Source organism: Photinus pyralis, unplaced genomic scaffold (assembly GCF_008802855.1).
Source record: "Photinus pyralis isolate 1611_PpyrPB1 unplaced genomic scaffold, Ppyr1.3 Ppyr1.4_LG2, whole genome shotgun sequence".
Classification (NCBI taxonomy): Eukaryota; Metazoa; Arthropoda; class Insecta; order Coleoptera; family Lampyridae; genus Photinus; species Photinus pyralis.
The window spans coordinates 3,320,936-3,393,024 of NW_022170403.1; the positions used below are offsets into that span (position 1 = coordinate 3,320,936).

The 72,089-nt window shown below is 34.5% G+C and overlaps 2 protein-coding genes across 11 annotated transcripts; one reads left to right on the forward strand and one right to left on the reverse strand.

The window, feature by feature from the left end:
• The first annotated feature begins 24,229 nt into the window (after positions 1–24,229).
• On the forward strand, positions 24,230–25,230 carry LOC116162955 (mediator of RNA polymerase II transcription subunit 22). The gene is made up of 3 exons (XM_031476749.1): positions 24,230–24,429; positions 24,477–24,690; positions 24,741–25,230. Exons 1-3 carry the CDS (start codon positions 24,327–24,329, stop codon positions 24,844–24,846), a joined length of 423 nt encoding a protein of 140 aa, XP_031332609.1. The 5' UTR covers positions 24,230–24,326; the 3' UTR covers positions 24,847–25,230.
• Positions 24,692–49,442, reverse strand: LOC116162954 (protein tramtrack, beta isoform-like). Of its 10 annotated transcripts, none has more exons than XM_031476740.1 (6): positions 49,278–49,442; positions 48,824–49,201; positions 48,345–48,771; positions 34,738–34,840; positions 34,467–34,685; positions 34,287–34,420 (listed from the first exon to the last, which is right to left on the reverse strand). In XM_031476740.1, exons 2-6 carry the CDS (start codon positions 49,184–49,186, stop codon positions 34,327–34,329), a joined length of 1,206 nt encoding a protein of 401 aa, XP_031332600.1. In that variant the 5' UTR covers positions 49,187–49,201; positions 49,278–49,442; the 3' UTR covers positions 34,287–34,326. The 10 variants fall into 10 exon arrangements, with proteins under 10 accessions (XP_031332607.1, XP_031332604.1, XP_031332608.1 ...); XM_031476739.1 differs by lacking the exons at positions 34,287–34,420; positions 34,467–34,685; positions 34,738–34,840 and adding exons at positions 36,639–36,814; positions 36,867–37,085; positions 37,137–37,251 and having other exon boundaries at positions 49,278–49,441; XM_031476741.1 differs by lacking the exons at positions 34,287–34,420; positions 34,467–34,685; positions 34,738–34,840 and adding exons at positions 37,340–37,460; positions 37,505–37,720; positions 37,772–37,889.
• Between the last annotated feature and the right edge of the window lie 22,647 nt (positions 49,443–72,089).

Sequence of the window (72,089 nt, forward strand, 5' to 3'; positions counted from 1 at the left end):
CAAAAAATGTAGCTCGTGTTTGAATCTTTATTGAAAGACGTGTACAAGTTGCCAATTTTGCATCGAACTAAGAGGAAGTTGCGATGGCGACGCTTCGGCGTCGCCACTTAATCGTAACAAGCTAACGCCATTTACACTTTTGAAAATACGAAATAGAAGCGCGTTTTCCTTAATCAAAGTGTGGTGGAAACCACACGCACACACGAGATTTATTGGACATAAAAGGCAGAGGCAGCTGTTACAAAACTTCTTCTAGTACCTTAATTGCCCATTACCAATACCCCAGCTTCAGTTTCAACAGAATTATGGGAGTAGTAGTACACTTTAAATGTTTGTCGTAATTAGGTTCAAAACACGTTCTCCGTAAAGGTATTATAAGTTAGTCTGCAGTTTATAACTAAACTAAAATAAAGTTAGACACATTGTTAATTATTTTCAAAGCCGCATTGCACTGAATATTTGATAGTAATATGACACCCTTATTTTGGATCTAATTTAATTAATGTTACGTTGCTTTTTTCTACAACTATTCAACATGAGCTAATGAGCATTTGGTTGCGTTGCGCTCCGTTTCAAGTGCACTTCAAAATAATTACACCGATGGGTTTCGCTTCATCGCGAAGTAGATATTGATGAAAATAAAATAAGGTTCCGCATTAAAATGTGCATAGCCGGGTAACTCCCAATTTTCTTCGACTCGGCCATTATACACTTTTGATATCCGCATCGGTTGAATAGATTTTATTTTCAGAATGGATTTATGCATTTTTGTTGCGCAATTAAGGGTGGGTTTTGAAGCTGATATCGAAAACGTCGGCGGTGGTATTGTAATGTGAATTGAAGTGACTTTTCAAATAGGAAATGAATCGCAGAAGTTATCGCTACCAGTGTCGTAGAAAATGTTTTTTTATAAAAGGGTCTCGGAATTTTTAAAATTAGTATTGATATTTTGAATTTATTTCGTTGAATTTAGATGTTTTCTGTTTTTCAATTTGATATATATATTTGTAACCAGAGCGATTATTTTGCGTAAATTTTTTCATTGAAATATGCGGAAGGGAAAGTGTTCAAGTTTAAAGACGGTCAAGGTTTCTGTAATATTCCACTAAAAAAATATTCATTATGTCACATTACAGTTTTATTTGTAAATCTGGGTCACAGCTATCAATCACCTCTTTCTTTTAAATCACATTTGGCGCTGCCTTTACGGAAATTTGTTTCGTTTTACACGATAAGAAGAGGTAATATAATGTTTCATTTCTTACACTGCGAATTAAGCCACCCGCGGTAAAATTCTGTTGAGTCAGCTTCTTGTGTAGAACTATAGAGTCGGCAAACCAATGAAAATTAAGAAGTATCGCCGCCATTGCTTTCCAACATGAAATAGGTGTTCTAAGTCACCTTAGTATAGAGAGCTTTGCAGAAAATCCGAAGAGCTTTGCGTTGGTCAGTAATTAAATTTGGCGTTCGGAATAACCGTGCTTGAAAGACAAAGTTAATACCAAGAGACGTGTAGTGTCCATAATATCCAGTAGTTCTGAAAATTTCTCATTTTGCACCAGTGGAAAAGTTACGTGAAAAAGTTCCCATTTTGGAGTATAATAGAAAAAGTGCATGTTAATTTTCGCTACCCTTAGCGGAATTTGCGGGAAGTTATGGAACACATTTTGTATGCCATCTCTGTAAAAATTAACATGATACAAAATTACGTCAAAGAACATTTTCAAATTACCACCTAGAGGGTTCAAAGCTCGCACTCGTAATTCAGTTAGACAAATACACTATCTGTATTTATAAGCGAAGCGCTATTTCAGCAAATTCCACAAACATTTGGCATCGCTCTACGCAGTGCCACACATTAGAAAGAAAGATACCCCGTGAAATTGCGATAAAGTAAACTGTTAGCAAAGTCAGATAATATTTACGTTCACTTATGTGCCGCTAATGTTAAAATTAATACAGGTTTACAAAAACCACCCCTATGTGTTGAGTCAACCTCGTTGGCTGCAAGGACTCCAGGTTTCCACATAAAGAAAAGAAATTCGCGCAAAAAATGTTCGTTTTAAAATGGTACAAGTTTTGTAAATTGAAATCGACAGTTTTACGATCCATTAGAAAAGAACATTTTCGACATATTACTATTAACATTTAAACCCGAAACGAAAGATTAAAGTGGTTGAAAATTCTGGAAATTATAGCTGTATCCATTTGTACTATTATCTCAAAAAAAACATGAATTTTTGACCAGTCTTTTCAGATTTTAATTTTACGGAATCAAAATAGATTTCCATTTAAATTTCGGAATAAGGGTACAACATTCAGAGGCCATTTTACAATTTATTTTGTCGACGCAATACAAAAGTTCCGGTTAAAGTGTAAAATGGTAGCAATACTCATTCAAATGTCTATAGGTCAATGGCCATTCCTTATAGGTATTTAGACAGCACGTAGCGGTTTTAAGAGAAAACTTGAAATAAAATTTGGGGGTTTTATCTTAAATAGCCAGAAAATGGCAAGTAAGTAAAAAAATGCAAATTTGGTCATTTTCTTTCTGATTTAAAAAGGTATATGTTGACATTTAGCTGTTTTTGAAATATCAAGTCGTAGTTGCGCTGACAAAACAAATGATTTGACCGCTATTAATAATTAAGTTATTTATTCTGCTGTCAAAATTATTTTATTCCATTCTATCTATAAAATTGTTATACAGAAGAAGAAAAAGTAGAAACTAGAAACAGTTCGTTTAAGTTAGAAAAACTGGCAACATATATTTTTGAAATCCGAAAGATCTAATCAATTTTTGAAAAATATACAGGGTGTTTGCGATACTCCTTTGGTTTTTTACTTTACATTTTCTGGCGATTTATGATAAACCCCAAAACTTTTGTATTACGCACTGTCTAAATACACAGTGTCCATTTTTCGAGTGCCAATATGGGGATTATCTTAAGAGATAAAAATTTGGTTTAAATGAAGGCAAAGTTGCGAATTGTTGTGCTGAATAATAATCTGAAAAGAAATATCTTCAATAGTTTTGAAAAAATTGTAAAACACGAAAATTTCTTATTTTCCTTTTTAATTTTTTCATGGTAAACTAATCGAACTAGGCATTTCTAATTAACACATTATTCAGACACTTTTTAATGGAGATTTTGAATATGCATTCCGTTTTTAGTAACTTTTAATATGACGGAGAAATGTGGCAACTTTAGTTATGGGCGTAGTTTTGGATTTTGACATTTTGAAATTATTATTATATTATCTTTTTTTCTCTTTAAAACGATATATCTCACACGGTGGTTCAGTATCACATTTTTCCGAAAAATACAATTTTCATTTTCTGCGAAGAGTGCTTTGCAAAAACAAAACGTTCTTTTGTTGTCTTTTGTTGTCGAGCTATAAAATTGAACTCGAAAATTTTTTCATGCTTTGAAACGTATTCAAATATCTTCCTAAAATTAATACCTCAAAATTCTGAAGGAAAATGGTACAGAAATCATCATTCAATATCTAATTAGTTAAAATCTTTCAAATTAAAACCGCGAATTAAATCACATTATAGGTACCTAAGTTAAAAAAACATCACCGTAACCAAAGATAATACTTATCTTTGCCGTAACCCGCCAACATCTCCCAACGTGATTAAATTGCAGCATCCGTGAAAGGAACAAGAAAAAACGCCTTATCCTAGATACAAACCATGCGAGACATTAGCTAAGATAAGAACCCATTTTACTTTATCCGAGATAGAAACCACACAAGACTAAAATGGGTTATTACCCATTTTACTTTATCCAATACAAGAACCACTCAAGATTACGTCGCCCACATGAACTAGACAGTGATCGGGGCCTGTGAGGTCAAAATCCAAGATAAATAAGTTAAATCGCTTGCCAAAATTAACTAATGATTGAAATTAATGTCTAATTTCAAAGAAGTAATTAAATTAGTTCAATTAAATTCGCGAAACATCGAATTAATCAACCAATCAGAGTGCGAAACCGCAAACTCAATCAGTCAATTACAGCGCGAAATTTATGAATCGTCCAAATTCCACGAATAAGTGCCAGTAAATGCATTAAACTGTGTGTAAGAACGCAGTTGCTTAAAATATAAAGCATAAAATCTACAATAAAATAGAAAGCATAACAGCTAGGTATAGGGAATGTAATAATTCATCGATGTAGCAATTTTTTTTAAACATCCTATAGAAGGGCGATCAAAATTTAAATCATTCTCATGTAGCATCAAGTCAGTATTGTTGATTTTGGAAGACTTTTTGAAATGCAAGTCAACGGAGTCATAGGTACAGGGTCCTAAACAAAAATAGCCATACGTAAAAAATTTTGAAAATTTCTGAATAACTTCAAAACCTTTGATGCTGGGTATAGAGAAATGTGATATCAAATCAGAATCAAAATGCAATAAAAAACAGGGTGTCTATTTAAAATAAGAAAGTTGCTATCCACATCCGGTAAAATCGGAAGTAAAACGTTCATGATAGCATTTTCTTTCGATAGATCATGAAAAACTATGTCTGAATACTTTTAAGTAATAACGATTTGCGGGAAACACCCTATATACAGGCTGATTCAAATTCGAGGACCATCATCTCTGAAACTATAAGAGATAGGTCGGTAGTTTAGATTCGGCAAAGTTGCGTATTTTGATGCTTAACAAAATGCGGTTTTGAAACTGACAAAATTCTGACTACTTTCGGAAAAAGAAGATATTTTAACCATATTTAAAAAGTTGTGATATTTACATTTTTCAAATCAGAAAAAAATGCTTTATCAAATGACACAAAAAGTAAAAATGACTTCCATAAGAAAAAGACAAAGTTGATGATGGTTAACCGGAGACGAAACGTCAAACTTAAAATTTAAAACTAGCACCTTGTAGAGGGAAAAACATGGCCATAAAAATGTCTCCTTTATTTTGAAATATCTTTTTACATAACTTCAGTAAAAAATAAAAACGATCTTTTCTGGATATCCCCGAAAGTAGTGGGATTTTTTTCCGATTTAAAGCCGCATTTTGTTTAATACGCAACTTTGCCAAATTTAAACTACCTACCTATCTCTTACAGTTCGCGAGATCTCCATCAGGTAGCCCTCGAATTTGAATCAGCCTGTATATGTACTAAGAAAACCTTTCACGTTGGTAACCGATTGTAATGCTTTTAAATTAAGCTAGAACCGAAATGCCAAAAACATGCTACACATTCATGCACTTACTAGATATTATATGATAACCGAGTCAAATACCTACTAACAAGGATATAGCGCCCTTTCAAAGTCGAGATTTGGAATTGCGAGAAATAATAACAGTTTTGGAAAATTATGAATCGAGAAATACATTTTTATTAATCGATGGCATTTATTGTTTATATGTATTTATTTATTTATTGTCCCTCTTGTTCTAGGCCCTCAACAGGCTTACGCCCAATTACAGAGTGACCCGCTTTTAGAGGTGCCCTTGTTTGAAAATGAGGGTAAAAAATGCTTGTTATATATCGAAAGGCATGCGCGAAAATTCATGAGAATATGATCATTTGGGATACATTTTCAAACAAAATTATTAATTACTTCAAGAATATGAAAAGATTTGCTAGGAAGTGTCTCCAAAATTGATTAAAATGTTTGGAATACAATTACAAATTAAACACAAATGAAGGTTTTATGCGCAGCATTGATAAAGATAACAAACCATGGAACACCTTGCACACGACCACTTATAGGAACGTTAGAAAAGACATGATGGTCACCGATTTATATTTAGCGTAATGTACGGATTTTCGAAAATTTGTTTTCCTTGAACCGACAAAAATTAATACCAATGAGGTAGTAAAATGTTTGAGTAATCTCTTTCAATTTTTGGCTTTCCGACAAGAAACAAGACCAAGCGATATTACTTAGTAAAAAAATGGAAAAGGAATTTATTGGATCTTATTTGGTAAAATAATCGTAGTAGATTGTTATTAACTCAAAAATTAAAAACTATTCAAAGTAATTTAATTCGTCTTAATTTGTCAGTAGAAATATGCGTCATTTTTTAATTAGCATTTCAAAACTACACTGCAACATTCACAGATGGTGATGACGTGGCGCGTTATCTGTGTACATGTGGCAGGTAACAATACAATTTCCGATTTTATTTCAATAAAATATTCCGCTAATGATTAGAGCAACGCTATGCTTATGACCCGTATTTAGTTTTGAATCAATAATTAGGTACTTTTAAGGGATTTGTACAATTTTAAGTCACCCCATTTGTGACCCAAATCCAGTTTGCGAAACGTTGAACATGAGTAACATGCCACATTTTGGGCACTATTAACCAAAAACACCCATTTAAAAACTAGTCTACTTCAAAAAGAACATTTTTCTGAGTTTGGTTTACGCCTTAATTAAGAAAAGTCGAGAGAAAAGTAAAAACTCACCCTTGAGAAATTAATGGGAAGAAACCGTTTGAAGAAACGATGCACTTTCACTGCATTGCCGGCGAATTTTCGCGCATGACTGCCGTAAATGCAAATTTTGAGGGACGTGGGTATCACGTGATCCAGAAAGTAAGTATATAATCGGATTTCGGTTAATTTCGCGCCGACGCCGACGCTCTTATCGCAAATCGCTATTGAAATGTGAAATTTATTTACAAATTTGGAAAATCAACGGTTGACGATTTGTTTTGAGTACAGTTAGCCCAAATGCGTATAAATACACACATTGAACCAACAAAAACAATTAATACCAATGAGATAGTAAAATGTGTGAGTAATTTTTTTCAATTTTTGGCGTGCCGACAAGAACGTTTCAATTAAACGAACAGGTCCAAGCGATATTAGCAAAAAAATGGAAATGGAATTTATTGGATCTTATTTGGTAAAATAATCGTAGTAGATTGTTATTAACTCAAAAATTAAAAAATGTTCAAAATAATTTAATTCGTCTTCATTTGACAGTAGAAATATGCGTCATTTTTGAAATAGCATTTTAAAACTGCGCTGCAACATTCACAGATGTTGATGACGTGGCGCGTTATCTGTGTACACCTGGCAGGTAACAATACAATTTCCCATTTTATTTCAATAAAATATTCCTCTAATGATTAGAACAATGCTATGCTTATGACACGTATTTAGTTTTGAATCAATAATTAGGTACTTTTAAGGGATTTGTAGGTACAATTTTAAGTCACCCCATTTGTGACCCAAATCCAGTTTACGAAACATTGAACATGAGTAACATGCCACATTTTGGGCATTATTAACCAAAAACACCCATTTAAAAACTAGTCTACTTCAAAAAGAACATTTTTCTGAGTTTGGTTTTTACGCCTTAATTAAGAAAAGTAAAAACTCACCCTTGAGAAATTAATGGGAAGAAACCGTTTGAAGAAACGATGCACTTTCACTGCATTGCCGGCGAATTTTCGCGCATGACTGCCGTAAATCCAAATTTTGAGGGACGTGGATATCACGTGATCCAGAAAGTAAGTATATAATCGGATTTCGGTTAATTTCGCGCCGACGCCGACGCTCTTATCGCTAATCGCTTTTGAAATGTGAAATTTATTCACAAATTTGGAAAAACAACGGTTGACGATTTGTTTTCAGTACATTTAGCCCAAATGCGTATAAATACACACTTTTAAATTTTTGAAAGCTAAAGTACGTGTTATACAGGGTGTTTTTTTGGGAGCTTTAGTTGAACGTTTCTGGGAAAGTAAAATAGGTGGGTTTTTGAAAATTTGTACTTAGGAGTTACTCTAAAGACCGAATCGATGTAAAATATTTTCAAAATGGCCACACTTCCGGAAACACCAAAAGTAGATAGTAACTTCGTTATATTAAATGGCAACCCCTACTTTTTATTGCATTTTTGGATTCTACGTAAAATTTCAGTTCTTTTGATACCCACATGTCCATATCTGCCATTTATGGTTTTTAAGTTATTTTGACTTTATGAAAAAAAATGGCGGATGCAGATGGTACCTTGATAATTGATTACTTGAAAACGGTTATAGTCATGGCAACCCATTTTTATCAGTGCATAGAGAATGAATAGGACTTTCTTTTAGTGTACTTAAAAAAAGTTAAGTTGCTTACAACCGCACCTATGGAGATCCAAATTTAAGAAACTTCAAAGTCCAAAAACTCAGTTTTTTTAAATGGAATGACCATGTTGTTACTATTGCATGAGATAGAGAATCGAAATTGGAATATTTTGATATTACATGTTCCTATAGCTATCTTTAACATTTTCGGATTTATTCCCATTTTTAATTAATAATAATAATAATAATAATAATTTTTATTTCATGTGCAGGCAGTACAAAAAGAGCTTACAATCGTCATATGGAAAATGAACACAACATATTTATATACATTTATAAAGATATAGCGGAATTTAGATACTCATCTACACTGTAAAACGCCCACTTTACTAAATACCGTTTGATTATTTTTCGAAACTGATGAGGTTTTAATGTTTTTATAGACTGAGGTAAGTGATTATAACATTTTAAAGCTACGACGTTAGTACTATTTTGCGATTTGGTCAATCTACAGAAAGGTATTCTGTACGATAGCTTGTCCCTAGTGTTATGGTCGTGAACATCACTTTTTAATATATTATTTATTGAATTGGACCTTATAAAACAAACACATTCTAGAATGTACAAACAAGGCAAAGTAAGTACCCCTAACTTAGAAAAAATATGACGACATTCGTCGCGGTACCCAATATTAGCAACAACTCGAATAGCTCGCCGCTGCAACTTGAAAGCATGTTTAGATTGGGAACAATTACCCCACGCCAGTATTCCATAAGCTAGAACGCTTTGACATAACGCATGGTATGCATTTAAGATGACTTTTTGAGATACATTATTTACCAACCTACGCAACACAAAGAGATTTTTGTTAAGTTTCGTAGCAACGTTGCTAATGTGGACGTTAAAAGATAGTTTACTGTCCAAGTGCACGCCTAGAAATTTAATAGATTTTTGGCTTACATTGCTTTCAAAGTTCTTTATATTTAACATAAGGTTCTCTGTTTTACGTTTTAGTTACATTTAGCGATAGTTCGTTTTGACTGCACCACCCATTTAACAATTTTATGTTGGCCTCCGAAACACGTAACACATTATTTACATTAGCACCACCTGCTAACAGAGTAGCATCATCTGCATATAGGACACAGTCAGTATCTTTTAACAGAGAAATTGGCAAATCATTGATGTAAATAAGGAAAAGAAAAGGTCCCAAGACACTTCCTTGTGGTACTCCTCTAACTACCGGTAATTTTTTTGATATTACGTTTCTTATACGCACACATTGATATCTATTACTAAGATAGGACTCTATCAATGCAAAACTTGTTTTGTCAAAATTATACGCAGCAAGTTTGTTAATCAGGATAGTGTGTGAAACACAATCAAAGGCCCGTGACAAATCAATAAATGTAGCATTTAGATAGTCACCTCTTTCGAAACTATTTAGGGTTTTGTTAATTAGATACATTATAGCACTTGATGTACTTCTCCCTACTCTGAAACCAAACTGGTTGGAATACAGTAAGTTATTCAATTCAAAGTACCGAGCATTTCATTGAATTGATGCCATTTTTTTTCGCATTTTCATTTTAGTAGTTGGCCATGATTTTATAACAATCGAATTTTAAACAAATCAAGGAAAGGATACTTTAATATCATTGATTGTAGTCTAAATAAGTCATTTATTAAGGATATAGGACGGAAAATTTTTGAGAAATCTAAACAGAGTCATTCAACTGAATTTCTTAAACAACGTATAAGTCTGAAAATTCAGAGAGATAATGCGATATCTGTTCTAGCAACAATTCCCCACAAAAAAATGTTTCAACGAAGTTTTTTATATTTTACATTGAATTTATTTTGTTAATCTTGCATTTGCAATTCAATTCATTTTCTTAAATATTCTCTTGTAGAGCTTTGTATCACTTGTGCTTCAACGGTTTGTAGTGCATTTGGGGGTACAACATTTCCAAAATTCATACAATTTCGTTCCAGTGTTCGAATGAATGTACGGCAAGCACGTGCCGCGATTCTGTCCATTTCACCATAAATAACAATTAAATTCCAAAATAGGTGAAACCACTGCGAGTCATTTTTCGATTTTTGAAAAACTTATGTTAACCTATAACAGTAGGTGACGGATTAGTGTCACTAGAATTGTTTAAAATTCAATTGTTATAAAATCATGGCCGACTACTAAAAAGAAAATTCGAAAAAAATAGTGTCAATTCAATAAAATGGGAATAAGTCAGAAACTGTTAAAGATAGCTATAGGAACATGTATTGTCAAAATATGCCCATTTCGATTCTTTATCTCATGCAATATTAAGAAAATGGTGATTCCATTTAAAAAAACTGAGTTTTTAGTCTTTGAAGTTTCATAAATTTGGATCTCCATAGGGGCGGTCTTACGCAACTTAACTTTTTTTTAAGTACACTAAAAGAAAGCTGTATTCATTCTATATGCACTGATAAAAATAGGTTGCCATGACTACAACCGTTTTCAAGTAATCAATTATCAAGGTACCATCTGCATCCGCCATTTTTTTTCTTAAAGTCAAAATAACTTAAAAACCATAAATGGCAGATATCGACATATGGGTATCAAAAGAACTGAAATTTCACGTAGAATCCAAAAACCCAATAAAAAATTGGGGTTGCTATTTAAAATAACGAAGTTACTATCTACTTCCGGTGTTTCCGGAAGTGCGGCCATTTTGAAAATATTTTACATCGATTCGGCCTTCAGCGTAACTCCTAAGTACAAATTTTCAAAAACCTACCTATTTTACTTTCCCAGAAACGTTTAACTAAAGCTCTCAAAAAAAACCTGTATATACACTACAGTCCATTTTTAGTTTTTCTATCTCCTTTCTTATTTTTTAAGCCAACGCCAAATCACTTTGTTTGAAGATTTCCTGGTATGTCGGGGAACAATTAGTAGTCACTGGGGGCCAAATCACCTGTACGGAGGGTGGTCAATGATTTCCGAGATGATTTCCCACTCGAATTTGGCGCTGAGGGCCACGTGAGGGTGGGCATTGTCATAGCGCAAATGAACTCCCTTTGTCAGCCGGCTCTTACTTTTGTTCTGTATAGCCCGGCGTAGCATTGTTAGTGGCTAACAGTACCTTGTCGATTGTTGTAGCTCTCTTCAGATATTGGATCAGCAGAACGCATTTCCTGTCCCAGAATACCTAGGCCATCACATTCTCCGCTGACGGGGTTTTGGTTGTTCCTTCTGACGTGAAGTAGTGAACCAAAACTTCTTCTCCCGTTACAAATGAATCTAAAAATTCCTCACCCTCTTCGGCGCAAAAACTGGCGAGCTCTGTTCCTACTCGAAAACTGAAAGAAAGTATTGTCCCCTAGCAATTGTTATTTAAATATGTTCGTATAGTGGTCCTCTAACTTATACCACTTTCAAATTCGTTTGTGCCCCCTCAGCATCCAAGCAAAATGCAAAAATCACCTTTATGAAAATAAGTGACGATGATGTTTCCACTGGAAAACTGAAACAAAGTATTGTCCCCTAGCAATTAATTGTGCAAAGGACAGTACTCACCGTTTTGATAGAACAGGTAGGTATAGTTCATCATTTTGAATGGGGGGATTATGATGCAGGAACAAGCAATAACAGTGCAAATTGCAGACCGCAATGGAATTATATTGTAGAATAATTACTATAAACCTATAGATACTACCTAGCTATTGATTACATGCGGCGAAATTGGATTGCTTTGTACAAATTAAACTACAGACATCTTTCTTTCTGTGTGTCCCACGTGTTAGAACGTATAAAAGAACTTTCACTTCCTACATTGTCTCAGGGCTGAGTCGGAATTTACGCAGGGTTGCCCGTTTACCCTGCATATTTTAATTCGTTCCTTTATGGTTCAATTTTCTCCCAATCTTTATCGCCGTGTACTCTGCATTCTCTGTACGAAAATCTATAGTCGCAAGGTTGTAGCCTTAGTGCTCTTTAAAAGTTTTCTAAAAGGGTCGATTTTTCTCAGTGTTAAGGTTCTTTGGGAGCGAGTGAATTTACCGGACCGAATTAAACGGCACCATTTTTTTGATAGATTGCTCCAGTGACGAATTTTTTGGAGAGAAAATTTTCCGTGGGCCAATTTTCCAAGTGTTGTTAATACATAAATGAAGCTTTTGGTTGGAGCGAAGATTCTGGGGATGTTTTTTGGGCGCGTACACCTTAAATACGACTCAAAATCTCAGAGTGCAACTCTACAATTTCTTTAAAATTCGACAAGGGCGGAAGATCTATCAGTAAGATAAGATTTCTGATTAATTTTGCCCTGCAACACCCAATATATCTATGGCCATCAACATCTGACCATCAGAAACGGAGAGAGAGCCATCAATTCCAAGATCAGGTAAGGCTAAAGACATTACCCTCCCTTAAAAGTAGGTATATATAAAGTATATATAATTATAAGATCACATTTTATATATAACGCAAAATATTATAAACATATAAAATAGTTTTGCCGAGAAATTTTGGTGTAGTCGATTTTTGGTAAAACAAAGGAAGGTTATGCACTGCCTTTTTTGAGCCCCGAAAAAAAAATTGGCTCAGATCGACCGGGAAAAAAAAATTTCTTATAGAATGTGCCCTGTAGAATCCATAATTTCAAACAGTTCGAAGATTGGGCTACTAGTTCAAAAGTTACAGCCCTTTGAATTTTTTTTCGAAATTGGTTTCTAGTCTATAACCTTTGATTGAGAAGTCTGATCGAAAAAGTACGAATTGATTTGGATTCTACGCACCCAAATTAATAAGAAAAAGTGTTTTCCCGAGAAATTTTGGGGTAGTCGATTTTTGGTAAAAAAGGAAGGTTATACACTGCCTTTTTTTGAGCCCCGAAAAAAAAATTGTCTCAGATCGTATCATGAAACATTATGTCATTGCTAGAATGCTTTATCGCAAGACGATTCTGTTCATTTTTTGGTGCTTTGGCGCGTTCTGACGCATTCAACGTGAGATTACAGCTAAAGTATTGGAGATACAAAAAAATGTAAATACTCTTTTTTATAGGGAATTTAGTAAACTATATTTTTCATGTAAACTATTTCTTCGTATCAGTAATAGTTGCCGAGACATGGGCAAAAAACTGGAAAAGTGTACCGTTTTTCCAAGATGGCGTCTCGAGCGCAGCAGATTTTGACAGGGACTTTTAGTATGTTCAATAGAAAGTCCCAATAAATGTGTATACCAAAATTCAGATCTTTACCGATTAATGTTTTTATTTGTCCAAAATTGCGCTAATTTGACTGGACTACATCAGAATTCGAAGATCAGGTAAGGCTAAAGTCATACCCTCCCTTAAAAATATATATAAAGTATATATAATTATAAGATCACAACATTTTATATATAACGCAAAATATTATAAACATATAAAATAGAGCAATAACTACTTGGATATAAAATTAATAATTTTAAAGACAATATAAAAACTATAACAATAGTTGTATCACTCCCTTATGCAGGGTGTTCATCAGGATCGGATTTATGGCTCAGTGGTAAGAGCATTGGGTTATAAATCCGAAGGTCGGGTGTTCGAACCTGGGTTGAGGTGAATTTTTCATCTGTGGCGGAGATGGAAATTACCTTAGACCAGTTCCGAGCATTCTACCGGCTACTCCGAATTAGGTTTTCCTGCAGTTTTCCTAATTCGTAAGGTAAATACAGGAGTAGTATAGACCAATTTAAGACCTTCTGCAGAGGCACCTCTAAATAGCATTATGCGGGTCACTCTGTAATTGGGCGCATGCCTGTTGAGGGCCCAAAACAAGAGAGGGATAATAAAATAAAAAATAAAAAAATAAAAAATAAAATTTCATTATGTCCACTATTAATTGCTATCTCGAGAACTATAAGAGCTACGAGGTCGGTTAAATTAGCAAACAATCTCCATTTTACAGGACTATTTTAATGAGTACCTACGAAAAAAAATTTCCAACCAGTGGTTCACAAACTGCGCATACCAACTTTGTTAGTTTAAATGGAACTGTATATTTTTTTATTTCCTTATTCAATGGAGATTTTTTCTGAGATTGATAAAATTTTATATGAGAAAAATGCATTGTTACATTTATATCTGGCTAAAATAAGTGTGCCATGGACGATACAAATGAATGTGAAAAACAATTACATTGAAACAAAAAAACAACAAATACATAAATTTACAAACATGCACTGCTCAAATGGTTCTTCATTTTCGTTAATACATAACTGTATTCTTCAAATAAATTACTTCTTACTGATCTTAACATCCGGCCATCAATATTATTTAAAACATTTTCTATGCTCTTTCGTAGATCCTGTAAATCTGGATACATTATTGTAAACTTTCCCCTTTAAATAGCCCATAAAAAATCTAATGGATTTAATCCGGCGAACTGGGGACCATCAAATACCCTTAGTACTAATCCACTGATACGGGAACATATCCTTTGAATATTGCGATACTCTTTGCGCATTGTGGGCAGGTGCACCGTCTTGTTCTAAATATTACCAGTGAGAGTAGGTACCTTCACACATATTCAAAATAGAACACCAAACATTAACACTAGATTTACTTTGAAATACACTACACTAGTTCTCGGTAGCAGCAGTTGAATTTGCTTCAAAAAAGGTCAAAATTCTATTTCAATATCATTGTTTATTGTTGTTCTTGCAATTGTTGTTTGCAATAACTGCATTTGTATTAACACGTAATCTGGCTTCTAATCTTTGAAAATATCTATGTGATAATAGTTCTCTTTCAGGATATTTCTGATATATCGGACATTCTCACCGCGGCAAAGGTATTTTTTCTTGCTTCGTACCTACATATCAACTTTTTCACTATGAGTGAAATTGTCGAGGAAATTGTGTGTTTTTTCTATTGTATTCACACAACAATAATAATAATTTAATAATAGCAACTGATAGTTGTAAGCAACATAAATAGTGCTATTGTTTCGGTCACGGCACTCTAAAATCGGAACCCATATTTAACTTGTTTCGTCCGCGGCACACTTATTTTAGCTATAATTAATCTCAACATGCATGTTTCCCATAAACGTCAATACAAATATTATATCACCGAATTCAGAATACAATTCTCTATTAAATAAGGAAATAAAAAATATAGTTCCATAACAAAGTTGGTATCCGCAGTTTGTGAACCACTGATTGAAAAAATTTGTCGTGCTCATTGAAATAGTCATACCAAATAGAAATTGTTATGTTTGCTCGAGATAGCAATAGTCGACAAAATAAAATGAACACCCTGTATAGTTTATGATACTATAATAATACATAACTTTTCGGCTACTGGTAAATATCCTCGTAAATATCATTCTTGTGACCAAAAAGTCTAAGTCCACACATTTTAAAAGACGATATTGTCATAAGTACGGAAAAATTTGATTTCATATTTTTACGGTGCTATAACTTACCTCGAAATTTTGTAGTTCGGTAACGTGGTATAGTATAAGTAGTATTTGGCCTTAATCCTAATAAATATACATCTGATCTGGTTGAGATTTTCTGAATAAGATACAAAGGCTTACGAAGCTTATACGAAAATGTATACAAGATCATGCAAAATATATAGTTCATTCTTTGAGCAACGTTGAAGATATTGTACTGGTTTAAGTATGGCATAATATGTTACCTACTGGAAGAGACCATTTGCTGTAAAACGTATACACACATATTTAATTTTTTGAATTTTATGTTGAGCGTGTTAAAGATGTACTTATACATATATACTGTTCTAGAGTACTCTATATGCGGATTCCCAAAAGTTTGTATTAGTTTGAGCTTAATTGTTATAAAATCACTTACATTAAAAGACAAATATAATTGCATAGAAATGGTAACTAGAGTACATCGCGGTAGAGCTCGGGTAAAAATTGAAAATAAAATTGAACCTAGCATATTACCTTGAGGTACGCCCTTTTTATTGTTAAAGGTTTAGATACTGTGCTACCTATTTGCACTCCTTGATATCTGTAGCTTTTTAATCCTTTTAAGGTCGACTTAGTTGTTTAACTGCTCCTACTTCAATCGTAAATTCTATAGCACTTGCAATTAACTTGTCCAAATAGGAATGTATTACGAAGGATTATAACCAATTGAATTTTTCTACGTTCGTTATTAGATATTACACCTACATCAAAGAATACTTTTATTAGTTACTCTTTGCCCACATCCTAATGGTACAAATTCCATGTTACCTGGAATTTCTTGATAAGGATTGATCTTGTACCATGGTTTAAAACAATGCGCGAGGCGGACACTATTTTTTCTATACTTTAAATAAGTTTGATCGATGGATTTCAAAAATGTATAACGAGTTTTTAAGAGCTAGAGCCGTTTTACACAAATATTCGGGGCTTTATTAGGCCACCAAAAAGTTAGGTTTTATCAAAAATTCGTTTTCTCTTATTTGGGCCTAGTGAACAGGGTTAAAAGACACGGTACTTTAACTTAACTAAAAATTGGTTCATCAGTAATCTTCTCGATCGCCACTCCCATTTAAATATGCACTTTAAAGTATAACAATTGTTTTCTTTTATACCTACACATTGCACAGTACATATCACATCGTCTGGGAATGGTACACCCGTACCCTTTTACGTTTTATTGGTTTTATTTTACCTATGATTGTTAGACCAAATAAAATTCATTGCTCGCAAAAAAATCTGGCATCATCATTTTTGTGTGAAAACTACTTGCTGATTGAGTATATAGCACTCAAAAGAGGAATGGTCTAGCAGTGGCAATTATCCAAAAGCATAGGATTATTTACTGAAGGTTGAAAGGAAATTTCTACAGAAGTTGGATATTCTTTGGCTAAAACCACCTTATGGTGGTGATTCATTTGGGGGACCAGTAAAACATTTTACTTTTTGTTGGGGAGAAATAAAATGAGCAGTTCTTGATAGGGATACGATAGATTTTCGCTAGGTCCACAAATTGTCCAAGTTATCTAAATTACATTGAAAATGTGCAAAATGGATAAAAATAAACCAGGGAGATAATTTTCAAGTAACTTAGCCTAAATGTAAAGTAATTTGCATTAGCTTAATTTAAATTTCACTGCACTAAGATAGAAATAATTGCCACACTAAACGATATTTAACTCAATTTAAAGTTTCCCTAGGGTTAATACGTCAAAGTAGCTTTATCCATAATTTGATAGGTATTAGAGAAATAGTCTAAGTTAGGAACTACCTATTTTCTAAAATTAGATCTATAATTAATATATGCAAATTGAAAAATTACTCACCATTATTTCATATTTTAAATAAATTCCAATCGAAGAATAGGTAAACTAATCGAAAATGTCCAATGAGTTCGCAACCGTTCATGTCATTTCTTTATTAAAACACAGCGACACAGTAAGCATATTAAAAAATAAAAAATAATGACGTAAAAAAATTATCTAGTCGGTCAAGTACGAAACCACAACGGGGTTTTCAGCTAGAAACGGGCACACCTCCCTAGAAACGAGCATGTTGCGATTCGCAAACAACCCCTGAGCGTGACGCTAGTTTTAATATCGGCTATCCACATTGTAAATTTATCGAAAACATGGCTGTTTTATGTAATACGCACGCATCGTCCGTTTCAAAAAGTCTAAATCCCCTCAAAATCGAGCAGCGACACGTCTAGTTTCTCAAGTCTTAAGATGAAAACTACACTTACTCAACGGCACCCCATTTCGTATATTGATCTCTTTCCCACTATTTCACCTGTACACACAGAGCGAGCCAGGCAGCCAGCCAGCGTGCAAGCCTCGCAAACTTGGAGCTGCTTTAGGGAAATACCAGAGTTTTCGCGTTTGCGGAAACGTCAGCGATGAATCCCATCCAACCCCCTACCATGTATAACCCATTATAACCAAACCGGCGCGAACTTTTTCAGCAATGAAGCATTTATTGCGTCACCGTCATGAAAATTTAATTAAACCACGTACGAAAATATGTGTAGATATAAACGATAAGGGTAAAAAACGCACACGCTGATGTTAGGTGAGCCAAAAACGAAATGCCCTCTTTCGTAGTGTAATTTCTGTACGTTAATAAGTTACCCCAAGTGGCTATATTTTTCAAACGTGCTCTTGCAGAAAAATCAATTTTCCTAGGACGACGTATCTGAAACGCCGACTACTAGATGTAGCTACGGGAAATTCTGTACGAGGGGTGAAACAGATCGCCCTTTTTCAGGCCTATATATTTGACAGAGTTCTAATATGAAATAAAAATTTGGTTTTCACAAAGCCGGATTATAGGCACTGATAGAAAACTAGTTCCCCGATGACTAGAAGCGAAAAACATGCGACATCTACCCTTGTGCTGTACTTAATAATGGAGTTTTCAAGTAGATTCGAATGTGTACACAAAATGAAATTGATTTAGAAGAAGATATTCAACTACAAATCTGGTTCTTTTGATGAAACGCTTTCTTTTCATTTTGTAACATTGGAAAAATTATGTTGTTCTATTTAAGCAACATGGACAGGAATAGTCACAGATGGATTAAATGGTCCATTCTGTTTTCCGCGAATTTTAAATAGGGACATTTATTTACCCTTCCTGCAAGACAAATTAAACAAATTATTGGAAAATGTAGCTTGAAATGTGGTTTGTGCATAACTGATATGCTCACCCCCATTTTCCTGTACCAGTGCGTACCTAATTTAGATTTAACGTGTCGTAATGGATGGACTGGTGGAGCAGGTCCAATATCTCAACGGTCCTCGGATTGTAATCCACTGGATTTCTTTCTGGACCGGTGCTTCCAGTCGAGGTTTTCAGATGCTGGAACAACGAAGCCTTCCAAACGATCAGAAACACTCCCGGAAGTTTCGAGCGCGTATATGGAAGTCTATTCGCAGGGGGAAAGCATTTCCAGAAATTTATATGACAAATTAAAGTAGTTTCTGTAATAATAATAATAAAGATCTTTATTCTTGGAACTGTGCATCACAGCCATTGAAATGTCATACAAAGAGACTGTAAACTATTATTTTTTTTAACAATTTTTACATTTTTCATACCGCCATTATTCCATGTAATTTAATTTTTTAACAGATTATTAAATGATAGCCCCAAAAAATGTCGACAATGGCAAATGCATGTAACTATTTCACGGAAAATATCGAGAAGGTAAATAAACATTACTGTAACGTCAATTTAATTACGTCATTTATTTACGATTAATTAACAATAAATTTACGACATTACACATTAAAATGGATTGGTTTTTAAAGGGTACATAATTACAATTTATCACTCACAAGAATGCATCGGTGATGGGACTGACAGAAACGTAACTCGACCGGTTTATATAGCAAACGACAGTTGTTCTAGAACGCTTCGGAATGTTTTAGAAGAAACATTCATTTTTCCCGGAAGGATTGCATAATGCAGCTCGTCACTGAACACTGAACACACTGTCGATAAACATTTGAACAGCAGATACCTACTATAGGCACATCTATAGATACTATACAGTGATATTTATTAAGAAGTAGACAAAGGGATTTACGTGTGTTTGTCCCTCTGTCTACTTTTAATAGTATATTATATACCGATAGACTAAAGTGTGTGTTTTATAACTCCCGAGGGTGCAGATTGTTGCTCGAAACGTAGTTTTAGTCTAAAGTGACACTTTTTATCCCGGAAACAGAAAACCGCGACGACGAGGGAAAAGTGTCAGATCATACTGAAATGTCAAACACAATTTAATGATTAATGCGGTTAGCTTTTCATGTACATTTTGGATATTGCACCATATTTTACCTATACTTGTTAAGTATACCGTTTCCATTTATCTTTTAGAATTTTTTGGAAGCTGTACTTCATCATAGCTTGTTCTGCAAAGTTTTAAACGATCTCGAAACAATCGAAATCTTTAAATAAAACGGATATTCATTAATATACGGTCCCAAGTTGACATGACAAGGTATATTGATCCTACAATCAAACAATTTTTAGCCCCAATATGGCGGATTATGATAAGTTGTGCCACTGTCCCAATTACAGTCACTGTAGACTGGACTCAAGCGTTTCGCCATACGCAAAACGGGGAAATTATAATTAGAGGTAAAATGAAGAGTGATAACCCCGAGAATTATTAACCCCTGACCATTCCCAGCCCCGATACCTACACAAAATTCAGTTTCTGGCTTTTTGCCGAGTTCGGAATATTTTTTTTCATGCATATATCTATATAGCGTGCTTCGTTGCATCCATTTTGCATCCACATTTAATCTGCTCTGTGCACACCTCTTGTGATGAGGGCTTTCGGTTCATTTCACGACCCAATCATCCAATGGCGATCTATGAAGCGCTATGATTAGAAAATTCATACTTATTTAGGTATACTTACTGGGGATAGGATCACATCACATTTTTGACAAGCATTTCCACTCCGCCATGCACACTGTAGGACCTACCAAAAGACCAAGCAATTCTCCACCAAACCATTTGAAAACCATCACAATTTATCCGCTTACACAAATAAAGTGAACCGTGAAACTGCTAGCAACACTTATTTATCACTGTATATTGATACCCGAGACATCAAGTACAGTAACCGCCTTCGGGAATGCTCTAAACTAGAGTCTAGAACACCCGTGATCTTTCTAGAAGCTTTAAATTGGGTTTAATGGAAGTTCCAAGATTATAGATTCCAAAGTGGTTATTACTTATTAGTGAAGTTCGCGCTCGTATAACATATATTTACATGTTATAAATTTGTGTACAAGACTGTAATAAATGTATTAATAATTAATTATGAATAAATAAATCATTAAATTTACGAACTACCTTTGCGATAGTCCAGAAAAAACGATTAATTAGAACTCGACCGCCATAGATTTTGGTTTAATGTGACTTATTAAGAAGTAGACATAGAGATTTACGTATATTGTTTTTCCCTTTGTCTATTTTTAAATTACAAAATCTCTTCTGAAGGGCGCCTAATTTTATGCATCCGAAATACCTTTTTAAAACAAATAAATATCTGACTGTCATTCAATTCATTACATATCAGGGCGTCTTAGATACTTTTTTGCGCGATCGGTCATTTCTGACTATTTACCATGGGTGTTTCCATGACAGTACGTAGAATTTACCAGTTACTATGATTACGACGACGCCAAAATTACTTACCGATCTAAAAACAGAACAGCAAAAATACTTACCGACGCCTTTTTAAAAATCAACAGTCTTACATTACATTTAATCTTTAATTATTGTTAGGTACATTAAACGTACAATTTGTGCTGTTGTTTCCTATAGCAAGACGCTCATAAAGTCATAAAGGAAGTGCAAAGCTAGTAAACTACATCAGACACATGCACATTTTTATGAAATTATTAATTTCAATTTTGACATTTAAACTGGTTGCCTAGTGATGTACACCATACCACTTCGATCATTTCGATTTATTCTGCTCGTTAATTTCTTAGTGCATATTTATATTGGTTGCATAATTTTAATTTCGATCGCGCAAAAAATGTTATAAGCACGTCGAACGTTAAGGGTTACCGTTCTCAGACAATAATTGGAGTCGTCGCTTCGCTCCTCCTCCAAACAATTGTCTTCGAACGGTAAAAATCCCTTACCGTTCTCCATACTTAATATACTATTTGCTGTTGTTTTTGTACGTATTGTTTTAATGAAAATAAATTAGTACGATAAAACAACCACAAAAATATCCTGCTGCATCTGAGCTTTAGTGGTATTTGGTAACAGAGCTGGGCAGAATAGTTTCAAAAAGTAATTGAATTAAATACTTTACACAAATCAAAGGTATTTGAATACTAAATACTTTTACGTCCAGCACATGCGAATACTAGATACAGATACATTGAAAAGTATTCAAATACTTAAAAAAATAAGTATTCAAATACTTTAGAATGTATTCGAATACTTTCAAAAGTATTCGAATACTTTGAAAAGTATTTCATTATCTTACTCTGAAAAGTATTCGAATACAGTAAAAAGTATTCAAATACTTGTCACTCAAATACATTAAAAATTTAAAATAGTATACTAGATAAAAGGCTTAATACTACTTAAAAAATCAAGTTATACTTTGTATGGGGTTAGCTTTTTTTATATTTCTATTGTTATATACAAATTTAAGGGGAGTAAAAGCGTATTATTATTATATAGGAGGTACCTACCAGGACCTTTCTTATACCAGTTATATCCTTAAGAATACGTGTACCAGTTTTCAAAGCGATCGTACGCCTTTCTGAAATTAATCCTAGCGATTTTGGAACAGATCCATTTTTGACCATCCGTTTGTCCGTGTGCATGATAACTTGTTTAGAAACGTGCGATCGCTTTGAAAATTGGTACACATGGTCTTAAGGATATAAGAAAGGTCCCTATTGTTTTTAAGTTACGTAGACTATCGAGTTCGGTATTCAGATGTACCTATCGGATGTTTATATTTGATTTTGTGACAATGGAAACTTTCCCTAAACATTTCTAAATTGTTCCCAAATATTTGAATAACTTAAAAGTACTGCCTTTTTTTGAGGCCGGAAAAAAAAATGTCTGAGATCGACCGGGAAAAACATTTTCTTATAGAATTTGACCCGTAGAATCCATAATTTCAAACAGTTTGAAGATTGCGCTACTAGATCAAAAGTTACAGCCCTTTGAATTTTTTTTCGAAATTTGTTTTTTGTCCATAACTTTTTATTGAGAGGTCTAATCGAAAAAGTACGAATTGTTTTGGATTCTACGCACCAAAATTAATAAGATAAAGTGTTTTCCCGAGAAATTTTGGTGTAGTCGATTTTTGGTAAAAAAGGAAGGTTATACTCTGCCTTTTTTTGAGGCCCGAAAAAAAATTGTCTCAGATCGACCCGGAAACAAATTTTCTTATAGAATGTGGCCTGTAGAATCCATAATTTCAAACAGTTCCAAGATTGGGCTACTAGTTCAAAAGTTACAGCCCTTTGAATTTTTCTTCGAAATTGGTTTCTAGTCTATAACTTTTGATTGAGAAGTCTGATCGAAAAAGTACGAATTGTTTTGGATTCTACGCACCAAAATTAATAAGAAAAAGTGTTTTCCCGAGAAATGTTGGTGTAGTCGATTTTTGGTAAAAAAGGAAGGTTATACACTGCCTTTTTTTGAGCCACGAAAAAAAAATTGTCTCAGATCGACCCGGAAAGAAAATTTTCTTATAGAATGTGGCCTGTAGAATCCATAATTTCAAACAGTTCCAAGATTGGGCTACTAGTTCAAAAGTTACAGCCCTTTGAATTTTCTTTCGAAATTGGTTTCTAGTCTATAACTTTTGAATGAGAAGTCTGATCGAAAAAGTACGAATTGTTTTGGATTCTACGCACCAAAATTAATAAGAAAAAGTGTTTTCCCGAGAAATTTTGGAGTAGTCGATTTTTGGTAAAAAAGGAAGGTTAAGTATTCAAATACTATGCGAAGTATTCGAATACTTTACGACGTATCCAAATACTTTGCGAAGTATTCGAATACTAAGTATTTGCGAAAGTATTTGAGTTACAAAAACAAATACTGCTTCCATAAAAGTATTTAATTACAAAGTATTTGAATACTTTAAAGGATTTGAATACTAAAAAGTATTTACAAAATCGAATACTGCCTAGCCAGCTCTGTTTGGTAATATAATTCTCCACTTGCATTTCTCTTCCTTCCTATTTATCCGATGGCAAACTACGATTCTCACATTAGGTACACTACTCACAAATGGGATTTGTTATACATGAGTTGAATTCTCGTGATTAAACACACTCACACACAACACATGCAAGAATAAGAAAGATAAAAACAGAAGCGTAAATTTCATAAATTTTTAGTGAGAAACGGAGAAACTGTGATTCGGGTCTCAGTGAAATAAGTGAACGAACTGAAGATGTTATCTAGATACCAAACATGAGTAGGTATCTGTGTCCTGTATCTAGATGCACTGAAACAAATGTATCTAGATATAATTTTTCAAATGCATCATACTCAAATAAAAGTATCGGTCCCAACATTGGAATTTGAGTAAACTACATCCCCTTCAAATAATTAACCAGCACCACAAAAATTTTACCATCCCGTATAATGCAGGACGTGACAACGTTGCAATTTATTTCATATTTTGGACCATAAATATGACATAACCTAAATCTTTCCTACACATACAAGATACAAAAATAAACTTTTACCTGATTAATTAGTGCACACTACAATAAATAATAATGACCACTCCTAGAGGATTACCACAAAGTAAAGAAGCTTTACTGAAATCCTATAGAACAAGGTTAAAAGACGATGTAAAAAGCATGCTAGAAAACTTTGAAGGTAAGCATTAAGCGGCTCCTCTCAGGCATGTAATACATTAGTTTTAGAGATTGTTAAATTGGCAAAAGGAGAGCATGATACACAACTATCACGAATGACCCAATGTGAACAGGATACTTACGAGATGCATGTACGAGCGGCCAACATTGTAAGGGCAGGTGAATCGTTAATGAAGCTGGTTTCAGACATAAAACAGTATTTAATATTAAACGACTTTCCATCCGTCAACGAAGCAATTACACAAAACTCAAAACTATTCAGGTAACACATATTTCATCATTTATTTGTATAAATGAATTATAACATTTTAGAACAAAACAAGCGGAATGCGACCAAAAATTAATGTCGCTGCGTGATGACATGGCTGCCGATTTATACGATCTAGAAGAAGAATATTATAATAGTATTTATAAATAAACTAAGTAACAGTAAAGTTTAAAAGACGATCGGTGTGAGGTGGATGATTGTGCTCCTGAGATAGCCGTTTCACCTGATCATTATCGTCCGTAATAACCCGAGATCTGCACTTAACCTTGTGATAGTCGGAGCACACCCAGAACACATGGCGACCATTCGATTGATTTATGTAATAAATGTTATTATTGTACACCAAACACTTTCTGCCCCGCTTTGTAATGGAATACAGGCATGTATCTGAAATGAAAATTTATGTAAACATACAAGATTACAATTCCGAGACTTACCTACTTCACTCTAGTGTAATAATCATTTCAATTGTTAAAACTGAAATTGTGCGATAATTGTTTTTTAATGTAAATAAAATTGCTCTAAGTAAAAGTAGTTACATTGTCTATTACAGTGATTTGCAATGAACACCGCAGAGTAGATGATGTAAAATCAGAGCCAAGGATTATATCTCTTTCTACATATAACGCTTTCCTGTTTTCGGAATTTTTGAAAAATATTTAAAAAAGTACAGGGTCTCCAAATTGAACACCCTTTATTTTAAGAGATTGGTTATTTTGTGATATTTAAGGCAGATAGTAATCTTTGTATTTCTTTATAATGTAGGTATTTGCAATTGTGTTTTGTATGTTTCAATTTTTGATTTTGAAGTCGACTTGATTTAACCTCAATGCAGATTCATGTATTTGATACCGTTAATCTTTTGTTTGACATCGCGTTCATTTTTGGTGTAATGTTTGCAGAACAGATGGATTTTATTGCACCAAAGATAAGTCACATCCTGTGTTTCACCCTTTTATCAGAATCTTGGTACCTGCTTACCTTACCCATTGTTCTGAAAATTTGTTTTTAACCTATATGTCACCTCTCCAAGCCTACATACACCATATTTTGTTAATATTGTTGTTACAATTTTATGTTATAAATTCATATTACAAATAATTAATTCTGCTTCACAATTTAATATTAATTTATTATTAACTGAAATATTCAACGTATCGTAGGAATTTTTTATGTGACCCATACTACTCCAATTTCTCTATTGACTAGAACAAGTTTTTCTGATGTAGGTATTGGTGCTTGTCAAATAAACAATAGAAAACCACATTAATTAAACCAAAATAACTTTAATAATAATTAATCACATTAATGAGATATTGTTGTAGATAAATATTCAACCTTTGCAGTTTTCTTTCTTATCTTCTCAGTGTTAGGTGGATGATTGTGTTGTTTCGGTTTTTTCATAATAACTCCGTTCGCGACAACTAATCGACATTTGCAGTTGTGCCTCTTATACTCCATGCATTTCCAAAACACTGTATTTTCGTGTCGTCGATTTATATGAAAAATATTTTCCTGATACGCTAGTACGGTTTGCCGTCTTTCATTCATCATATAAATTAAAGCGGCTGAAACAAAAGTACAGTTATAATACAACTGCAGCCTAGCGCAAGATTTGGGTGTTTCCCTGCATAAAAGATGTCGATTTCGTTATTTTAAAAATATATTTTAACAATTTACAAATATCGTTGGCAGTTATAATTGGAAGGATGATGGTGAGTGCCGGATGACGAATGAAGCTCCCCTGATTTAAGAATACAGCGTGCTTTACATTTAAAATTTGATTCCTCCGTGCACCTCCAAAATGACTTCTCGCCGAGACGCCTGTCGGTACGATAACAAAATTGTTGATACACTAACACAGGGTAACCTCTTCTACTGGTGGTAAAAAATAATTCTGCAATAAAAACCATTTATTACCATCCTGAGACAATTAACGTTTCATAATTAAGCACATGCATACATCAACTACTTTAAACACAATCCATCATGTCATTTCTAACACGGAATCTCTCACGTCCTATTACTCTACACAGTTTAATACTCTCCGCATCAGATGTATGTGTATGAAGCCCCTTTAGTATAATACTTTGATCCATTCCAATAATACATCTTGCCTTACACGCGCCGCTATCGTAAAACTGGCATTTCCAGTAGGTGGCCCTTTGTGCGCTTCTGTGTTTGAGATACTTGTAGTTTCTCACTACAAGATGCGGAAACTTCTTTGAGCCTTCAATATATGCAACAATTTCTACAAAGAAAAAATTTCACATCATTTGTGTTCGGGTAAAAATCATTTAAACATTTATTGTGTACAATATTTTACATAAGTTTCAGTGCTTTCACTTCTCCACAGATAACAGGGCTCTTGCAATTTGGTGAATGATTGTGCAGTGAACTATTGGTTCTAACATTGCAGCTAGTACTAATAACGCGCGCCCTACATTTTGTCCTAGGGTACGAGGCACACTTCCAAAACGTTTTATCAGCCATGTGCCTTTCGAAGACAAAGTTGTTTCCATACAACAATAGCTTTGGATGTTTTTGTCCTCGGGAGTGATATAAGAAACCTAAGCAACAAATGTTTGCATTAGTTTTAATTTTGAAAATGTTACATGGTAAAATATGACTGCCTTACTGACTTACTGTTACAAACACAGGGTGTAAGCGTTGGGAGGTGGCACTTCACATGGTATGGCTAGGCAATTTAATCCACGATTTCCGTTGAATTTTTAACTGTACGAATGCATATGGATACTATGACAAAAATTGAATGTATAAAGCAACGAATGAGATGAAATTGGTTTCCAATATGCAGGAGTAGGTACTGACACGTTATGAAAGTAACTAGAACAGTGTATGGAGGAATTAAGCAAGGAGTAAAGCAAATATCGGATAAGTCTACTCTTATGTAAGAGCAAAGTATATCCTGTGGTATATCATTGAGGCATGAACTAGTATTAAAGAATGAAGTATAAACAGAATTTTTGAATTTAAAGGGTATTATAGGTACCTACACAATTTTTTGACGTGCATAAGAAAACAAGTTAAAAAGTAATCGTAAACGATTTACATAAAGCGCATTTCCACCTGCATTCATTTCCTATTTGTAAGATGCAACTTTTTGTTAAAATTGTAAAGATAGCGTTGCACATGTGCAATCCATTTTTGACGTGCTACTTCAATTTCAGTTTATAAGAAGAGTTTCATTTCAATGCTTTTCTAAATAAGAAAGTTGGAACTGCGCATGCGCAAACCTAAATTTTGAAGCTAACGTTAGATTTTCCTTTGTTCCAAGTGGCTATGTATCGAATTTCATTTAAATCCCTCCATAAATAAGAAAGTTGGCACTGCGCATGCGCAAAACCAAATTTTGAAATTGGCGTTACATTTGCTTTTATTCCAAGTGGTTATTTATCAAATTTCATTAAAATCCCTCCATAAATAAGAAAGTTGGCATTGTGCATGCGCAAAACCAAATTTTGAAATTGGCGTTAAATTTGCTTTTATTCCAAGTGGCTATGTATCAAATTTCATTTAAATACTTTTATAATTAAAAAAGTTTGCAATTCGGTTTATAAATGGTCGAGATGCGAAAAGGGCACTGTGAATTTTGAATCGATTCGATTCAACTTTTGGAATTGCGTATTATATGGCTAAAGCTATGCCCATATTGAATTTCATGCAATTCAGTTCATAACTAACGGAGATGTAAAAGCGATCGGACATTTCTAAACAAAGTTATAGTTCACAAGGACAGATAGAGGGACAGACAGACAAAGGAACAGACGGACAGACCAACAGGCAGACGGCAGACAGCAATGCAAAATTATAAACGATCTCTAGGATCGTTAATGAACGGCAAGTGTAAAATTATGAAACATGTAAAAAACGGTTTTTTGTTTTTTTTACAATAACTTTTTTTGTAAGCGGTACAAGACTCGACACCATAACGAACCAAATAGCGAAAAAAGAACAATAGCTCTTAAGATAAAAAACTAGTAGCGTCTCAAAACGAGCCGATGGACGGACGGACAAAATGGCCACAATAGCGCATTTTTTTTTATTTTGAAATGCGCTAAAAACAAGTTGCACAGCAGACCATTTCTAACAATTTCGAAAAGTTCGATTTTGTGAAACATCCTGTTGAAACTTGATAACTTTTTTTACGTTATATTCGTAATAAAATGCTGCTCAATAATACTGTTTGTACTTTTTTACAGGCCATATAACAAAGAAAATTGATGATTTCTCCGAAACGAAACGATGAATTGAAGATTTCTCAACGCCCTCGCCTAAAGCTCAAAAAGTGCCAATGAGAAAGTGTTTTTTTAAATTAATTGTTCAAATAAGATCACAAAAAAATAAAAACCAATTCAATTGGCAAATTTCGGTTTTTTCTAGCATATCGGAACTTTTTTTATTTCCTTTACATGATAATAACTGTATAATTACGCAACTTTTCTCTAATTTGACCATCTCTGTCATTCCTATGGTTTCCAAGATCCCCACGATAGATTTGATAATCAATAACGTGACAGGCGACAATCGATATAGATTATTACGTAATCGTTTATCTAGCGCACAATGTTAGTCTAAATCAGAGAATCTTTCAGTAAGAAAGTCCATGGAATTCTCTTCATTTTTAATCTTTTCATATTTGTGTACCTTAGATGTTCAATTTTTTCAAAATATCCCGTAACATTTTAAAATCATACAATTTTGTTGAATTTTTAATTTTTTTAGTTTTTTTTTCCAACTTTCCTGAATTAATCAATTATACATTTTTAGATTTGTTTGAATTTTTGACTTTAATTTTGTCCGAATTTTCTAGACTTCCGAGTTTTCAATTTTTGAAATATTTCCTAATTTTTAGAACTTAATCCCGTTTTTATATTTTGTAATTTTTGGGACTCTGGCTTTTCTGATTTTCAATGTATGTTTATTTATTTTGAAATTAGTATGTGCGTCAGATTTTTATTTTTCTAAATCAAAATATTATAAACGTTCATTTTTCGTCTTCGAATTTTTGCAAGCGCTTCTTGAATTTCGTTGAAATTGTAAACTTCAACTTTTTCAAATATTTAATTTTATTTTTTAATTATAGGCATATGCATCAAACAGCACACTTTCCAGGCTTTCAACTCAGTTTTACAATTTTTATTATTATTATTTTTTAGAATCTAGAATTACTTATTATTTTATGAATTTTTTTAATTACCTAAATTCTCAAATTTGCGGATTTGTCTAATTCTTCGAATTTCGTTAATTTCTTGCTGAATTTTTTCTGATTGTTTTTAATTCTCCCAATTGATATATTTTTAGATTTTTTACCAACAATTTTTTCTACGAATTTGTTTTAATCATCTTCTAACCTTTCCTTGTATAAATTTTTTTAATTTTAATTTTCCCGAATGTTAAGTGCTGATTGTTAAATTTCCTAAAGGTATGTCTTATTGTCTCGAAATACACTGATCTTGTTTTTTTAAATTTTTTTCCAGTTGTCAGATATTTTTTGCAACTTTGTCTGCTTCTGCCAACCATTTAGCTTCTACTTACTCTTCTAACAATGTCGTTACTGCTTCTTCTCATGATCCTACATACCAATGTAAATTTTTTACCGACGTTTGATCGTCCGCCAACGCCCTTTGCCTCCAACGCGCCTTCTGACGGTGGGATACGTAGCAAAAAAAATTTTTTCTATTTCGGTGTCACAATGATGATTTTGTACAACTGTTTTCGGCCGAAAACAGTTGTACAAAGACAGTGATTATAGTCGTTTTTTTTGGTAACTCATTTCTTAAGTTGGCAGTTACTAGTTAGTACAAGTAGGTACTTCGTACTTCCATGTTTGAACTTCAAAATGTCAGTCTTACTACGCTGCCAACCTAAAACTTAACGGCATAAAAAGTGTTCCCAACCATGTTAGTTCTAATGTTCCCTATAGTTTCTCCGAAATAGAAAAAATAGTATGAAAAACGCGTGTTACAATGCTTTATTGTAATACTCCTATCTTGCGGACACTCGTGGCTACGCTTCGCGTTGCCACTCGTGCCACAAGATAGTCGTATTACAATAGGTCGCATTGTAACACTTGTCTTTCAATATACTATTTCTAGGTTTTTTTCTTGGTTTCTTTCAGCAGTGAACCTTTAAAAATGTTTGTGAGTCTGTTGAACGATTTTGAGAGGCCCAACGCTCCAAAATGCGAGCGGCTTCCAGGATAAGACCGTGCTAATGTTGAATGAAAAGTCAACGTTCCGCCCACGTTCGTAAGGGGCTTCAATTACCTTAAAGGCCCTTAAAAGTGCAATTAATTGGTTTGTAGACTTTAAAACTATTGATGAGAGCTGTCTAGAGCTTTTATGCTTCTTTAAAGGTCTTTAAAAGCATTTAAAAATCTTTAAGAGCCTAAAGTATCCAAGAATTACCAAAAATCTCAAATAGTCTCTTAGAAACATTTCGAATCCGTGGAACTCTTTGCTTTCTTTCAAGTGGGCCTTCCTGAAAGGCCTCGTAAAATTCCTTAAGGTTCGCAAAGAGTCTCCAAATAACCTCAAAAAGTCTCCAAGGATTCTAAACTTTTAGAATACACAAGAGAGCATCGGTGGGATTTTGGTAGCTTTTAAAAATCTAAACGGGTCTTTAAAAAATGTTTAAGCGACTTAAGTCCCTTCAGGTTTTGTAAAGGCCATTAAGAGATAAACCTTAAGACGCCTTTAAGAGTCTTTAGGAAAGCTGTCATGAACTTTTAAGGCATTTATAAATCATTAATTTGCAAGATTTGAGAGATTTTTCGTGCATTAAAAAAACTTTTAAAGATCGCGAACAGTACTAAAGAGCTTTCAAGAAATTTAAAAAATCCTCTAGAAGCTTTTGGAGTCCATACGATTTAAGAGTTTGAGCACAAGATCCTTTGTGTGTTATTAAACGTATTGAAAATTCTTCGAGAAGTCTCCAACAATTTCCAAGAGTCTTCCAGAAACCTCTAGAGACCTCGGACCTTTTGCTTTCTTTGAGGACTGAACCTTTAAAAATGGTTGAGTATCTGAGACTTTTGAGAAACACAACGTCCCAGTTTTATAGCCTTTCAAAAAGAGCAATTAATTGATTTGTCGACGCATGTCGCTCTTTGAAAGTACAAGATCTAACATAAGGCCAACCTTTGCTCATCTGTTCACCAAGTGAAATACAGCTTTTAGCAATCTTAATAATATGTAAACCAACACATTACAAATGGGTTGCCTAAAAAAATTAAGTCAAGTCTACCCTTAATTAAAATGAATGGAATTAATATTTCTGTCTGCTTCTATCACATGGAGAGAGCAGATGCGCACTCTCTGATATTCGATGCCTACACCGCGAGCAGCAGTTACGCTGCGTACTTTTTTTAACCCGAAACAACACACGTTGCTCGCGCGATACTGCAACAATTTACGGCCATATACTGGGTGTCAATGAATCTATTAGACAAGCCATATTTCTAGAGTATCAAAATGAGATTTGGTACACAGGTAAATGGTACGTGAAGGGGAGTTTTTGCATATTTTTCTCTTTCCGCTCACTTGGAAACGGAAATGGTCCAGTTTTGAATTTTTAAATGGAGCACACTGCATATTTTCACATTTTTTTTATTTCCGAGACACTTCTGAATCAGAATGTGACCTTTTCAAAAGTTTTTACGCCTACTTGATTTTTTTAGAGCTACTTTTAATATTGCATCTAGGTGGCCTTGATCGACCCAAACTAATCTAAGAACCTTTTACGATCCCAGAAAATTACAATAGCAAAGTTTTAGTGGCTAATATGAGAGACAGAAATAAACCAATTTTCATGTTTAACCATTTGCAAATGGCAACCCATTTTTGAGAAGCACTTTCAGAAAAAAGGATTTTTGGACGAATCTAACGATGTTAATTTAGACTCAGAAATCCAAAAATGTGTAATAATATACAGGGTGTTCCATTTAAAAACCTGGACCAATTCCGGTGAAACCGGAAGTGAGCGGAAAGAGAAAAATATGCGAAAACTCTCCTCTTCAGGTACCATTTACCTGCACCAAATCTCATTTTGATACACCTAATACTCTAAAATTATGGCTTGTCTAATAGATTCGTTCCATTTTCCGAAAATGAGCATTTTGTTTTTAAATTATTATTATCATATTATTTTATTATTGGATGCAAAATAAAAAATTACATAAGAAATGTTATAACTAATGTCTTTGTTTTATTTGAAGTGGTAAAAAATTAAAATAAAAAACACCGGGACAGCAAATCGCGTTACCTTTGAAAACTGATAGTTGAAAAAAGAAGACATTACAATTATTAAATGTATTATTTGTTATACAATAACAACTAATAATGCATTTAAATTAAATAAAAACACCTATTTATTTAAAATTGATTCATAGACAGAGATAATGGACTGTCCTAGGACATTTTAGAAACATGTCTATACTCCATAGTATGCTTCACATTTTGAAATAAAAATTTGTAAATCTTTTTAATTTTTGATTGTTATTTTTAAGTGGGCGGGGTTTCAGCCAAGGTGGGTCTACCGACCCAACCCACTATAGGTACATTTAGACATACGCATGCCCGAACCCGGATTCGAACCAAGGACCCTTAGTATCACAGTCGAAATTCCATGCCATTGCGCCACACAGGCCAGGGAAAAAAAATTCAAATCAACTGTAAACGTGTAATAGATTACTCAATTCAGGTGGTAAATCGGTAGAATCCGATCAGTATAATTTGCATTTATTTATTACGAAAGTATTATTATTTTTATTGCTATTCTTTAGCAGAAAGAGATATACAGAAGATAACATGAACGAATCTGCAAAGCTGGGAATAGAGGTAGTTTTGATGTACATCGAGATTTTTGGAATTTTATAGGAATGTGGAATTTACAAAATTAAAAAGGAGAAACCCAAGAACATGGCTAAGAAAAAAAAACAGCGGTAGAAAGCATGCCAATTTGAAACACAATTTTAAATTCGCTACTGCTTAAAGCACAACCACGTCTGCAGCTGTGACAAAAACAATCGACCAATGCAGGGAGCGAAGCGATAAGGGGAAAAGGATACAATATTTGGACATATGGGAGTGAGTGTGGCACCAGCTAATCCAAAATAAGTTCACATTTCAAGCGCTTGTAATTAAGTGAAATAAATCCATTTCGTACACAATCAAAATAAAAAAGAGCCAAACTTAAGCTACAAATCGCACAATACAAAATATTAAAAAACTTAATCTAAGCTTTTATGTATCAGTAATCCTCTCTTCTCCTTGGCCATGATAGTTTTTTTAGGCGGAAGGTGATTATGAGTACCTATCTTAGATAACAGCTTTCCAGAAGCAGTGTAACATTTAGCCGGACACTCACTACTATAACTACAAACCCAAAGCTTCTTCCCGTTCAAGAGTTTTTCGTAACGGTAAATATGTTGATGGAGAACTAAATCGTGGGTGCCAGTGTGTTGTATTGCAAATTTAAACAGTCCTGAGAACAAACCACGATTTCATTATTTTTGCCGCTGAATTAAACATTTATGTATACAGTTCGGGTAGAATAGAAAAACTAAACGATATTAATTTACATTTATTCTTTCAACTAATTTACAGGTTATTGTGCGCCGGGTAAACCGACGTTTCTTCGCCAACGGTTCATTTTGTGCCGTATCAAATTGAAGGGAATTTCCCGCGATGCATTCGGATACCTAAAAAACTTTTGACGAATTATTTTCACCAGAACCAGACACGTACGTTTCGCTTAGCGATTGATAAACGTCCTTAATCGAAAGCATGGGATTGCACATTAGTACTTCTTTCAGCTCACGTAGGAACACTATTTTTTCTTCCGCCGTATAATCGGGAGGATGATTGTGATTTTTTTTCACCTTAATATCCTGTATGTTACCGTCACACGGTATTATGGCTCGGGCGTGACAACCGAGGCGCTTATACTCTAAACAGCGCAAATACCTACATTCGGGATAATAAACTTAGGGTAAGTACTATAACAAAAGCTACTTACATCATTGGCGGTTTTCCTTTCATTATATTTACATGAAACACGAAACCATCCACTATATACCTCGGCATATCAGGTTTCCGTTTTACAGAAGATTTGCCATTATCTGTATTAGAAAAATTAGTGTTTGTATTTTGTTTCAAATGATTCTTATCTATATAAGTAATTAAAAGGGGTTAGTTATACATTTCACTTAATTATTAAACAACTGAACCATTTCTCTATCTTAATCGCGTGCGGGACGTTTCAAAATTTGATAAAAAGGGCCTAATGTGGAGCCAGAGTTCTAATTTTAAATTTTTTCAAAACCAATTTGTAAAGTCTATATTGAAACAATGTTTAAATGCAATTGGTTGTTACCATCCAAGGAGAAATGTACCAAATCCAACAAATGCTTCAGTGCTATCTATATTGCGATATACAGAGTGTCCATTTTGGCACTTCACCATGGTGGCGACCTTAAATTTGGAATTAGAAACCAATACAAGGGGGTATTGAAGGACCCAGCTTGATAACTTTTAAGAAACAACAAGTGATATGTAACTTTGATCACCTTTGGCCTCAAATCACGAACTTATAAATTAAGATGGGCTGCTGATCAAACAGTTGCATAGCGGTAGAAATGGCCCTAGCATGGGCGCGGCCATGATGTGCACTTTTTAGTTATTTTCTAGGGGAATTTTCCTAGTGCTCAAGTTTTGAGACTATTGTAGCCTTGGAAAATGACCTGTGTCACAGTAATTTATTTAAAAAACGTGAGGTTAATGCTTGTTTATTAGTTGATTTGAATTTCGCGCCAAGTGAGTGCACATCATGGCTGCCCCCATGTAGGTGTCATTTGTCAATTCACCATTAGCAGTCCATCTTAATTTATAAGTTCGTGCCTCAAATTCAATTAAGTTCTTACTTGGACCTATACAATATTAAGCTCACCCCTGGAGATATGGTCATAAAATTTGGGTCTGTGATGGTTTAATGAAAAGCTACTATACATTTCACATTTTTAATGGTACATCCTGTATATGTTCTCATTTTTTGGTTCTACAGATAATATTGATACACACGATACGTTGTTTTTGATCATTTATACAAGGCTGATCAAAGAATAATAAATAATTTAAATTTGAAAACTATATACAGAATGCTCCAAAATACCCAACCGAACCACTACGATCCCATTTGAAAAAAATAACGAAGAAACTGTAATGAACTGAGTAATAGGCAAAAAAACAAAATCCAAAATTTTGCCAATTCCTTTTGCAGTTCAAGATCCGTAAGAAAGTCCCTTCCCTTTAGAATCGAACTAAACCCTTTGCCTAGATTTTTGGGTATGCCCGTTATTTTTCCGAGATGAGTTACTGTGTAAAATAGATAGCGGTGTCCGACTGCTCTTTCAATTGTTAATGTATTTCATCGTCCAGAATAAAGAGATGGCAAAAGTAGGTTCAGTCTCACACTTCTGATAGTGGGGTCTTGAGTTCTCTTATGAAAATCATACTCGTGCGCGTTTATTTCAAAACGTCGGACTGAAATTGATGCTGTCAATACGGCTATCTTCAACCGTGGATGAATACCAACATGTAAACCTGCCGTCGCCATGGGCAAAAATACTCTTGCTCTAAAATTTGTGTTCTACACTTTTTTTGTATCAATTTCGGTTTGCCCTGCGTTTTGAAATAAATGCGCGCGAGTGTAATTTCCGTAAGAAAACTCCATAAGGCTTCCCATTGGCATCAACTCTAAACTGGATTCACTTTGTGCGTATACTAGAGATAACGAGTATTTATTATTTTACACGGTGGTTATATCGTATCACAGACTTTCGTGCGCCATCTTGAGGTAGGACTTACCCCCTTCTGTTAGAATTTGACCCGACACTTTTTAGAATTGCCACAACTACAAACTCTGCTAAATAAGACCGTTTTAATATATCTTTTTTTTTACAGAAAACGTACACCTAAAGTCACAATACTATTCAAAAACATTTTGAAGCCTTTAGGCTTGAGAAACTTCTTTTCGCCATCGCCGCATTGACGTTTTAATAGAATCGTAATTCACCTCCGAAATTAATCTGGGAAACCTACAACGTTATCCATGCATATAATGAGAAATTTAGAAATTGTTTTACAAACAGTGACAGAACGCCATCGTAAATAACTTTCAGGGGACTATTGGGAGTTCCTTGCGTGATATCCTTCAATTGTTTCAAGAAGTTGAATTTCTCTTCTGCCAAATCGTCGGGCGGATGATTGTGTCCTCGGGTCATGCGCATTTTTTCCGGCGTTCCGTGTAGCGGAAGTACGGCTCTGGCGTGACAACCTGCGCTTCCGTACTTAGCACATATCAGGTATCTGCAAATACACAAGGTTGAAGTGTTCACGATTCGATGGTTAGTAACATACCGTATGGCTGGGTTTTTACGAACTACACTAGTGTGGTAGACAAAACCATTAAATATAATGCGCGAACGATTCATCTTTTTCTTTTTTTTCTGCCCGGAACCTTCTCCTCTGTGATCTATTAAAATAATAAAAATGAACCCTCCTATTCTTACGTACGTTTAATTGTCATTAAACCTACACTTACATGCTACACAGAAACAATAGAATTTTAAACACATTTATTAAACGACCATAGTTCTACATTACAAAGTAAGATCCCGCCGCCATCTGTGGAGTGACGAGCAAATCGATTTAAACGGCAGCTCCTCTGCGCCTCTAGGATATCTAAAATAAGACACGTAGAGAAATGGGCGCACGAAATGACTTACAGAATCGCTATTGTCTCGTAGACTCTTCTCAGAGAGCCCGGCATAGTTCGCGCCGCCTGCTTTAGGTGCGTCACAAAACAATCCTTCTCCTCGACATTCTCGTTAGGCGGATGATTGTGCGGATGCGTAATACGAAGAAAGCTAGACGACATACCTACGGGCAAAATCGCTCGGGCACGACATCCTGACCTTTTGATCTCGGCGCATGCCAAGTACCTAAATCGAGGATCGAACACTAAAACACCAGGAACATTTAATCCTACTTACCGTATGCGATTACTCTTTCCCGCTATTAATTTACTGTGGTAGACAAATCCACCATGTATAAATCTCGTGCGTGTCCTCGATCTTGGTTTTTTTATAGTAGGATCGTCGATTAAACAATCTACCAAAGAATACTGAGCATGAATGTGAGATATATTACGAAATCCATACTATCATACTGCATGCATGCGTGGGCCTACCAAAATAGAAAAGCCTCGCGAGATGGCGCCCGTGAATGATCGATGGTTGCTTAATTTTTCAGACAGAACTACAGAAATTTTCTAATAGCTCGACTTTTTATAGTTTAAGCGATATGTAATTAAATATGTACAGGGTGGTTCACCATTGGGATCTGCGTAACGGTGAAAGACACAGTGTATGTTATAGGGGGGAAAAGTTGCCCATTTTTGTGACTAAAAAAAACGTATTTCAAACAACTGAGATATCACGGAAAAACTGAAAATGTTAAATTTCATTTTCCCTAGCTTACACGGTCGGAAATAGACAGTTCTCGTTAGCAACTTCTATGGGAACTTCCCTTAAGAGAATCTGAATCAAAATTTCTAGATGTAGAAACTACGGGCTGCTACTTGCATATTTCTTATAGACGCCATATTGGATTTTTACAGAATGAGATAGGGGACAAAAAAAGTTCATTTGAATTCATCGCCATCATAGCCATGTTGATTCAACAAGATCTAACGAATGTTTGATCATTACTTTTCCTTTTTTGTGATCCATCTCATTCCGTAAATATCCGATATGGCGTTCATAAGAAATAAGAAAGTACTGTAGTATCTAGTGTGTTATGGAAATTCTTAAAAACAGATTTCGATTCTCCAAAAAAAAAGTACCCCTAGAAGGAGCTAACGGGAACCTTCTATTTCCGTCCGCTTAAGTAGGGAAAATGAAAACTAAATTTGCAGAAATGGTATGTTTCATTCCAGTACTGAATCTCGCCCTTTGTACACATTTCTATGTAATTTAACCTAGGTACATATTAGACATTTATTATTATTATTATTATTATTGTGCCGGATTATTGGATTGTATAAGGAAATTGATAAATAAATGCAATAAAGCTATGTACCAATAAGGAGATATGTATTTCCTACAAGTAGGTATATTTCTATAAGGCAGAAAATTAGATATCTTACTTAACTAATTCACCTTAAGTTATCTATGTACAGGGTGTCCCATCTTCGACAATTTTTAGGATATCTCCATAATTGTTAGTAATATAGGCATTATGTGATCTTTTTGGGTCAAATTTAAAATGGTAAAATCAAAATTTGAAGATATTCGCTCGCTGAGGAGGTAGGAGGGAAAATAAAAAAGTGAATGAAATGAATGACCCTATATTGTCTTAGTTAAAAGATGTTTATTAAAAAAGTTACTTTATAATTGAATAATCTGCAGTTTTCAGAATGCATACAGTGTCAGGTAAAAAAGGTATTGATCTAACCTCATTCTTTTTAATTGAACACCCGTATATTTTATTCTAAAAGGATATTAAATTCTTTTTAAAACACATTAGAGATTTATTAAAAAAATGATACACACAAAAAATTCAAAAAGATTTTTGAATTTTTTTAAAAGAATATATTTTTTGAATCTCAATCAATATTTTTTTATTTTTTAGTGTTATATTTTTGAAAAAAATTATTTGGATTAAAATATATATATTTTTTTTTATTTTATTATCCCTCTCTTGTTTTGGGCCCTCAACAGGCATGCGCCCAATTACAGAGTGACCCGCATAATACTATTCAGAGGTGCCTCTGCAGAAGGTCTTAAGATGGTCTATACTACTCCTGTATTTACCTTACGAATTAGGAAAACTGCAGGAAAACCTAATTCGGAGTAGCCGGTAGAATGCTCGGAACTGGTCCATCTCCCCCACAGATGAAAAATTCAACTCAACTCAGGTTCGAACACCCGACCTCCGGATTTATAACCCAATGCTCTACCATTGAGCCATAAATCCGAATATATATACAGGGTGATCCATTTAAAAAAATTAGATTATGTCGAATCATTTTTTATCTGACCCCATATACTATGTTGCGTATATTACTTTTTAATATTTTTAACATAATTATGAGAATTTTACAACACTACGCACGCGTTTTATCTCTGTTAATTGCGCATTTCATCTGGAGAAGTGGGGACGTTTGGAGCTTTCCATTGTCACATGGCGATTTATTTGAAAATTCTAAAAGGAGTTTCTTTTATAGTGGAAGTGGTGTCTCCTTAAATAGAGAGAGAACGAGTAAACGGGGTCGCTGCTGGTTTCGCGACAGTAAAAGAGCGCGCACGTCTGTTTACACTAAATGATGGGTCGTCTGCCCTTTTGTTTCTTGAAGACGCAGTTAGTCATTTTTTATAATAATAATAAATGTGGGAGACAGACTTAATGCTTAATGTTTACAATATGCGGTACGTTTGTTTTTACTAAAAAGCAGCTTACGTTAAGATTTCAAAGAAATATCTCCATAAATAAGAAAGTTGACATTGCGCATGCGCATCATTTAATTTATGCTACATGTCTGTTTTTACTAGAAGCGTCTATGGATAAAATTTTAAAGGGATCTTGCAGTGTGCGCATGCGCGTATTTAATTTTTACTATGTGCGATGTGTTTTCGTTTGCTAATGACATTTGTTGTTTTAGATTTTTACTACACGTGATATGTTTTTCTTTACATGGTTAAGAATTCAATGAAATGTCTTCATAAATAAGGAAGTTGGTAACGCGCATGCGCACATATACGCGTACACTTTATTGGATATATCAGGATAAAAAAAATTATTATATTACATATCAAATTTAAGACAAAGATCTAAATTAAGGAAAATGATTGTGTTAATTAATTTAATAATTTCATTAGTTTGCGTTGAAAAAACGTTACTCTTTCGTTAGTCTCTCATTTTGAAAAAAAGAAATGTACATAATTAAAAATTATTTATTAGTTAACAATTTTGAGTTTTTCTCTTAAAAGTTTTTTATGCTGCTCCAAACAACAAAAAAGTACTCTTTAAGAGTATGTGAAGAAAACTACCGGTTGCTATTTAAAATAAGTTTGCCCCTTGTTGACCATGTAGAAGGACGCCACTGACCACAAATTTTAAGCACATTGGTAGCAAACTTTTTATAATGTTGGATACCAAGAAAACATTTAAAAAATGTTGTTTTGAATATATATTCAGTGTTCCTGACAAAATTTTCACCCTGTATATGTATATAATATGTTCATATGTAAGAAGAAATAAATATTTTAGCCAAGTCCCGTGGAGTACAAATAATCGGGGTTCTACTGTACTTTATTCTAGAGCGAATTTAAGTTTTCTTAGTAAGCGAGTGCAAATCGAACAGTGCAACTTGAGGAGTCTATCAATAGCCACGACTAAAACTAGTTTCATTTATTTACATCATTCCAAAGTAATTGTAATGGAGTCGATAGACAGGATTGGATCAGTTGGCCTCTCCCCATTGGATTGTTCAAGGAACGCTTTGTCTTAGGGAAACTATGTTCAGAAAAATCAAATTGGCGTGAATTTATAATATTAATACCATTTTGATTTTAAGGTCCGATAGCCTCTTTAAGAAAAATCACGTTAAGAGTTTTTCACTTATAGCATAACGTTTTATTTAAATAATAAACATTTGCGTTAACATTAATCTTTCAGTATTACCAATTTTTGAAAGAAAAGGAAGGATCAAACAAAAGTTAGAATGACACAGTGCCTTTACTACAAATTATTCTCCTTTACGCAAAAACAAAAACGGCTACATGTCAGGATTCTGCCGCCATCTATGCAAAGATGAGCTAACTGACCGGAATGGAGTTTCGACAGCTGCCTGAGGATACCTAAAATTGAAATCGAAGCGCGAACCCAAACAGAATTTGTAAACTTACAAATCCGCTACAGTCTCGTAAACATTCTTCAAAGTGGAGCTTTCCATTGATCTCACCGCGGCTTTCAACTGCTTATGAAAAGTGTATTTTTCCTCGGCTATGATATCGGGAGGATGATTGTGAAGTTGAGTTATTCTAATCTGATCGGAAGTTCCGTGTACCGGTAGGGTGGCTCTTCCGTGACAACCCGTCCTTTTATGTTCTACGCAACCCAAATATCTACAAACCAACTATTACCTCCACTTAACAATAATTATAAGCGATTTACCGTAAAGGAGGGTTGCCAGATACTAAATTGTTGTGATATACAAATCCATCAACGATGTAGCGCATTCTATCCCTAACCCGCGCGTAGCGTTTCATTGGACGTTTTCTAGCTGTTAAACATAATGACGCTATACAAAAAGTTACAAAAAAGGGGGAATTTTGAATTTTAAATCAATCACAAATCAAAGCCTGTCCCCTTTTTTTCCATTTGCATCATATGAACTGGTCCTGAAAGATAACGTTTTACTACCACGCTTCGCGTCTTCCCACAATCCACCGAATAAATATTGATCAACTTACCTTTAGATTAGTTAATATTTAATTTATATGGGCCGTTCAATTTTGCACTTTATCACTAGTCGACAAAGTTAAATATTAAAAGCAAAGCAGGTCACAATAATTCAACAAGAAAAACTAGTCCTATAATATTATGCTGCTCAAATGAGACAAAGTGGAGGCTATTGTACGAAAACGATTATTTTTTCTTTAATTTTGCATGTTTACTTATACAAAACATACACTTAATAGAACATGATAGATTTAACAAATGAGTATGTAAACATGAACATAAAACTAAGCGGCATTAAAATGGAACAAGTAAAAGAATATAAATATGTATCTTGGTGAAGCTCAAAAATGAACAAAGGAAAAATGAATGAAATGCTGAAAGTAGTATTTTCGTATCACCTTCCGGTTTTCACGGGGGTAAGTGTACATAAACATTTTACACTCAGACAAATTTAAAAAAATTGTTGAAAATTCAATCAGAAAAACAGAAAAAGTAATGCAATTAAAAAATTCGGAAAATTCGGATTAAAAAAATTAAAAAATTTGATATGAGATAAGCGCCCCCAGTATCCAAAATGAGATGATTTATTTTCCTGAAACTGTTGGTTGAAGCCCTAAAGAATTGGTGTTGGGGGGGCTTTCATTTTCTATGTTTTCTTATTTTCGTGAGTTTTAAGTTGCAATAGTTGTAATCTACCAGACTGTACAGGGTGGTCCAAATTGGGCACTTTCTTTTTATTTTAAGAGATAGGAAAAAATAGATCTAGGTGTGTGGAGCTCAATTTTAAAAGCACTGGCGCCAACAGAATTCAGCTGCCTCTAATCGTTTGGCCGCTAGAGGGCGTTTCTCGAATTTAGTCGATATCCTTAATGCCCGATAGCTTTCTTATTATTAAAGACAATTGATTTTGGCAAAATCTTTCTTAGAGCACTTTTTTATGTAGAATCCATTGTAATACAGTTTTTATACAGGGCGTGCGACTAATGAGGTCATTAATTGTTTCAGAATAGCAAATTTGTTACGAGAGAAACCGCGAGGCGAGCGGTTGAGGGGGCAACATCTCGACGAAAGACTGCCTAGGCGGCAATGGTGTGACACCGGTTGGCGAGGATAGTGGCGTAGCGGGTGTTATTATTTATATTTTGGGCGTACATTTCATTTCTGTAAACTCCTGACGGCGAATAAATCAATTTTCTATAACAAGATATTCAATTTTTGAAAAATATACCCGGTGTTCCATTTCAAATTTGCATGTTTTTACTAACTTTGCGATATTCATTTGTTTGTTAACATTTACTGGCGATTTATGATCAACTCCACACTTTATATTCAACATTTTTTTCTCTCTTATAATAAACGCGCTGTCTAAATATAAAGAATATATCTGTACACATACCAACAGAGAGCATCTTCTCACTGTCGATTCTAACACCCTAGTCAGTATTTGTGGAGTCAGGCTTAATTTTAGATAAAAAGAGTTAGTGTTGCTATCGAGGGGTAAACCGCAACCCAAATTTTGTACACTGATTTCCTATAAATATTAGATTTCCTCTGAGTTCCTTCGAGTTCTTCAGAGTTCATTTGATTTCTTCGGAGTTTCCCTGATTTCCTCCGAGTTCCTCCAACTTCCACGAAATACCTCTGATTTCCTTGGAGTTCCCTCGATTTTCTTTTGGAGTTCCTGTGAGTTCCTCTGATTTTTTAAAGTTTTTTAATTATTTCATTGTTATTCCGTTGATTTAACAATTTCCTGGTAAGTAAAACCCGAGGTAAACCATAAAAAAAATATAAAAGTGTCAAGTGTCAGTTAAAAAAGTAATCGTAAACGATTTACATAAAGCGCATTTCCACTTGCATTCATTTCCCATTTGTAAGATGCAACTTCTGTTAAAATCGTAAAATCCGGCCACAAATATGAAAGATAGCGTTGCACATGGGCAATCCATTGTTGACGTGCTACTTCAATTTCAGTTTATGAGAAGAATTTCATTTCAATGTTTTCTAAATAAGAAAGTTGGAACTGCGCATGCGCAAACCTAAATTTTAAAACTAAATGTTAGATTTTCCTTTGTTCCAAGCGCCTAAGTATCAAATTTCACTTAAATAGTTCCATAGATAAAAAAGTTGGCACTGCGCATGCGCAAAATAAAATTTTGAAACTGGCACTAGATTTTCCTTTATTCCAAGTGCCTATGTATCAAATTTCATTTAAATTCTTCCATAAATAAAAAAAGTTGGCACTGCGCATGCGCAAAACCAAATTTTGAAATAGGCGTTTGATTTTCCTTTATAGTGCCTATGTATCAAATTTCATTCAAATACTTTTATAAGTAAAAAAGTTTGCAATTCGGTTTATAAATGGTCGAGATGCGAAAAGGGCACTGTGAATTTTGAATCGATTCGATTCAACTTTTGGCATTGCGTATTATATGGCTAAATCTATGCCCATATTGAATTTCATGCAATTCAGTTCATAACTCACGGAGATGTAAAAGCGATCGAACATTTCTAAACAAAGTTATCGTTCACACGGACAGATAGATGGACAGACAGACAAAGGAACAGACGGAGAGACCAATCGGCAGGCGACAGATAGCAATGCAAAATTATAAACGATCTCTAGGATCGTTAATAAACGGCAAAAGTGTAAAATTATGGAACATGTAAAAAACGGTTTTTTGTTTTTTTTTACAATAACTTTTTTTGTAAGCGGTACAGAAAAAATTCCTTCCTTGGTACAAGACTCGACACCATAACGAACCAAATAGCGAAAAAAGTAGAACAATAGCTCCTAAGATAAAGAACTAGTAGCGTCGCAAAGTTAGCGGACGGACGGATAAAGACACGACCTTAGACGAAACACTATTTTATATTTTAATAGACCTATTTGCAATGAGAAAAACTCATTATTAAATGAGAAAAATACCATAAACAAATAAAAAAATTAGTTAAGACCAAATTAAATAATAAAATGCAGCACGAGTTCCTTTGATTTCTTTAGAGTTCCCTTGATTTCCTCGGAGTTCCTGTGATTTCCTTGGAATTCCTCCTGAATACACATGGAATTCCTTGGAATTCTTAGCTTTCCTAGGAGTTCCTCCGGAATTCCTATGATTTCCCATAGATTTCCTCAAACGTGTACACTGATTTCCCATCGCGGTTTACCCCTCGGTTGCTATAGTGTGATGATTATCTTATTGTAACCTAAATTTATTACGCGATTTATTTATATAAAATTACTTATTAACGTTCACAGGAACTAACAGTATTAATAATAAACTAAATTTAAAACGATCCTTAAATAGATTTCTAAAAATTCAATTTTTATCTTTTATAATACCAACTTGTGGTTATTTATCACTTGGACATCGATATTAAGACTGAGATTAAACATAAAAAACATAAAAACCTAGAAACCATAGCTTATTTCCTTTTTTTTTCAAGAACTCACACAAAAGTATGTCTTCGGCATCATCCGATTCTGATTCAGAACAAAAGTTGAATAATAACAATTGTTTTGCTCATGTATCAGACATTTTCAATGTGGCAGCTCTCTATTGATTACGTATGAGACGAGGCCCAAAAACAATTTCATACTTTTTTGGACTGAAAAATTGGCAAGCATTCTTTATGGCGCGCAAAGGGGTATTTTTTAGGGGATAAGACACACTGTTGAAGCTCATGGTGTAAACTTCTAATACATTTTTAAGATCTTTCTAGTCATAGTACATAGTCAATAATTTCTAATTTTTCAATTTTTTGTAAGACTCACATTTTCTTTGCTTGGGAAAGTAGGATTAGTGGTTTTTAGTGCGTTTGAGTACGTTATTTGTTATTTTATTAATATTTATTTATTTACAATTAATGGATTGTGTTGGTCGTGACATAATTATATATTGTTGTATTGTCGTCTATATTGTATAATTTTATTATTTTGATTGATTAATCGAGTAATCGAAAATAATAGAAGCACTCAGTTGCGCAACACGTTCATGTGACGATTCGTTTCGAACTGTAGCTGCGTTTGTTTCAGAGATACAGGGTGAAAACAAAAAGTTTGACTTTTTGGAATTTTATTTTACTATCCATGTCAGATAGAACAAGTCAACAGGTTTTCGCCCTAAGGAGAGTAGCTTTAGTGCATTTTCCATGCATGTATCAGTTCTTCCCAAAAGGCTATGGGTATGTTTTTCTTTACTAAAAGCATCTATGGTTTAAATTTCAAAAAAATCAAGTAATAAGAAAGTTGGCATTGCGCAATCTATGCATTTGCGCTTCTTTGCGATATGTTCGGTTTACTAGAAGCATCTATGGGTAAAATTTCAAAAAAATATCTTCATAAATAAGGAAGTTGCCCAGAAGGCGCATGCGCACATGAATGGTTAAGATTTTTCTTAGTTCAGGTGCCAAAGCTATAAGCTACCGAATTCAAAAACAACAAACTAAATATATTGAAAACTCTGGAGTAGTTAAGGCCTTGGACGGACCCTTTCTGATATTTGACCCAAAGTTGGTATTTTTAAATGCAACACCCTGTATATTTTATTCCAGTGTTTTTCAGGCTTTTTCTTGATTACATTGATGTAACACAAGCTACGTTTATTTTATATAATTACATATTATATCATATTTTTCAAAATTTTGAAATGACATGTTTCTACAATTGGCCATTTTTTTTTAATAAGTAAAACAAAATCTCCATGAATTAATGGCCTACTATTTAAAAATAGTAAAAAAATTAAGGTTTTTATTGATTTTCATGGCTAAAATTAAAACAAAGATTAGATGGTGATACATCAATGTAATAATGAAAAAAAAATGCAAAATGATTGACGTTAGGATATACAGGGCGTTGCATTGAAAATATACCAACTTTGAGTCAAATCTCAGAAACAGTGGTCCAAAAATTTTATTTGACTGTGTTATTGGATTCTACATAAAAATATCTAAAATGGGGATTTTTTACCTTTTTTCTATCTTACATAGGTCGTAAAATATGATAACATCTCAAAAGTCTAACGTTTCTATTTCACCCTGAATCTCAGAAACGAACATAGATACATTGAACCTGTTTGCGGTATCAAAAGTATCATAAAACAAGTGGCACAGGGTGCCGGAGAAAAACCAGGTATTTATTTTTTACAGCCCCCCTGCCGTATTTGTGAAAACTAGCTTTGATTTGAAGGAATTTTGCAAAAAATTGATATGGAAAGGCATACCCAAAAACCTAGCATTCAATTAGTAGTTCTATAATTTTTTTTACCGAGAAACAAATGAAAAATACATAAAATTGGAGCGCAATGTTTTTTTACATACTTACATGTTACACCTTCTATATTTCGCATACTTTCAGTGACAGAATAATGCAATCTTTAATATCAATTATAATACACAAAAAAATATTATTTATTTTGTACACTGCATAATAATAAAATATAATAAATAATTGCATGTTAACAAGATAATACTTACCTCCACAATAAACTTCACGCACAGAACTTGAAACAAACTTCAATATCACCCAGCAGGACGTACAAAGCAAGCTATCGTAGGTCTTTAAAAATGACAACTCACAATTTGCAATAGAAAAAATGAGAAAAGGCTTTGCAATGGATACGCACACAATATTCGTTTGACAATGACAAATAATAGCAGTCATAAAAGAAAGGGTTATAGGTAGTTACATGAGTCAAATTTATTATTCTGTTAACAAATTTATCATTTGACTTCTGTAACGACAGTTCCAAATGAAGGTTTAATCTTCCACAGGCCTCAGCTGTTACAATCACTCAGACATTAATTTAAGAACACCCTGTATTCGTTTGCTTACGGATTGCCAGACTTAATTCCGTATTACTGTCTGCCGTACCAAAAGATTGAAGCACATGTTTTATGGGCTGAAGGGCCTTTATTTGCTCATTTAAACTTTTCAATGGAACTTTTTGTACTGTAAGGCCTAGTTTTTGAGATATATCACTTAAAAGATGAATATGGCATTTACTAAACTCAATCAGTCTGAAGCGTTGAGGAACACTACTCTTACAAATGGAAAGTTACACCTTCATTTGTATCAATTTTGTTACGAGAAAAAAATCCACAAACCTTGATTGTCGCTTCCTCCCCCGATATCCGTCGATGTACTAGCCTTCGGTTCGTCTATGGTAGTATCCGCCATCGAAAAATCGTCTCCATCATCCCCGTTATCTTCGGCATTAGCGTAATCCGCATATTGGTCAATTTGACTATCGTTCATTGTCTCAGTATCAGATTGCTGTTCATTAGCGGCTTCGGTTGGTTCTGGTTTGAAATTCGAGACATCCTCCGTTACCTCGCTATTTGTGTTAACCGATGTCACTTCGAATTTGGAGGCAGAGGATATTACGGGTAGGGTCTTAACATGGCTCGATGCGATTGGGTTTAACTTAGGTTTCTTGGAGGCGGGGCCGGAGAATTTTTTCGGACGGCTTGTAGCTTTCTTAGTGTCGACTGCGGCAGTCTCCATTTCTTCACTTTCTGCGTTCGTTTGACCCTAAAACCGCAAATAAGTGAACTATTAGAAATTAATGAAAAAAAAAACTTGCCTCGTTATCACCAGTGAGTCCTTTAATTTGTAAAGCTTCGGCCGTCTTAATAAACAAGGACAGATTCTCTTGAGCAACTTGCACTTCGCCTTGATACATAAATTGCAATAAATCCATCAGTACGACGTAACTAACATCTTTCATGAACACAATGGGATGTTTACACGGGTTGCTTTGGAATAATTCACGAAAGTAAGGGCTACAAACGGAGAGAACCATCTTGTGTGCCTTCAAGTATCGGCCCTCGATGGCCAAGGTGACGTCAACCAAAACTTCATTTTCGAGCAAGGACTGCATTCCCATGCTCATATTGCGATGGAAATTATCCCAACACAGTGAAAACTGCTCTGAAGCCATTTTCATGGAAAAATTCCACAACTAAAGGAAAAATCCAATTTAGACAAATATGGCGGCGTAAACTGAAGATGTAAATGGCTCTAAGGACCCAACTTACCGTTTATCACAAAATCATTCAACGAAAATGATAAAGTTCTTGGACTATACAAAAATGGGCGCTAAAATGCTTTACATACAGCGTAAAATAACTAAAAGATTCTCGGAAAGAGAACTACGAATTCGAATGAGTAAACGAACTACAAGAATGGACGCTAGAAAACAGCAATGTTGCCAAATCCATACCGTGATTCATTCTTTAATCGTGATATACAGGGTCACGTAAAATAAATTAATTAATTGAGAATCATGCTCCTAGGCTATTTTCAGTCGTTTGGACGTTGAAATTTATACAGTGTGTTGTATTACGTATCTATTGTTGTTTGAATATGTGGCAAGGACTACGTTTGTATTATGAACAACAAATGAGTACTTAAAATTTTTCCGCCTGATTAAACGCAACACAGCGTACACTTTTTTTCATTTTTATAATTCTCATTACCGTAAGATAATATGCGGTATTAGAATAAATGTAATATTAAGTAAAAGAATATTTTGTCATGAGCTGTTCCGCAATAAACGAAAGTCTTTTTCCTGATATCAAATTCCCCTCGTATTCCCCTTCCGCGAGTCTCTCCTCATGGTTCCTTCAACTTCTGTTACGTTGTCCTCAAATCCTCAAAATGTTTTGAAATTCTTAACTTCGTATATTCTGTGGTAATATACCCCTACGGTTAATCAATACCTGTCACAAATGACAAGATCGCAGCATCTTCAATTTGTTATTCCTTATAGATTTTGCATAAAATATTAATATTTAAGCGTGGCGTACTTCAAGCTGTTGTTTATGTACTGTTAGTAAATGACGTTTGTTTGTTATTTACATTGTTTTATTACCTATTTATTTATGTATTCACGAGGTGGTTTATTGTCAGTGATGCTGCTCTGTATGATTCGATTTAATTATTAAGAAAGTAACTATAATACAGTTCGATTATTCTCTGCATCTGTTGCTCTCCCACCTCGTGCAGACCACAGCTCTTCCTCTTAGCATGTACCTACTTTTCGTGTTAATTATATGGTAGCCGAGGCTGGAGTAGATCCACGCCATTTTTATGGTTTTTCATGTACAAGCAATTTACCATTTTACCAGTAAATGTGTTTACTCTGTGCCTGTACTTAATTGACGATCGTGTAATTATGATGTCTGTTGTGCTTGTTGATTTACTGCATTTGACTCGATACCTAACTTTCATGTTAGGTACCTACGTTTTGAGATGTTTGATTTGTATATTTTGCTCTTTTGCATTTTGTTGTATTGTATTTCGTGTACCTATTTGTATGGGTTATGCCAGGTTTTTGCCCATAAAATGTTTTCCTGGTATAGTTAAAATATTTTATTTGTTCTTGTCTTTTATTACGCACAAAATTCTGCGTTTTCTTCAATTGTCTTCTCAGTCTCACGTCCATCGTACCCTCCATATCAATTCTTTCTGTTTAATGCATGTTTTTCTGACGAATGCATCCCGAAAAATTGAATGTTTGGACTGGCATTTTTGGTAACCATATCGTAGGCCCCTTCTTTTTACCTGGCAATTTAACAGGAGAAATGTACCTGGAGTTATTAGAAAATACGATTCATCCAGCATTAGTGAAGATACTAGACAATAACAACGAGTACTTTGAAAATCGTCTAGTATTTTAGCAGGATGGTGCGCCACCCCACTATATGCTACAAGGGTTTGGACCAAACGTTTTCATGAAAATAGATTGGAAGAAGAGGAGCTATTGAATTGCCTCCTCGTTTCCCCGGACTTAAGTCCGTTAGATTTTTTTTATGGGGCCATGGGGACAACTTGCGACAAAGAATAATTGATGAATGTCGTCAAATCACCCCAGAAGTTTTTCAAAATGTACTGGAGAGGTTTGAACAAAACCTGTATTATTATATGGAATTCGAAGGCCAACATTTTCAACATTTACTTTATTGATTTTAGTTTTAAGCACTTAAAATAAAATTGATTTAAAACTTATGGGTTATAATCCACATAAAAATACCTTCAAAATAAGGTATCACGCGACCCCACATTCGATTAAAAATTCTGGGGGGCTTGTCATGTTTTGAGGTCCCCAAAATAGGCTCTGTTTCGTTTTCAAATCGCCACCCTGTACATATAATAATGAAATCAAGATTTTAAACAAACGCATTTGCATAATAAAGATTCTTTTTTTTTAAACTCCATGCTTTAAGATAACCCTGCTTACAGTTATATTTGATTAGCTCCTCTCAGGCTTTACTTGCTTTTGGAATTGATATCCACTTTGGACAAAGTTTGCCCTCGGGAAATTTCACCCAACCAAAATCAGAAGGATCTGGAGCATGAATCAGAGGATTTCTAGCAGAAGCCCATATGCTCGCTTGATACACAGCCCTTTTGCAGTGTAGCAGTAGAGCATCTTGCGTGGGAGACATGGTCTCTAGGTTATGGTGGCCTTTCTAAGCTGGTTCAAACTATTTGTTTCCCCGCTTAAATGTTAACAAAAAAGTTTATAGTTCACTGAACAAGAGAGTTTACTTATAAATGGTTTAGTCAAAATCTCACACATTGCGGATATTAATGATTCTCCTCTTCTTTGCATTGCAAGGAATGTGGTCTTTTTTTGTTCTTCCTCTGATCGACGATGTGGAATCTGTTAGGATGGTAAATAAGTGCAGAGCGCGGCTAAGTTTTGACCCCAAAGCGTGGTAAATGTTTCCTATATTTAATTTTCTTCTGTTTTTCCCGTTCCATAATATACAGGGTGGTATTTTTAAGTGGACCATTAGCAGTATTTCAGAAACGGTTTGGAATTTCGAATCGGAACCCCATTACCTTTTTTGAATAATCGATCAAAAGGAATCATTTAAAAATATTTTCAAGATGGCCGCTTTTCCGGTTGTATCAGAACGGCACCGGAACTTTCTTATTTCAAATCTGATGGCATTTTCGAATTCCTCATAAGGAATCATCATTTTAGAGCCTGCACATCTACACTGTAGCAGAAAGCTTCTAGTGAAAACTTGAAGTCTGTAGCTATTGTAATTGCTGAGATCTCAGCCGCACAGCCAGCCAGCAATTACGAATATAATAACGTATTTTTTAAAAAAATTCGCTAAAAATGAACTACATTCCCTAAATTTAAATTGCAAGTGGCATACAATGTCGTAAAGGGTACTTCATGACTTTTGGACGCTTTAAACGTGAACATTTAATTTTCAAAATATCCACATTAAATGTAGGTACAATCGATAGCAAATTTAGCACCGAACTCCCTGCGAAAGATCGTGGATGCAATAGCAACGAAAACGATGAGTATGAAGGTATTTTTCTTCTTCTTATATACACATTCATTCACTTCATTAGACCACGAAAACTGGTGGGTAAGGGTTAATAGTGAACAGTAGTAAGTACACACAAAAAGAGCGCGTGACCAATCAGTAGATACGAAAAAAAATATAATTTTGTTGTGTACTCATAGCAAGTCACGTTGTATCTACTGATCAATTAAGCATTCGATAGCCAATATTGCCGCTGCATAAACATACGTGACCATTAAAAGAAGCTATAGATTAGATTAGAATAAAAACCAGGTTAAAATTCAGTCTGGCAATGACGACGTTACCAACGACGCCACGCAGACTGACGTCACCTGACGCCCCTAGAAAATTCGACGCCGAAGCGCAAGCCGCCGCGCACGGGATGCAATAAAGGCTTCGAATGTATTCTCTCCAGTCAGTGAGTGACATGATAGCATCAGCACGTCTTCATAGGCAACACCATCCGCGCGGAAAGACATGTATCAAGATGAACATGGAATCGGCAAAAATCATTTTTACGGTAAGTTACCTTTGCGATTCAGCATTCCAAAATTTGCTACCATTTTTATTCATCATAAATTGAAATTTTTACGGAAAACTATACGGAAGGAAGCCACCGGCATTTTTTGGGGCGGTGACTCTACGCCACCAAAAACTGTTTTACTAGTTTTCCATTTCTCGGCGTGCAAAATTTAGCCAAGCGCTTGATAGAAAAAGTCATTTTTAATCTTAAAGTTAAATAGTTTGAGGTTTTAATATCATTGATTTAGATTAATTTTTGGCAAAAAAATCCAAATTGAACAATTTTTGAGGTCTCACGATGAAACTAGTTACTTTTCCAAAGAACGAAATGTATGACCTTAAAATAACCTTTGACTTTGGAAGACGAATCCACCTCAGCAGCGATGAATGAATAGCGAAAAGAGTAGAAAAATGATTTTTTTAGTATACCTGTTCACAGTAATTCCAGCATGCGGTTAATTAAGTGCCAGATAAACATTAAATCTGTAGGTAATAAGCGTGGGTGTTACTTTTCATTGATCAACGAATCCCGCCAAGCGTCTGGACGCTGACTTGCGCGTCCTACCTGAATTTACTACAAATTTAAATAACAATTTTAATTGCAAATTCCCATTCACGCCTCCTGGAACGAGAAATAAGGAAAATGCACAAACAAAATCCATTGTCACGCAAAATGTAAGCAACAAATCAAAGTCAAGCCGTCCAAAACCATTTTTCAACTGTGGATAAATGGAAAATGTACACTCGGTCCGTAGAATGAATGAAATTCTATTAACCCTACTCTAGCTGCACGCTTTTTAATTACAAACTGAAAAATTCCATTTTACTTTAGTAGAGCTGTTAGGCACAGGTGGCGAGACAAAGAAAAACGCTTCATTTTTGAACGATTGTCACAGTCTATCTTTGACAAATTCCAGCAACATCGTTTCGTAGAACCAAGAAAGCTCAATGTAATGTGGTTCGTTTCTAAATTTATAAATAATCGTGAAAGGATAACCAAAATATAAGGGGTTATTCTAGAGCCTCATGAAAATCATTCAATATTGAAAAGTGTTCAGAGATTGCAACAAATTAGAATTCAGAAGAATTTTTTCAAGAAAGTTTTTTTTAAATTGTGGCGAAGATAAAATGTCACGCCTATAATTATGGCCTTTACCAAAGGAACAACAAAAATGAGACAGATGTCCCAAAATGGTTCTTAGTAGGTAGATAATTTTAAAGGAATGCCTATTCCCCAAAATGGTATGCATAATTCGATCTGGTATTTGGAAGTTTTTAAATACATCACATTGCAAAAAATTGGTTTTAATAAACATACAGTCGTATACAAACATGTCTTAGATTGTTTTAACGGAACAACTTTGGGCCTATACTCGACCCTGTAAAATTAAAAGATTTGCTAAGGAACATGAGAACAAAATACGAAGAATCGCGTACGATTTTCGGTAGGGAAATTTTGTGCCACTCGCTCATATTCGGAAACAAGACTTTTAATCCGGCTCATATTCAATAGCACCGATCCTGGAACTCGATTCAATTGGCGAATGTTTGACATCGCTTTTTGTTCTCGAACCAACGCATTAGAGAAATTTGAGCCGAGGTTAGGCCGAGGCTGATCTAGCAACGCGACTCACTATTCTTTTCGAAACCGAATTCGTTTATAATATGGCCGAACCCACCCCCACCCCCATCTGACCTACTATACTTGACCTATAGTGCAATTAATATGTAAAGTGCAGATAGGACAATGTTATTTTTATGGACTAACCTTAGACAGCGCTATCACAGTTTCTTTTCCTGCTTCCATTCGCGATTCAGATTAACACTAGACGCGCTGGTGTAATTTATAAATGGCGTGTATAGGTTAACATTGAGTTATTCTAGCAGTTTTTTAAGTAAAATTGTACTAATTTGAATTTTGCCATTTTTGAGACTTGAAAATACAACCCCTTAATCCCATCCTACCTGAAAGGAATTCTTGAGAACTCGAGTCTCTCTAATTTTCTAGTTACAAATAAAGATCACACTTTATCATTCAATTTCTAGCGCACTCGTACAACTCTACAACTCGCCGACATTCCCTTACGTCGATTATGCTTTAAAAGAGCCTTACACTATTACACTGACCACAATTTTAAACAATTTAAATTTATCTAAATCTAAAGTATAATTACATTAATTGCAAATGCACTTTGTGTATTTAGTTTTACAGCCGTAAAAACTGCAGTATTGATTAGTTTTGGTCATTGCAAATAAACAAAATGGCGTATATTACCAATAGCAATTACAATGTGCTTCCACTAGAGGTCCCACTGTTATAATTTATTAACCAATTGCATATATAAATTTAAATTGTGGATAAGCTATGGCAAATATAATAATTCATAAGATTAAAATCAGGTCAAAGTTTAGGAGTAAGGAAAAGTAAGTAAGTAAATAAATTTATCATTTATTTTCAACCCTGGGTTATTAATCCAAATTAGTTTATATACATTATATATACTTGCTACAACAATTCTACAAAAAAGCGTTATTTAAGTATTATTGTTTTTTTCCTTTTTTCCTTGAAATAGATGTATTGATTTATGGCAGCTGCCACTGCTATATGCTAATAGTTTTATAGAGGTTTCAAAACGACACATTTAGCAACGCTACCTTCCTCAAGACAAATACTGCACTCGAACTGTACATAAAATTATTGCCCGATTGTTTAAAAATGCCAGAAGTCGGCGAATTGTCTAACAGGATACTGCGAAGGATTTTCAGTAGAAGAATGTTTTGACGCTCGGCTCGCATTAGGAAACATGACTTTTAATCCGGCTCATATTCAGTAGCACTGATTATTGAAGTCGTAGAAGGTTTGACATTGCTCGCTCTTTTCGTTCTCGAGTTAGACGAAGAACAGACGGACGGACGGACAAACCCATCATCTAAGGGGAATTTCTTTGGAAGCATTCGCCTAAAAGTGTGTAAATTTTAATGATAAGTGGCAGTTCTGGTGCTTTTGTTTTAATATTATTTAAAGCTAAGTATCTTTATAAAAAAAAGTGCAGTGCTGGCGTTTTTCTTCTTTAATACTTATCGCTTACGAAAGCTGTATATAAATTGCCAAATGACAAGAAGGAAAATATTGTCAAAAATTGCTAAAGTGATCAAACAAAATTATTTTTCAATTAAACCTGTTTGAGGTCAATTTGGCGATACGTATTTTTGTGTTACTTACACTTTTTTGAAGTACAATATATTATATCAGGAATAGGAAAATTGAAGAGTAAATTTGGATAATAAAATTTTAATAGCTTTTAAGGATAATCTTAGTGATTATAAGAGTTTAAAAAATCTTTATGGGCCGTAAGAATTACTGGGACTAGGTACTATGACTTACTGTTAGGTTTTCAAATATCTTTAAAAGCTTCCAAGAGTCTTCATGAGCCTTTTAAGAACTTTAGTAGTCTTTAAGAAACCTTACGGCCTTTATAGGCTTATGAAATCATTGGAATTTGTTGATTTTTTTGGGCCTCTGTTGTTTTTGAGGTCTTCGTGCACTTTTTTTAGGGAGGCTCCCCCTCAAAACAGAAAAATTGGAAGGTCTTTCAAGGTATAGGTTATCTATTGCGCTAATTTTAATTTAAAAAATGCGCTACAAAGTTGGGAGTAGAATATACCGAAATAGACATTATTTCATAGAACACCAACGACCCGAAAACCTAAATAAACCCCTAATCTAAAAGCGGCAGAGCACGTCGATGTGACCCTACGCGGTAATGAGATTTGACCCATTTTCAATTGGCTTGTTACATGTGGCATATAGGTCAACGGTGCAGTTTGAACCGAATCTGTCCAAGCGTTCGACAGTTACGTGTTCACGGACGGACAGACGGACACCATCGACTCTCCAATAAAGCTTGCATCGCTTTGCTCTGCCGTTTAATCAATCTTTACAAGTTATTTTATAGATTCCCGATTTAAAGTTAAGATCTACAGAGTGTTTTTGATTACCTAACAGTATTTACATATTATAGCCAGTTGATTTATGATAAAGGCTTATCACCGTTACATATGGGTAGTTCGTCTTTGTGTTTAATTAGAATTTGGGATATTTGTGCTTTTATTTAAATTGATAAGACACTGTACGATGATAAAGTTTGAAGACGTTTGCTTTGTGTAGATTTTCTTTATTGGTAGAAGTTATTTTTTAATGATTTTCTGAATAAAAATTGGGTTAGATAAGACTATAATTGGTAACGTTTTGAAGAGCAACGTGTTTTAATACTTCGGCGAAACAAATTAGTCGTTATAAGTATATATTTGTTTAACTGAAGAACTTCTTCAGAACCAAATTAACAAGCCTCTGAATTCAACAAAAAGAAGTCCGCGTTACGTGATAGTGCCATTGTTTCTGATAGTCGCCTGTTCTGTTAATCATTAACATTAAATGTGTTTCGGTTGGATTTAATTTAGGTAACATTGGTGAAAGTCTTAGATTTAACGTGTTTGTAATTGATTTTAAATTTTGTCACGTGTGTTTACGAACCCAGTAAATTTAGAATCTTGTGTAATTTGAGCAAGCCGAGTGTGTGATTTAAATGTTTGTCAAAATACATGCAATTAAATTTCGTCTGTAAAGAAAGTTTTTGTGGCCTTTCAGTATTTAATATTTTTGTGTGCATACTGGGCGACCAGGTGGCCCACAGAGTAATTATTCCTTATATAATTTACAGGAAAAGTTCTCTAACGTGGTTACATTTATAATTTGGCTTCATGTGTTCATAATCCTCTTGTCTCTTCGCATGGGAGTCAGTAGTCTCTTCCAAAGCTCTGTTCGAAACCAAAAAAAACCAAAACATTTAGTTTCTGTCCATAGACGCAGTACGTTTTGTCACTTCCCCAACTAAATCAAAATTAAATTTCGGCTTTGATAAAATTTGACATTATCCTGACATTGGCTTTTCTTTAAATCACCTTCATAAAAGAAGAAGTGTTAAATTATACAAGAAGTGAAAAACTTGTAAAAAAGGATTTAAAAATTAATGCAAAACGAGCCTTGAACTTCCCAACTTATTTAAACTTATTGATTGTAATAAAGTAACCGCCAGGGCTTGACCGAGCGCAAATGAAATGCAATAAAGCTGTATTATTTCAGTAGTTGTGATTAAACGCAGCTAATGGCACTTAGGTAAGGGTCCAAATTACGCAATTACTAAATCTTTGTACTTAATATTTTATTATCCAGGCATCCCTGTCAAGGTGACGAGTAGGTATACAGCTAGGGAACGTACCTATTATAAGGTACTAAATTTAGACAGTATCAACTCGTACGGAGCCCTTTAAATTATAAGTTACGGATTGTGTACAAGTGGTTTATCATATTTATTATTTTGTTCGGTGACGCATATAGTCCTATTTTCGATTATCCGTATTGTTAAATTAGATAGTAGACGATATACCAAATATTTGCGTTTTTTATAAGAATTCAACTCATCTTGAGAAGATATTTTTCCGTTTTGCTTGAATCAAATACAGTAGTGGCCTTTATTAGTGTAGTCAACACATTCCCGATGTGTTTGCTTACTCTAGCAAGCTGCATTAGTAGTACATAAATAAATTAGAACTCGAGATCGTTACACCTGAAATGCCAAAGTAAAAAGAGCTTGTTCTTACGATAAAAACCTTTTGTTATTAACAGCACACAGAGCTCCTCTACTAGGATAATATGGCATTAGTTTCCACTGGAATTTACTTGATTATGCAGTGAGCAATCGATGAAAGAAGCTAATAAAAATGGTAGAGGCAAATTTTCTTGGAGGACGCTATTATAGGTGCGTGAACTTAGCTAGTCATTAAAAGCACTAACCACGGTACATAATTAAATCGTTAGTGCTTTATAACTTGCATGAGCACTACCGACCGTTTAAGAGAAAACGACCCCCTCTTGTGCAGTGCTGATTTCCTACCCTCGTTGAAAGCACTAACGCCGGGACCAGTGCTAATCGTTAGTGCCTCTTAGTGCTGTATGCAAATGAATCTGATCTGACGTCTTTATTATTTATTATATTTCTTCTAGGCAGTGGAAAGCTTCATTCCTCTGGTTCTTGATGGCCTCAGTAGACTTATCTAGGTCTGGGAGGAAATAATCATCGTCATCTACGAACTTTTTACCACTAGAAAAAACGTTTAAAGGTCGAATGATCACTCATCCTCTTTTAAATATTTTAAGCGCGGTAATTCAGAAATTCCAGTAGCGTAGTAGGTACTATAACTTATTATATTAATAAAAAATAAGTTTTTTCTATAATTTACGCCGTCGCTTGTAAATAATCGGAAGCCATTATGGCACACTATCGATTCGTTGCCGACCGCGTAACGTCACCTGCTCGACCCGAAACGGTCTTTCTCCGTGGCAGTTGTAGTTTGTTTTATTTTCATTAGACAGCGACGTCGGAAGTATGGGTCAGAGGGGGCGAGTGGCCCCCTCAGTTTTTACACAAGGGGGGCCGCGCCCCCTCTAAGAAAGAGTAGATATATCACTAAAAAGCGACTAACACATCTTCTACTGCATGTGCATGCAGAAATTACAAAAAGTGTAGAAGTAGAGGATATATTGAAAGAATTTGCCAGAAAAACTGCGGAAAGGCGGAAAATTTTTGGATATATTTAATTTTTTATACTTGCTTTTCTTTAAGATGCTACATAGTGTAATAAATAGGAACAAAATTTTTGTAACTTTTGTATGTTCTAGTTCTTCATTATTTTTTAAATAAAATATTAATGATATATGGCTGTGGTTTTCTCAATCGAGTCAAGTATCTCTGAGTTGCTCAGTTGCATATAACTAGACATCCTCCGACACCTTTTTAAATTTTTTTCAAAACTTTTCTTTCAAAAATACATTATTTGATTGATTAAATAAACAGGTTTCAGGGTCACTTAAAAAAACCCACTGCTTTGCATTAATTCGTACACAATTTTGCATGAGAGGGACCTTTCAGACTCAATGGTCGCTGATTTTTGCCCCCCCCCCCCCCAACCGTTATTCACTTCCGACGTCGCTGTCATTAGAATTTTCAGTTCTGTTCCGTTGCTTTCCATTTTGTTTTCTTGTTGTTATTTCTGAATCTGATCAATGGTGCAATGCAGATCCTCTTCTGTGTCTGCATTTGCTAGTATTAGGTACAGTCGAACATTGCCTTATTTATTTATTTATTACCCCTCTGTTGTTCTGGGCCCACAACAGGCTTGCGCCCAATTACAGAGTGACCCGCATAATGCTTTTTTAGAGGTGCCTCTGCAGAAGGTCATACGGAGGAGTTTATTCCACTATTCCGGTGTTTTTAATAAGTTAAATAAACTTTAATCCTTCACTACATTTTGATTTTTTGTGGTCTTGCCATGCGCCATTTTGAAGTTATTATAATACCTTATGTTTTCTTTGTCTCTGATAGGGTCTCTCTCTCTCTCGTATCGTTTTAAAAACCGAGATTATTACTTTTTTGTTGGGCGTCTGACATAATTATTGCACATTGAAACTATTTACTGAAATATTTAAATAAAACACTGAATCTTTGGTCTCTGTTGCACTACAACACAAATAAACTGTAATGGCAGCTGCCTTACGGGAATGATCAATACAAAGACATGCGTGCGCAGTTACATGTGCACAACAACATTTATATAAACCACAGCTAGGATACGTTAACGGTTTATTTTGAATCAACTTTGATTGACTTAACTTTACCTAGACACTTTAACACTTCTTCCTAGATAGATTTAGTACAGCAACCAGCTCAGTTTAATTTTTATCATTCCAAATTCCAATTACCTTTTTGACATTCAAATTAGTATGGAATACATAGATTAGTTGGTACTTTCAAGGAGAGTAAGAAGTCAGACCTGCACAAGGAGGAAGGGGAGGGGGCGTTTTCTCAGAAGCAGCTAGTTGTGGTGGTGCAATTCGTAAAGCATTACCACGCACTAACAAAGCACTAACGCTTAGCATTTGTCCCGTTGTTAGTGCTTTTTTTAACGAGGAAGGAAGTTAGCGCTGCACAAGGGGGTATTGTTTTCTCGGAAACGGCCAGTCATGCTGGTGCAAGTTATAAAGCACTAACTACTACCGCCGTTAGTGCTTTTAATGACCGTGCTAAATTCACTACACATCTACAAGATGCTCCATCTTATACCAACACACGGTACATTAATCTTAAATAAAATGTAAGCTACACTTCTGGAAAAGTTCCACTCTACTTACGTATCAAAATTTAAGCAAGACCCTAAATTATTTTAGCATCCTGTATATTAATCGTCAATCTTCCCCAAATAATAAACTATCCCCGATGTCAAAAGAGGATAAAAAATTAATTAAGCTAAAGGAATTTTCCACAACTCGAAATTGCTATATCAACGTAACCGAAACGGCATTCTCAATGAAACCTCTACGTGCATGAGAAAGCATTACGTATGGGCCATTTATGGCAGTAGCAAAGCTACCCCTAACTACGACCCTGATATAACAGTTAACCCATCCACAAACATTAAACATTTGCGTAATTTTAAATTAAATTAAATAGCTTATAAAAGCAAACACCATGATAAATCGACAAGCGAGTAATATAAAACAAATGCCCTACAGCGGCTACAGCCTACTTAATTCATGATAACTTTACAAACAAAAATAAAGGTAAACTTTAACAAAGTTTCTTGAATAAACGCAACTACCTGAATAATAATTTTGCCGCGTCGACTATAAAATCCCCGCTGCGATCTTTGTCACTCACGAAGAAAAAACCATAGCGCATCTACTTGCTGACTTTGTGCAATTGAATTGTGCACTTCCCGCCAAGACAATTTCCAGTGGCGTAACGCGTTTTTTCGCCTAATAACGCGAGCAAAAAATTATAGCGGGAACTCCTTCAATTTTAAAACTGACAGATATTATGTAACATCACAGGTTCGCAACGGCTTTTCTGTGCTCTTGCCCTTTAAATGTAAGACTTTAAAAACTTCTGTTTTAGTATTTAAAAGCCTTCTAGGGTCTTTAACAAACCTCAAGAGACCTAAATAGAAGTTTTTGGGTGAAGAAGACTTTTAAAATGAATACCTTTAAAGATTTTAAATGCTATTCGGGAAGATTGTATAATACTTTATAAAATCTTAGAGAAGGCTTGATCAGTGTTAAACAATTATAAATACGCATATCTTATAAAAAAAACCTATAAAATTCGTAGAAGCTCTTGAAACCCTTTAAAGAGTCTTAGGAGGTTCTAAATATTTTCAAATAATCTAGAACGCTTTAGAAAGTAATATCACAAAACATTTGACCCAGAATCGTCATGAAACCTTCATTTACCCAAAATCGTCATGAAACCTTCATTTTCATGCCTACTTTATGTCAGGAAAGCGTCAGTTTCCATGACGGAAGCAGACCAGTCTACTTTTCCTGCCGCCTGTCACTTTACCGGCCGCACCTGTCACTCGGAAATTAAAGTACTCGGCCCCGAAGGGGCCTTGTACTTCAATATTTCCTCGCCAGTAATGTGTCATTTTCCTGACTTTTATGTAAATAACTATTTTATGCCTACTTTATGTCAGGAAATTGTAGTTTCCATGACAGACTACCTTTCCTGCCGCCTGTCACTTTACCGGTCGCACCTGTCACTTTTCCGGCCGCACCTGTCACATTGCTAAATGTCTATAATGACTCCTGTCACCACTGACAGATTGACATTAACCAAAAGTTCTACATGAAAATTGAAATTGTATATTAAAATACGAGTTCGGGTAAAATTTAATACAAAACTCAGTAAAATGACATAACTTAATTCGGAAATTAAAGTATTCAGGGATAAACACTAACTTCGAGTGTGCTTAATCCACCAGCAAACGTTTTACAGATTTTTTCTGTGATACCGGAACTGTCATTAGTGTTAATGTGACTTCAGCAAAAGGGCGAAACATATCCGAGATCAAGTGCAATAAATACAGTAGTCGTTTGTTGTTGTTAATCCTGATTTGAGATATTTTTTACATACACATTTTTTTGGAAATACTTGCCTCATGAGGATGTTTCAATTTGTTAAATCCATCTGGAGGTTATTTACGAAATAAGCACAGTTGGAGTTCGTTTCATTTGAATTTGTATTTCCTCATTTGTGTTTCCTTTTAGTAATTCTTTTAGTTATCGATTTAATTTTGCCGCTTTGTAAATTTAGATAAGATACTTTAAGTAAGACATATCTGATCGTTTGCGATTAAAAGTTTTATTGTTAGGCGAAAACTAATTAACGCACGAGCTGATAGCGAAGACGCGGGTGTTTTGAAGAATTTCGCGTTCCTTATGGAGAAGTATGGGGCGTATTTGAAAATTCTTAAAGAAGGAGATTATTTAAGATGGAATTAGTGTTTCCTTAAATACTGGAGACGAGGGGAAGCGCTGCTGCTAGTTTCGCGACGGTTAAAAATCGTGTATTTTTGTTTACTCTAAATTGTCAGGCAGTCAGCTCTATTTATTTAATTGAAAAAGACGCAGTTCGTCATTCTTTATAATAAATTTGTGCAAAAGCAAGTTAACCGCCAAAGTGGTGTAAGAAGATTAACGCTTATTGTCCGATTACGAAAAAAGTTTTGTCGAGTTGAAAAAGCAAGCAGTTGTAGTGCACAGCGAGGTTTTCTCCCTATCAACAGTTAAGAGTTTCTACCGTCCGAACAGCCATTGATACTTTGTCGTCTTATTCATCAAGCCCGTTTTGTTTGACCTCTAATTCTGTATTAACAGCAAAGTGAAGTTCAGAAGTTGTCAGATTTTGAGTGTGAGTGTAAGTGCGCCTGAATATCGCAAACCTTGTATGACCAGATTATTTGGATTATTAAAAATAAACTGTAAGTCATTTCAGATTTATTATTTTGTTTATCGACCGCCTGCGTACGGGGTGATATGTCCAAGTAAGATTTTCTTTCTTTCAGAGATTTTGTTTTCATTTTTTTAATGTGTTTCGGAATGAATTTTTGTAATTGGCAATCAATTAATTGCGTGTTTATTCGAATACATTGTGCGATCCGGATAGTTTTCATGTCAGATTTTTCTTTTCGTGGCCATGAATTATGTTAGGTGTTAATGAAAATTTGTGTTGTTAAATTCTTTGGAATTTTCGGATCGGGGCCACTGTCTCCCAAATTATTATTTAGTCAACATAGACTATTCATTGAGACAGGAGCCGGATGTCTAAATTAAAAGGTTGTTTTGACATAGCTCGATAGGTGTTTTGAGGGTGGCGTAGTGATCGCATGCCATTGCACACAACAGCCCAATTTATATAATAAAATCTACCCCTTTTTAAATTAATTCCTTTGATTTCTTTATGTTTTTTATGTTACTACTTCGTAAGTATTTTCACTAAGAACAAATTTTCCATCGAAAGCGCGTTATTCAGCCCATCTATACTGTCTAACATTGCAAGTCAAAATTGTGACTGCCACTGCGTGCTTTGGTGTTCAATTATCTGTAATGAAATATTACACATTGGTTCCCTTTAAATCCCATAAAATAAAAAGGATTCATAAATTTCGAAAGCATTTCAACTGCGATGTAACGAAATCACTTATCTGGTGCGCCAAAAATCAATAATTACAATAGCTTGATTACTCGTGTACAACGTCATGCGCGCACATCATAAAAATTGCCGGCAAAAACGTTTGCAAATATTTCCACTTAGGAAAGCAATTTCCTCTTTAAATAATTCAGGTTTGCCGCATCAACGAGTACATTTCATCCGTTGTCTTTTGCGCTCTAATCATAAACGCAAAACGGCAGATTAAGCATTCACGTTACAATGCTAAGTCAATCGTTACGAGTACAATGGCATGAGAACGTGGCGTGGAATAATGAAGATAGCATTATGGAAATTATGGCAATAATTTCTGCAAAGCAATGCTCCATCAAAATCCCGAGGCATTTGTGCAATAAACAGTCAAGATTGGCTTAAAGTGCTCATAATGTCTAAGGCCGCGAATAGCTGAATTTTACTTGTTAGGATTCGTAGGGATTAACGCATTTTGTTATCCTTGAAATGCTTTAGTTTAAAACCTGTCACACTACGAAATTATTCGTGAAAGTTAAAAAGAACCATTTTATTCCTCAACAATTCAATTTAAAATGCATGGGATAGAATTGGCGATTATCATGTGCGTCCACTTCATTTTCTTCATTTCAAGTAGCTGTAGTCATTTAGGTTTATCTTGAGAATGACCAAAATGCTTTGTTTGGATTTCATTCTTCTCAATAAGTACAAACAAAATCTATTCATGCAAATGGTTCTCATGGGTCGATTCCTTTAGGAATATTAAAATTACATCAAACAGAATTAATATGCATATTCCTAAAAATAATCCACCACTACTTTATACAAATCACAAAATTTAAAAAAACATACAGTAATTGACGTGGGTGAGGTCACGCTTCTTTCGATTGTACATTTGACTCCGTGATAAACGCAGAACAAAAATGTCCATACGCATTGCGAGTCTAAGCAAACCGGCTTCAAATTCGCGAAAAATGACGCTCAAAGTTATTATTATATTATGCACAGGAATAAAATGCCAATGTTTCGCTGTGTTAATACTAATTTTGCCCAATTTATTAATTAGTTTTTCTTGGGGGTAAATTCACCGATCAATTATTGTCTTTAAATTCCCTGCCGAATGCCGTTGTATATAAAATTTTATTTGTCGCACATGGCGCTGTCAAATGACGTTGCTTAAAGCTTTTTACCCGCTGTTACTGTTAGCAATTCTTTTTTTATTACAATGAGTATTAATATCAGTTCATTTACTCGCGGTTTGATTTTAAAAGCGCTCCCAGTCGAAAATGTTCCTTCGCGTAAATTTCATCACACGTAAATGAACATCCTTGTTACAAATTAGGTTAAAATTACTGTCCCACTGCAAATTTTTTCCACTATTTGAATCTCACTCACGAGAAAAATCGAAGAGAGAAAACCCGTATTTGCGCCACGTGCTCGGCTTTAAACAGAACGGAACAAAAACATTTAGGTCTCAAGAGATCGTGGCAAACGTGCTCGCCTTCCGCAATACGTTTCTGATTATCTCTTGTTATCGCCAGACATACTTTCATTCACGTTCGCTATAACGCTCGCTTTAAAATTGGAATATCCATGTGCACCTAGTGATGCTCTGTAATGTACCGATAAGGTTTTCCACTTTGCTTTGTGTGTCCCCCAACCAAAATGTGCATCCTCCTCCCCAAATAAATCACTTTCCTAAAAATGTATAAAACAATTCCCAACATTTTTTTAGAACCTATGATAAAAATGAAAAAAAAACTAAATTTTAACGTCTTTCAATATAAAATCGACGTAGCTCAGGAAAAAGTACAGATTTTAGTTGGGGTAGCTTGTATATTACAGTGTATTGTCAACTATTCGAAAGTAAGGAACGACAACATAGATCTACCACTTGGAACTTAAACTGAAGTAGCCAAAATCATGCCCTTTTTTTATTAATTTTGATGCTGTTGACTTTGTGTATGTCGGATCGGCACATTGAAGGGTTTTTATGGACCATTAAAGGCCTTCAAAAACATGTTATGTCATACTTGATTATTATTCAGTTATAATAATCCTAAATCAAGATACATTAAATGACAAATAATGCACTCCACCATGACAACCCCAATTATGCGTAGCAACGGGCGTTATTTTCAACAACTGAATAAAACGAACTGTGTTGATGTCGCATTATCCTACTGTTATTTTGAAGTAAAAAAGAACAATTCTGGGACTGTCCAGAGAACACCGCACCAGCTTGGCCCAGACCCATACATTTTCTTTCCTCTTTGTAGATCAGATACTGCGGATCAGGTGCTTCTGTAAGGAAGGCGACTATCTGTTCGCAAGTAAGGATTTTTGATTTTTTTGGACGATAGCTTTCCTGAACTTGTTTTAAATACCCTTTGTAGATGCACAAATTTTTCGAAACTCTTAATCTTCTTCTTTACCATTAACTCTTTATACGTATAGCATTGAAAATTTCGTCCAAAGCGAATTGGGAGAAAATGACTCTGAGTGTAAATCACCTTTCCGTTTCATGACTAATAAAATTACTTAAACATACCGACTCTTGGAAGTAACCCAATATAACGGTTTCGTTTATTGTCTCCACAGAATTACTCACCATCCATTTTGCAAAAATAGCGTACTCTTTTTCATAAGAGGATTTCGATTTTTGTGGCACTATGGCTTCATTCGCTTTTGCGGCTCGCGCAAGAACGTGTACCGGTAAATGAGACGCTTCGTCTGCCATTTTTCAGACAGTTTTTAGAATGTTTGACTTTGACAAATATAATATCTATCTCCATAGTTACGGCCTCGGTTACGACCATGGATAACTTAATTTTGATGATTCTCATAATCTTCTCTTTTGATCATCTGGCACCGCTGATTCTTTGAAAATCATCAAGTATGACATAAAACGTTGAAGGCACCACGGGCGTTATGAACACAACGCCCACGGTCAACGTATAACCCTCGGGCCGAAGGCCCTCGGGTTCTACACTGTTGACCTGGGGCGTTATTTAGTTCATAACGCCCTTGATACCTTAATAACTATAACAGTCTTTACAGATTTATCTTTGACTCTTTAAGAGCCTCTGTGGAGGTTTTCTAAATTATCCAAAAACCCTTGGCAATATATAGGTTCTTAAAAGTTGTCCACAGTCTCGAAGAGCCTTCAAATGCCATCAAGTGAAAGTATATACGAGACTTGTAGTGTTTAAGATCATCTGAGAGCCTTTAAGAGTTTAGCATTTAAAGATTTTATACGGCATTAAAGAGTTTATAATTGTCTCCAATTCTTTGAAACTTTCCTGTACCCTTATACGAGTATAATATTGTTGTGTGAACTACGTCTCGCAGACATTATTTTGACCAAATGTGTCTTATTTAGAGAAACTTATTTAAATTGAACAAGTTAAAAGCGATGGCATTAAAACGAAAATTACGCAATTATAAACAATTCTAAAAGAAAAAATTAACACTGAAATAAAAATTCAAATGAAACCAAAAATATCTTCAAAACCATAAGTTGTAGAGATAGATATGTGGCATCAAACGAACTGAAATTTCATGTAGAATCTAAAAATTGCAATTTAAAGGAACGTAGTTACTAGCTACTTCCAGTATTTCCCGAAGTGCCACCATTTTGAAAATAATTTACATTTTCAAAAACCTACCTATTCACTTTCACGGATACGTTTAACTAAAGGGAAAACACTCGGGTCATAACGTAACAAAATGTCAATTGGCTAAAGCCCTAATTCACAGATTAATTGATTTACTGGGAAAAAGGATTTTTTATGGCGTCGTATGGATCAGTCATGTGAATAATGAAAATTGTTTAAAAAAAGGGTAACCTTCATGTGTTCCAAGTAATGGGATGAATGTTTGGATACAGGTACGAACAAATTTGCGTGCACGATTTCTATTTAGTGTTCGCTATATAAACGTCTCATAAATATTTAAGATTCAAGTGTGAATGTCACTGCCAAAAAATCAATTAAGTAACAATAAAATTAACCGCCGGCGCATTAACCATCAATTGTGTAATTTTTCAACCTTATAGTCTCGTAAACAAGTTAACATTTTTGGCAACGTTTTATTTAGATATAAATTACCGGCGTAAATCAATGAGGAAGCTGCAAAGTGCAAGTTTCGTATCGATCAGTTACCTAAACCTGTGAATAGATTACTATGTAGTTGCAAGCACTAATTCGAATGTAATGCAATTGCTATATCTCAATGGAATAAAGTCAAATACGTAAAACACGCAAGGGGTAGCATTAGGTTTTAGTGTGTATCACATATTACCTAAAATGCGGAATTGGAAAATTCGAGAGAAATTAATTTTCAATTAAAAACGAAAGCATGGTATGCTAACGCTAAACGTCTGCCTCCTTAAGTAGGTATCTAATTAATTGGGCGACAATTATTATTTAACTTTAAACGAATTCAATTACAATACGACATAAATATTAATCTATAAGCGCTTTAATTTCTCTTGTTAACGCAATTGCATAGTTCGGGTCATCAATGACGTTTGACGGCGCTGGCCCAAACTATTTCGCATTCTTTTGCGTGATTGAGAACTATGTGACAGTTGGAACGGAATATTTTGTATTTAGATTTGGAAAGAAGATTCTAAAACACTGTATTTTATCCTATCGGGTTTGTTTTGACTTAGAAAAAGTAAATTCAACATAACTTTATATTCGGTTTCGTGATTTGAAGCTTGTCCAAAGTGATTGATTATGACGACTCACTCACCAATCTTTCAGAAATGTAAACCATTTTATTCATGTTATACCAACGATAAGCGTGTAGGAAATTAAGAGCCCTTTTCAATGATGTGTCACTCGACCCAACATTCAATTTGAAAGTATTGAAGGGGTGGCTTCCATGCTTAAGGGATTGACACTAGGGGTAGGAGTAAATTTTTAAATAAGAGATGTCCCTCTTCCAACCAAAATCGACCTCTTTTCGCGTTTTTTCAAAAATTATTTCCTTTCGAATAGTTCTGTCTGTTTCGTTTCCGTTATCCCACCCTGTATTTCATTAAATATTAAGCAAGATATTCAGTTTTTAGTTTTTGCAAGTCATTTCTTAAATTAGGAGTTGTGATATTCTTTTGGAATTGGCTGTTCAGTTTTCAAAATATTCCAATTCAATTAACAATTTCGCTATTGGAACATCGAAAGATCGATTATCTCTTTATAATTTAAAAATCTGTAATTTTGATGGAAAATATAGAAAAGGATTCAATAACGTCTTGAAACACACATAACCCCTATTAAGTTAGGTTCTATAATAACTCTGACCGTTTGTCTATTCTCTAGAGTTATTCGATATTTAGATCTTAACGAAAAACAGCAGAAATTTTTTTTTCGTCGAGAAACAAATCATCCGGAAGTACAGCCCTTTTTTTAATTGTTTGACTTTTTTTCTAGTCTTGAGGTTTCCTCTCAAATAGATTACGAACCCATTTCCAAGCGGACAAATTGGTATATCTTCTTCTGAAAAAAGTATCATCCAACATTCATACCCAATTTTCTATTTATCCTTCCAAGGTTTTTAACAGTATAACTTTGAAATTCCCTTCTAGATAAAAGGATACTTGAACACAATGTGAGAAACATATAAAAGCAGCTTTCCTTTATTTTTTTATGCCATAACTGCACTTTTTTTTCAAAAAGGCTTAATCTTTTCACTCAACCAAATGCATTGAAGTTAAAGTTGAAGATTAAGTTTTTCGAAACGTAAAAACAGTTTATCGCAAAATTCTTTTTTGAATTGAGATACCATTTGCAAAAAGTGAGCACCACGATCATTTCAAAAATTTTAGTTCGTAGACTCTTAGCAAATTCGGTTACATGAGGCCTACGCTAACATGTGGGTGCGTGACATAAACAAACCATTTCAATTGCGTGTTTAATCAGCAATATGTGAAAGTGGCGTAAATTACTTCAACAATTGATTGCGGAGCGGCTAAATTGAAAGTGCGTCGCGTGCTAAAGTTTTTAATAAAAGAATAAAGAAGCCGACGTGTTTACATGGCAATTTAAATTAAATAACACGCACCAAGTTAACCATTGCGATGGGTGGTCAGATTTGGTTCGCCAATGCAATTTATATTCTATTGGTACTTGATTAAACCAGATCGTAAATGTGAGAATTGTTCAAATTTCATTTTAAGACCAAAGCCAAACATGTTTGTAATGCTGGTCAAAAACAAATTTGAATTGACCAAGCATTTTTTAGATAGGAACCATGGATCATGGGAGAATCTTATTTGGCATGTGATGGATTTTACGACAATTTTGACTATTTGATAATTGGTTATTTGGTTACAGCAACAATGTAGAAAAAATCCCTTTTATTCATCAACCCCTGTCGAAACTGAAACATATACTCCACTGGTGTTTTCACTGCGATTGGTAAATGAGGAGAGTTAAATTTTATCTGTGGGGGAGGGCGAGCCCCACCCCCGCCTGAATGCATCACTGGATCGTTCATGATTTACTTAGTATGCTTAAAATTCGCCCACTAGTCCCGGATGAATAGCTCTAAAATAATTTATTTTCAAAAAAAAATTAGTTACCGGGCGAAACAGAGTTTTTCAGGTAGGTGAAATGAATGGAAATTGGGAAAAAATAATTAAAACAGCTGAATTTTTCAGCGGGTGAAATCCCTGGGGTTAAAAGGGGTGGATAGTGGTGTTTTGCAAATTGTGGAAAAACTATTAATTTTAGACAAAAATGTTAAATGTAAAAGTTATAGAGATTAAAAAAATTTTGTATCTGCACTATTTTCACATAACCTCCAATTTTCCGGAAAAACTGTTTTTTTCGTTTTTTACTCTTATTTTTGCAAAAAAATGTCGTAGGGGTTTGAAATTTGGAGGGAACATAGCTTGTTTTATGATAAAAAGAAGATAATTTTTTGGGCCCGTAAAGTTGAACCGTTTCTAAGATCTCACGATTTCTGAAAAAAATTACCTCTTTTTCAAGGGGATGAAAAACCCATTTTTTTTATCGTGCAGAGGTGCGCGGGGTAGCAAAATTTTCGTAACGACTTACATTTTAATAATCAAAAATAACAAAATATTATTCCAATATTGCAAATAAATTAACGTATTGGATCCGCGCTAATAAAAAGTTTTTGAAATCTGTCTTCTCTCACCTCTTTAATGTTGCTAAAATATTTTCTTTTGTTTCCCAGTACCGAACTGCCTTAATTAAAACATCTTTATTTATTATTTCTTTTTTCTGCGCATTTTTACCGCAATAAAAGCTATTCGAAGTCGAATTTTTTTGCTTCCTGAACAATTTGTGTTTGTTCGCTAACTCTTCTTCCTGCCTGTTTTACAGCTGATAGGATTAAGCTGGGCCTGCTGATCCTTAATTTATAGGAATTATGAATAAAATCCTCA

Bases quoted from the DNA above. Each gene is read 5' to 3' on its own strand.
- LOC116162955 (XM_031476749.1), top strand. From the start codon at position 24,327: ATGACCACTCCTAGAGGATTACCACAAAGTAAAGAAGCTTTACTGAAA. The intron at 24,430-24,476 runs GTAAGCATTAAG...CATTAGTTTTAG, and splicing joins CATGCTAGAAAACTTTGAAG to AGATTGTTAAATTGGCAAAA. The intron at 24,691-24,740 runs GTAACACATATT...ATAACATTTTAG, and splicing joins CAAAACTCAAAACTATTCAG to AACAAAACAAGCGGAATGCG.
- LOC116162954 (XM_031476739.1), bottom strand. From the start codon at position 49,186: ATGAAAATGGCTTCAGAGCAGTTTTCACTGTGTTGGGATAATTTCCAT. The intron at 37,086-37,136 runs GTATGTTACTAA...GTGTATTTGCAG, and splicing joins CGTAAAAACCCAGCCATACG to ATACCTGATATGTGCTAAGT. The intron at 36,815-36,866 runs GTTTGTAAAACA...ATAACGTTGTAG, and splicing joins TACGATGGCGTTCTGTCACT to GTTTCCCAGATTAATTTCGG.